Here is a 72,089-nt window from a genome sequence, read left to right as displayed (position 1 = left end):
CAGGTGAGATTTTGATTACAGATTTTTTTTTTTTTTTACAAATTCCCCAAATTAAAAATATTTTTATAATTACTATCTCAAATTTATTATAAGATTTTATCAATTAAACTAATTGAAATGATAAAAAAAAAAATGAATATTTAATTAAATTCTACCATTCAACTGTGAGATTAACTCTTTAAACTTGTCCTTTATTTTTGGAAGAAATTTGAAACTTTAAATTTTACAATACATTTAGTAATTTATTGAATATTTAAGAAAACAAAGTTATATAAAAATTAAACTCTATCGTAATTGAGAAGCACTTCAGCATATCAAGGCAACTTACTTGAATCAATGAAAATACAAATGGTATTAGGGTCAAGTATTGTATGTGCTGGCAAAGTCAAAACACTTATTTTATGCATTTATGCCTTTAGATTTTCGTGTCCAAGAGTATCTTGAAGAACTACATTGAAGACACAAGAAAACATCTCAAGAATTTGCTCCGTGACGGTTGCATCTATTGCCTCAACTTTAGGCTCTACTATAGGGTGACTAATTGAGTTTCATTTTATCTTGACACCACCTCGATACCACTCGACCGGTCAAGATTCACAGATTCTGTTTTTACCTATAATTGTGGGTTTTTGTAATTAACTCCAATGAGGGGCCTATATAAAGATCCATTAAAGATGACTTTTTATAAGGTTGTAGAGGCGAAAACCTAAGGTATTCAAACACTGTTTGTTTCGCTGGAAAACCTTCTATAAGAATAGTTTTCCACATTTTCCAGTGTTTGGTAGCACCAAAAAAAACTGGTCAACAGAAAACTATATTTAGTCAATGGAAAATCCTAATAAAAATAAGGCTTGTTTTCTATAGGCTGTTTTCCATTTTTTTTTTTGGAAAACAATCTCTCTCATGGTACGCTCTCTTACTCTTTCTCTCTTCCCTTTTCTTTTTCTTTTCTCACACCCTCACTGTTACTAACTCTGGTTTCCCTTCTCCATAGATCTCTCTCTCTCTCTGTTTCTCTTCTCCTTTATAACACAGTTCTCTAATTAGATTTTTTTCCCCTCATTTCTTAGTAATTATTTCATTCCTCTCTACCAACTTGCAAAGGAGAACATATTTGCAGCGGTAATATTTCATTCCTCTCTACCAAAATCTCAATTCTTTACTTTGAATTTCAAACTTGATTTTATTTTTTTCTCTAAGAAATTTTTGGTTTGATGGATTCCAGGTAGTTCTTTTTTGCACATAAAAGTGCTAAAAAAAATATAAAAAATAAAAAAGAAGAAGAATGAATGAATGAATGAAGTAAAAGACAAAAAAATTTAAACATAGTGCCTATACTGCTCTAAATTGCTTTTACATAGGATAATCTTTACGGTAAATTAATAATATTGTTATATAATGAATGATAATTGTTTAGGGGAATTGTATTTGTTGGTAGATAAATTATGAAGATACTATGTAGTGATAATATATTATATAGATATATAGGGATATTGGGCCCAGAAGTTCATTATCTGTTTATATATTGAGCTTGTGGCCCAATCTGAAGACGAGAGTTTGTCCAAGAAAGAGATATATTTGTTAGAAGAGACTGCGTTAGTAAGTAGAGAGATTAGTCTTGGTCATAACAGTTCAAAGGGTGGGCCAAGGATAAGCACATCCTCGGTTAACCAATGCCGAGGTCCGAAGAGGTTGTCTGTCGTCCTGGGTAACGTTCCAGGAAGTTCCGTTGGTGTGGATATGTATTGTAGTGACATTAGACAAGGAGAAGTCCTAAAAATATCTTAGGAGAAAGCTACTGCCTCCGCATTAAATACACTGCAGCTAACTCTCTAGCCGCATTAATGTGGAGGTGATGCCTGAACAGTGGATTTCAGCCTTACAACTACTACATGAGGACTTATGGGGAGTGCTGATGGGACAAGTATCAACACCAACCGTCTAGCATGCACGTGGAAGGTGGAGATGAAAATGAGAGACAATATAAAAGAAGAATGAGGCAATGAGACTGGGGATCAGGAGAAAAAAGAGAAAATTACTGTAGCATCAAGAACTGATTTTGTAATCAAATCTAAAAGAAATATATAAGAACAGATCTCCTCGGACTTTGCCGATGACAATTTTCTTCATTATAGACCTGTCCATTTACATCTTCTTATCATCTAAATCTACTTTTATGTTTGTCTGATTCATTAGAGCCCAATTTTCCAACACATTCTCTACAAATTCATTATTTTGGGCTTTTTGGGCCCCAGTCCATCTATCTGTTGGGCTAGGAATTCAAATCTGGTCCTTACAATTGACACCGTCTGTGGGGATTACTGGTGTGATAGTGAGTTTGACTTCCAACTATGGTAAGTTCAAGTTCAAACCAAGTAGAATCCATGGGATCTCAACGTCAAGATCACTTCTGTAAGCTTGAGCAAATGAGAGACCGGGAGGAGAGTGTACGTACTACCCATACTAGTAAGAGCCATTCTCGAGGTGGTAGCCATCTCTCCCAAGAGAAAGATACCAAGGCCATGCAGAAGAAAATTGATTACCTAAAGAGAAGCTTGCACCATGAACAGCGAAAGCGAGCTCCATCCAATTCTAACTTCTCTTCCGATGGCGAAGAGGATGGCAGCTATAGGCGCAAATCAAGGACTCCTCCTAGCAAGTCTTTCTCATATGATAAGGACTATCATCATGAGCGCAAAAACAGAAATTCGTCATCGATAGGCCTGGGAAACAACGCTATGAGTAAAGCACTCAACCAAATTTCCAGGTCACCTTTCACATGTTAGATTGAAGGAGGGAGACTTCCTCGACGGTTCACTCAACCCACATTCACTATGTACAATGGTAGAACAGACCCTGTGGAGTATGTCAGCAACTTCAATCACAGGATGACTGTACACTCCAAGAACGAGGCCTTGATGTGCAAAGTATTCCCATCCAGTTTGGGGCTTGTGGCGATGAGGTGGTTTAATGGTTTGAGGGCAGGTTCCATTGATTCCTTCAAAGAACTCACTCAGGCGTTTAGATCTCACTTTATTACATGTAGCAAGGTTTCTCGACCTTTAGCTTCCTTGTTGTCTCTATCCATAAGAGAAGGAGAAACCCTAAAAACATATTCAGACAGATATTGGGAGACGTTCAACGAGATAGGTGGTGATTTTGACGGTGTAGCCATCAGCACCTTCAAGCTCTACCTACCTGCCGAGCATGGCTTATGGAAGTCTTTGACTGGGAAACCTGCTACCAGTATACGCCAGCTCATGGATCGAATTGACAAGTATAAGAGAGTTGAAGAAGACTAGCAGCTTGAGGGATTTCAGGTTAGATTGTTATAACAATAATAGACCCTAGAGGGATTTTGCTGGGCAGTCTGAGCTTGTGGCTCCTCAAGTGGTTAACACTGTGTTCAGAGAATCGATGCATCAGGTTTTGGAGAAGATAAAAAACGAGCCATACTTCAAATGGCCGAACAAAATGAGTAGAGACCCTTCGAGGTGCAACCAAAGCCTTCACTGCCAGTACCATCAAGAGCGGGGACATACCACCGAGGACTGCAAAACACTGTGGAACCATCTAGAGCAACTAGTCAAGAAGGGGAAGTTACAACAATTTATGTATCGGCCCAACAGATAAGGGGACCAATCAAGGTCAGGGGCTCGAGGGAATACTCCTTCAAGGCCCCTACTAGGTACAATCAATGTCATTTTTGCTGCACCTAGGAGAACTGGTTCTTACCCTTCCAAGGTAATGTCTGTGAAATTTCAATAAATGTATAAAACACCTTGAACGTTTAGACCTCCAATTTACAAATTACCAATTCAAGCTTAATATCAAATAATTAATGTGCAGAAAATGAACATAAGCTTAATACAGAATTGATAAACAATCTAAACCAAATAAAATCACATCCACAGTAGAAATTAAATGGAAAAGATTAAGGGAAGAGAGATGCAAATACAAGGACAACACTCGATATGTTATCGAAGAGGAAGCCGAAGCTCTCGGCATAAAACCTCTCCACCACCCTCTAAGCGGTAAACAATCCACTAAAGAATGTAGTTGTAAAACATGAATAGCAGAAGACCTTCCAAGCCTAATTTACCCAATGTACCTAAGCCCTCCAAGCGCCTACTCCAACAAGGTTACGCCGAACCTATTTCTTCTTTAGCTTGCTGGATTTCGCTACTTGACCATAGCATCTACCAATATGAAATTAGTCCCATCTTAACTGCTTCCCAAATACCAAATGGCTTCCTCACAGATATGGGTATGGTGAGAAAATGTTTTGGTAATGTACCTCTTAAGGATTTGACAATGGAGAGGAAGAGAGTAGAGGAATTTGAAGAGTCTCTATGTGAAAATTGTGAATGAATCAATCTTGTTTTTCTCTAGGGTTTCTCTCTCAAAATTCTCTCTGGAAGCTCTCTCAATATCGTGGGTATAAGGGTATATATATAATAGGGTGAAAAGGAATGTGAAAAGTCAGTTTTTCCTAAACAGGGTGTTTTGGCAACTTGACCTCGCGATTGGGTTGAGTCGCAAGTTCAAGCCGCGAGCTAACGGCCTGACCAGCCTGGGACTTTTGTCCTGTAGTGTAATAGCTGGCGCGACTCTTCAGCTTCTGGCATGCTTGGCATGTGTGCAACTTTCTGGCAGCTTGCAAGTCGCAAGCCACCCGCGAGATCCAATCGCGAGTCCCTACTTCTTTGCACAATCTTGAATATTTCTTCACACTCTCTTACACACTACCCTTACATGATTCCCACCTAAATACAGGGTTACTAATTGCTAAAATACAAGCAAATTTGGCGTGGAATAAAGCCAACAATATGGTTGATAAAATTCAACCTTATAGTCTGTAGCTAGGCTATAGACCGAGGATTCTCGCTTCGAGCCGAAGAGAGCTAGGATGGAGGTCTAACTGTCGCTGAGTTTCTCAGACGAAGACAAGATTGAAACCATCCAACCACATGATGAGGCTTTGGTGGTCACCCTCAGAATAGGGAGATATGATGTGAAAGAAGTAATGGTAGATCAAGGCAGTTGTGTAGAGGTCATGTACCTTGACTTATACAAGGGGCTAAACTTAAAGTCTGAAGATCTGACAGTCTATGATTAACCTTTGGTAAGTTTTGATGGGAAAGTTGTTATCCCAAAGGGCCAGATTAAGATTCCCGTTCAGGCTGGCTTAGAGCTGGTAGAAGTAGACTTCATTGTGGTAGATGCATACTCTCCCTACACGGCCATTATCGCCAGACCATGGCTCCATACCCTTGGAGCTGTTTCTTCAACTCTGCATCAGAAGGTGAAGTATCCGTCAGGAGACCAGATTGAAGAGCTAGTAGGGGAACAATCCATGACTAGGTAATGCCTTGTGTCTGCAATTTTACATCAGCCAGCAACTTAGTCCTCGGCCTCTATTGAGGGTGGTTTATAGCAGTCAAAGTCTCCGGTATTACCTGTGAAGGGGCCAGCTAAGTAGGCCAAATGTGAAGATTTAGATAAATTTACTATAAGTGTTGAACTGGAGAAGTTTTTTCAAGTTGGAGCTCAGCTACCACCTCAAGAGAAAGAGGAGTTGGTGGAATTCCTCAAGAGGAATGTTGACGTATTCGCTTGGAATGCTTATGAAGCTCCAGGGGTGGATCCAAGTTTCATCTGTTATCATTTGAATGTCGACCCATCCGTCGTCCCTAGAAAGCAACCACCTCAGCGCTCATCTAAGGATCATTCTGATGCCGTCAAAGACGAGGTGATGAAGCTTAAGCAAGCTGGGGCTATTAAAGAAGTGTTTTACCCTGAATTTTTTAGCCAACACTGTGGTGGTGAAGAAGAAAAACGGAAAGTGGTGGGTATATGTAGACTTCACATATTTGAACAAAGCATGTCCGAAAGACCCTTTCCCCATGCCTTGGATCGACCAGCTGGTGGATGCCACTGTAGGTCATCCTTGGATGAGCTTTTTGAATGCCTTTCAAGGATACCATCAAATACCTCTAGCTATGGACGATCCAGAGAGGATAGCTTTTGTCACACCTATTGGGAATTACCATTACAAAGTGATGCCCTTTGGTTTGAAAAATGCAGGTGCTACCTACCAAAGGATGATAACCAGGATGTTTGAGCCACAGTTAGGGAAAAACATTGAGATTTATATCAATGATATGGTGGTAAAAAGCAAGGTAAAGTCCAAGCATGTTAATGAACTCGGGAATATTTTTGATATCTTGAGAAGACATAAGCTACAACTTAATGCTTCCAAGTGTTCTTTTGGTGTCGGATCAGGAAAGTTCTTGGGCTACATGGTTAGACACCGTGGAATTGAAGTCAATCCCGATCAGATTAAGGCAATTAATGATCTACGACCACCTCGAAATCCCAAAGAGGTCCAGAAGCTTACAGGGATGACTGCTGCCCTAAACCGATTCATTTCTCGATCAGTAGACAGGTGTAGGCCTTTCTTTCAGTTGTTGAACAAGTGGAAGGGGTTTGAATGGACCGAGGAGTGTGTCCTAGCTTTCTAGCAATTGAAATAATATCTGTCTCGACCACCCATCATGTCCAGACCCGAGGTAGATGAGGTTTTGTTTGCCTACATTGCAGTGGCCTCCCACGCGGTGAGTTTGGTGCTAATATGGGTTGATAGTGGTGTACAGAGGCCGGTTTATTATGTGAGCAAGTCACTACATGAGGTCGAGGTCCGTTACTTATCACTGGAGAGGGCTATTCTGGCAGTGGTACATGCTATGCATAAACTGCCCTACTATTTCCAATCACACACAGTTGTTGTCCTTACCCAACTCCCACTCAAATTTCTACTTCAGAGTGCTGATTACACAGGGAGAATTGCAAAATAGGGCACGATTTTAGGGGTTTTTGATTTCAAATACATGCCTTGCATCTCTGTCAAAGGTCAAATCCTTACCGACTTGGTAGCTGAGTTTACTAAAACCCCATTAAAAGAAAGGGTAAAGGAGCAGAACATGGATGTAAAATCGGTTGGAGCAATCTCCGTACAAGAGCCTTTATCTTGGAGGGTTTACGTTGATGGCGCAGCGAACCATAGGGGATTTGGAATAGGGTTAGTCCTGATATCTCCAAAGAGGATCACGATTGAGAAATCCCTAAGATTGGACTTCTCGACTACAAACAATGAAGCTGAATATAAAGATTTACTAGTAGGGATGATCGGTTCAGAAAATGGGTGGAAAAGCTGTGAAAGTATTCTATGATTCAAGGCTGGTGGTGGGCCAAGTCCAAGGAGAGTTGGAGGCCAGAGATCCCAAAATTCAGGAATACTTGAGTCAGGTTAGACATTTACAGTCTAGATTTGAGTCTTTTAATGTGTCACAAGTTCCTAGAAGTAGAAATACCCCATGTGGACTCTTTTGTCACACTAGCAGCATCCTCGGCACAAGATTTACCTCGGGTGATCCTTGTAGAGGACTTATGCAAACCCATTGAGTTAAGAGGAAATGAGATTCATGTTCATCAAATAAGAGTGGACCCTAACTAGATGGACTCTATTGTACTATTCCTTAAGGAATATGTCTTACCTGAGAATAAGTCCAAAGCTGACAAGGTACGGAGAAACGCTCCTCGGTTTTGGTTGTCCGAAGATCAAAAGTTGTATAAGAGGTCCTTTTCTGGCCCCTATCTGCTATGTGTATACCCTAAAGCAGTTGAGCTACTCTTAGAAGAATCACATGAAGGAATTTAAGGAAGCCACACTTTGGGGCAGATCTTTATCTCATAAAGCCCTCACACAAGGCTATTGGTGGCCAAATATGCAGAAAGAAGCACAAGACTACGTGAAGAAGTGCAACCAATGTCAAAGATTCGCACCAAACATTCATCAACCAAGAGGAGTCCTCAATCCTCTATCTAGCCCTTGGCCTCTTACTTAGTGGGGGTTGGATATTATAGGCCTTTTCCCTAAGGCAGTAGGGAATAAGAGGTATTTGTTAGTCGGCACAGACTACTTCACAAAGTGAGTTGAAACTGAACCACTGGCAAATATTAGGGAAGTGGATGCCAAAATATTTGTCTGGAAACATATTGTCACACGGTTTGGAATCCCTCATACCCTCATCTCGGACAATGGACTTCAATTTGATAGTAAAACCTTTAGGAGATACTGTTGCGATCTATGACTAAAGAACATGTATTTCACTCTGGCCTATCCACAAAGGAATGGACAGGCCGAGGCTGTCAATAAGTGAGTGGACTTAAAAAGAGATTAGATGACGCAAAGGGAAAGTAGGTGGAAGAGTTGCCACACGTCCTTTGGACATACCAGACTACTCCTCGTAGATCCACTGGGAAGACACCCTTCTCAATGACTTATGAGGCCGAAGCTATTATTCCTTTGGAAACTAGATTCCCCACGCTAAGAACAAGTTCTTTCACTCCGAGCAGCAACGATGGGCTATTGGAGAAGAATTTAGACTTAATTGAAGAGCATAGAGAAAATGTCATGGTTCAATTGGCTTACTACCAACACAAGTTCAAGCAGGGGTATGATGCCAATGTAAAGTTAAGGCCACTAAAAGTTGGAGACTTGGTTTTAAGAAAGGTTATAGGAATTGCAAAGAACCCAGCATGGGGAAAATTGGGACCCATTTGGGAAGGGCCATATCGTATAACATCAGTAGCTGGAATATGTGCGTATTATCTGGAAGATCTAGAGGTAAGGGTTGTACCACGCCCCTGAAATGTACATAACCTTAGAAGATATTATTATTAATAAAGGCTTTCTCCACCCTATTTGGGTTTGTTATATTGCGTGTCATGAGTTTTTACTATTGTTGTACCAAGTATCAAACAGAACCTTGGTCATGTCTGGTTCCTCAGACCACACACTTTGGGTAAATTGATGTCTTTTAATCACTGTACTAAGTATTAAATAGAACCTAAGCTATGTCTGCACCTCAGACCACATGTTTTGGGGAAATTAATACTCTTTGACATCTATCTAAGTATCAAACAGAACATTGGTCATGTCTGGCTCCTTGGACCACATACCTTGGGTAAATTGATATCTTTTAATCATTGTACCAAGTATTAAATAGAACCTAAGCTATGCCTGGCTCCTCAGATAATAATAATGAAAATTTTCATATGGTTGTTAAAGCAATAAAATTCCTATTTTCTATCTTCTTCTTTATTTATTCATTTTAATGTAACTACCAATATATTAACAATTGAACCATTAAAAAAAAAAAAAAATAGAAAGGTTTAAGGTTTATAGGTTGGACTGTGGTTCAACCAAGGTCGAACTAGAATGACATTATAATAATTTAATAAAATAGAAAAATAGAAAAAAAATTATAAAAATGAGCAATATTGATTTATAAAAAATTAATTAATTTCAAGTATATTTTCATAAATTTTTATATAAGAAAAATATAAATAATATAACATAAAAAGACTGTAATAATGATAAATGCTAATCAGCTTTCAAGGATAAAAACAGAAATGATAGAAGTTAATATATTATTTATTTAAACAAAGTAATATGAAATTTTACTTATTTTATTTGGATAATCCGTTATTTAGTTCTTTAATAGCTAGATCTAATATTTAAACTATATTTATATACAATAATTTTCCATCCTTCACGAACAAAAGTGTGCAAGTAAAAAAGAAGAAGTGTGCAAGTCAATTTGTTATCAAACAAGACATGTGAACCCCTAGACAGTAGCAGAATTTCGGCAAAAAGCCAGCTGAAAGGCTGGGGGCAAAAGCACGCTCAAACCGTAGCAAAAAGCCAGCTGAGGCCTGCAAAACATTTCAGCGTAAGTCCAGCTAAGACGCACGCTCAATCAACAAAAGCCCAATATAATAAACTTTCTTTTTAGTCTCAATAAACTTTCGAATATAAATAGTGTTAGGGCATATGTGATTTGATGTTAGGAACATATGTTAATATTTTATATAATTGACTAATCCTTTGACAAAACGTATTTTACTTGTATTTGGATAGATCTATGATGAGTTTAATGCTTCAAAAAACAAGGTTTCAAGTTCAAGTGTTAAAGTCATGCAAGTCTATCTAAGAAACAAGTGAGAAAGTGCTAGATTTTAAATCTCGATAGCTAGCATTTATCGAGGATTAAAAAGCTGTTGAAGCCCGAATCTCGACAACTAGCTCGATAGATAGCCTATCTGTTGAGGTTTATGAAATTCAGTTTTTCAGAACTGATTTCACTACAATCTGTGAGTATGTGTTTAGGCTTTCTTTTCTTATAACCCTAAACATATATAAAAATTATTTTGAGGGTCGTCAAAGGTTACATAAGTTGACTAATCCTTTGACAAAACGTATTTTACTTGTATTTGGGTAGATCTATGATAAGTTTAATGCTTCAAAAAATAAGGTTTCAAGTTCAAGTGTTAAAGTCATGCAAGTCTATCTAAGAAACAAGTGAGAAAGTGCTAGATTTTAAATCTCAATAGCTAGCATTTATCGAGAATTAAAAAGCTGTTGAAGCCCGAATCTTGACAACTAGCTCGATAGATACCCTATCTGTCGAGGTTTATGAAATTCAGCTTTTCAGAACTGATTTCACTACAATCTGTGAGTATATGTTTAGGCTTTCTTTTCTTATAACCCTAAACATATATAAAAATTATTTTGAGGGCCGTCAAAAGTTACGCAAGTTGCACGAATGTGAAGCAAAGTCTTGTTCATGTAAATTGTGACTGGAGACAATATTTGTCTTAGTTCATATTTCTCTTAAAGAAGTTGCTGTGTTTATACACCGTAGAGTTTTGTGACCAATGAGCTTCTTGAACTTCATCGTGTGATGAATTGAAAAACTTACAGCCAACATCTTTCTCAAGTTGGTGATTAAGTCGGGTATTGGGATCCACGCATCTATTGGTTAGTCATGTACTAGAAGTCATGCATTGAAACAGAGAGATTGTCACTACAGAACAAGTCCAATTGGGTATTAGGGTAAGGGTTCAACTGTAGGTTGGTATAAGGTACTAGGATGTCTTTACTTGAACCGCTTGTTTTAATAATAGTGGATTCTCGGGAGTGGTGACCTTAAAATTACCTGGTGGGGTTTTTGCTATGTAAGTTTTCCTTATTCGTAAACAAATCACCATGTCAATTTAATTTCCGTTGCACTTTAGTTAATAGGTGATTTGTTTGTACTACCACGCATTATACATGTTAATTGAATTAATTAATTAATTTGGCTAAATCAATTGGTTAATTCATCACAAGGGATCAATACATTTTTGGCCTATCAAGTAGTATCAGAGTAGGCATACTCTGATTAGGTGTTAATCTTTGTTGTGTGATCCATTGATCTTTGTTTGTCATGGATAGAGGAAATTCTCTTATTATACCTCCTTTATTTGATGGCACTAATTATACATACTGGAATGTACGCATGAGAACTTTCTGGCAGTCATTAGATGAAAAGGTGTGGCAAGCTGTAGAGATAGGCTGGACCAAGCTTATAGAAGTGCCGACCGACTAGGATGATGTTAAGATCAAGGCGGCAAAATTCAACAGTAGAGCATTGAATGCTTTATTCAGTGCAGTCACTAATGAGGAATTCATGAAGATATCCTCTACTGAAATTGCTAAGGAAGTATGGGTCATTCTTCAAACAACCTATGAAGGAACCAAGGCTGTCAAGGATTCAAAATTTCATAAACTTACTACAAGCTTTGAAGAGATTAAGATGGAGGAGGATGAGTCATTCAATGAGTTCTATGTCAAGCTCAAGGACATAGTTAACTCAACCTTTAATTTTGGGAAAACCATTCCCGAACCCAAGATTGTGAGAAAGGTACTCAGATCTCTACCCGAGAGATCTCATGCCAAGATCACCGCAATTGAGAAGGGAAGTCATCACAAGGGGTTAATACATTCCTGGTCTATCAAATAGGAGGTATAGAATGGAGATTAAATTCAAACTTAATGAGCACTAGGACAAGTTTTTATACTAATATAATGTTAGCAAGGAGTTTTTATAGATCTTCTTTTTAATGTCGTTGTTGTTATTATCATTATTATTATTATTTTATTTGTATGTCATTTTGCATATCCACATATTAAAATATAATAGAAATTGCACACATTTTTTTTCTATAATACTTTCAACAAAAAAATAACTTGAATGTGGTTTTAATAGTGAGGGAGAGTGTTAATGATTAGACAATTAAAAATTAAGTACTATTTTTTTTTACCCAAATGAAAAAGAATTAACTGGTACTTAATTAGCCAATAACGACCCTACTTTTTTACTATCTTATCATTTGGCACTTAGAGTTTGATACAAGATAACCCCATAATCTATTAACATGGTCCTTATTATTATTTACCAAAAAAAAAAAAAGAAACATGGTCCTTATTATTGATTAGCAATCCTCCACATTTGACCTCTTTTTTTTTTTTTTTTTTTTGTTGTTGTTGTTGTTGTTGTTGTTGTTGTTGTGTGTGTCTGCTAATGACCTCAATCAAATAAGTATCTTATTGCATTAGTCCTTTACATACGTTATATGTATTTTGACTGCAGTAGCGTAAAGAGGAACACGTTCAATTATTATCACTGATTCACTGTCAATTAATGTAGCGTCTAGCATTTCAAGTCTATAAAGAATACGAACATCATATGTTTAATCTTATTGGCATTTCACGTGGTTATATACAGTGGCAAAGTCATCAGGATTTCAATTTAAAGGTTTAAAATGAAAATAAAAAGCTGAAGACAAAATTATTTTCAAAAATTTTAAATTTTAGTATAATTAAAAAAATTAGCTAATTAAGAAAAATTTTGATGTAAATGTAAAATATAATGTAAGTGTTATAAGTTATTATTTATTTTTTCATGCCTAGCGTTAAAAAATAAAATAAAATAATTAATATATAATATATAATAATTATTTAATGAAATTAAAAGAATACTAATTATGTTGAATTAAGATGGCTTCATAAACAGAAGTCTTTCAAAAGTTTCTCTGACCTAGGCCTGGCGGCGCTAGAACCCTTGGTCTGTAGAATCCTATTTCCTACTTTGTAGAAATCTCGTTCCCTCACGTAACTTGTTGCGTTGAAGCCTAGGGTTTTCATTGTTTCTGTGAGGTGGGTACGCAAAGTTGCAATGGAGAACCTAGTAGAGGCATGGACCCGTTTATCCTTGTCTGAACATGAGGGCGAAGTCTTTCACAAAATGTACCCTAAACATTGAGGCCATGGCCATCACTCGTACTCTGAAACCTTTATGGCATACTAAGCAGGACTTTGAGATTCAAGACATGGGCAATCATATTTTGTTATTTGATTTTAGAATGAAGTTGATGCCAACCAAGTTTTGCTGGGAGAACCATGGAGCTTTGATAAATATTTAGTTGTCTTGCATCGGTATGACGATGATAGTTCCCTTAGGAGGCTTCACTTTGACACGGCAAAGTTTTGGGTCAAAGTACACAATTTACCTATTCAAGGAATGGTCACGGAAATGGCAGAAACTCTGTGCAAGTCTATGGGTCGGGTGATCCATTCCAATTGTTAGAAATACTGAATGAATTGTATTGTATTTCTCAAGTAATAGAATATACATGAGTGCCTTTATATAGTAGGCAGAGTGTGCAGTACAAGTAAGTGTACTATACAAGTAAACAAGGTGGGCCTAAAGCCCACATACCCTAATACACATTAACAGCCCCCCTCAAACTCAAGGTGGATGTGAGACCAACTTGAGTTTGTCAACCAAAGTACGAAGACGTCCCTTAGGATGTGACTTGGTGAAGATATCTGCAAGTTGATCTTTAGAAGAGACTAAGATCAGATTGAGAGTACCATGGACAAGATGATAACGGATAAAATGACAATCGATCTCGATGTGTTTAGTCCGTTCATGGAAGACATCATTGTGAGCAATATGAATGGCACTTTGGTTGTCACAATAAAGAGGAGTAGCAGAGGATGTGGACACACCTAAGTCTTTGAGAAGCCATTGTAACCAAAGAAGCTCAGATGTGGTATCAGCAAGGGCACTCTACGTAGGCCGTCAGACTGAACCACGTAACCCCTCGTGTGTTATTGTGTTCTACACTTTATGCTTTTGCTTCCGCATCCATACTAACATATTCAACATGGTGTATCAATGCTAATATTTAACATGGTATCAGAGCCACCTTCCTGTGGCCATAGTTTTCTGTCCTTATGGTATATTTAAGAGCAATCCTTGTCTTCCTCAGTGTTTTTCTTCGCTGCGTTCATCTTCTTTGGCTTCCTACTACTGCCATCAAAACTCTCCGATATAGTCAAGTCACTGTTAAAAGTCGCATCAACAATGCAAGAATATTGCCTTCCTCAAATTACCGTCACAGAGCCAAACTTCATTCAAGGGATCTTTTCAACCTTATCAAATCTCAAGATTTCATCAAGTTTCCATCTTGAGTTTGAGAGAGGGTGTTAAAGATATATTAGCTCATTAGCATAGGCCCAAGCCTAATTCTACTTTGTATGCAAGCCAAGTCTCTTACTTGTACTAGAAGTCTATTAGTCTAAGGTTTAGTCTACTATATATACATATGTTATAATTCATTGTAACACAGGATTTGTACTACACTCTAATATATTATTAATGCAACCCTTTAGGGTTTCCTCCGTGGATGTAGGCCGTTAGGCTAAACCACGTAACTCCTCGTGTGTTATTGTGTTCTACACTTTATACTTTCGCTTCCGCATCCATACTGGCATATTCAACATGGTGTATCAATGCTAATATTTAACACCAATGATAGGTCTGAGACGGAATGTGGTGATTTTATGCAAGTAAGGGTGGAGATATATGTTCACAAACCATTATGCAGAGGTTAGAGGGTTTGTTTCAATTCGGACAAGGAGGGATGGGTGTCATTTCGCTATGAACGATTACCTATATTTTGCCATTGGTGTGGGGTCTTGAATCATGATTTTAAGGAGTGTGACCTGTGGCTTCAAAGTAAAGGAGAATTGAGAATAGAGAACCAAGAATATGGCTCATGGTTGAGAGCTGATCCTCCAAGTCTGCTTCGGAAAAAAGTGGTAAGGGTGTTTGGTATGGGGGCCCCTAGTGTAGCTTCAGGTCGAGGGCTAGAATCAATGATGGAGAAACCAGCCATGAACACAGGTATTAAGGTGCCTAGCCATGCCAATGTGCAACAAGGAGAGTAGAGGGTGCCTGAGACAAATTTGGAAGGTGAGCGTGGGATGGGGACGATTATTCCAAAATAGATGGTGCTTTATCGGACATCTTGAGGAATGAGGAGGCTTTCCAAAATCATTTAAAGGAAATTGACATGGAGTTAAAGGGGCACACGCTTACTGACAAGGGAATAACAGAATCAACCTTTTTGAAAATGGGTGGGGCTGAAGGTTAAGGGGTAGGACTAATTATGGTGGAGGAGTCAACCTTGGTAGACACAAATTCAAATGTGGTGGAGTCTTTAGTTCAAGTTGAAGTGGACTTAACTAGGATAGTTCCACATATGAATAAGGAGAAAGGAAGTCAATTTAGTCATGCATGTTAGGAAGAATAGGACCAGCAAAGGATAGAGACACCAACAGTGGGCTTGGGCCAGCCAACTAGTGGGCTGGATAACATTACTTGTAATAGGCCGAATACTAGAACATGGAAGAGACTTCAGCACCAACCCATGGCCGTGGGTACAATAGTTTCTAAAGATGTGGGGGTGGGCACTAAACGTAAACATAAGCCAAAACTTAATCTGACTGAGTCTACAGAGAACCCAAAGGCGAAGAAAAGGCGGGGAGATTATAAAGTCCTTGAGGTGAGTGCTCTTTTGAAAAATGAATTTGGATTGGCGGTGGCTGCAAGGCAGCACCACCCGAAGCAAAGAATACTCTTAGTTGGAACTATCGAGGGCTTGGGAACCACCACATAGTTTAGGCTCTCCATAGCATAGTTGAGAAAGAAGTTCCTAGCTTAGTTTTCCTCATTGAGACTAAGATTCCGAGAAAAAAACAACACAAGATGAAGGAAATTCAAAACTCCATTGGTTTTACTCAAGATGTAATCATTCCAAGTGAGGGTAGAAGTGGGGGTCTAGCCCTTCTTTGGAAACCAAAGACTTTTGTTAACATCAAGGGTTAAATGATACACTGATGTTGAGGTTGTTTGTAGTAATGTGCAAGGGTGTTGGCACTTTACAGGCTTTTATGGCCAACCCAATACTAGTAAACGGGAAGAAAATTGGGAGATTTTAGAAGCATCCGGTCGTCACAATACGCTGCCTTGGCTTTGTATTAGTGACTATAATGAAATTCTTAGTAATTCCAAAAAATTGGGAGGGCAACTTAGACCGGACAAACAAATGGACAGATTCCGTGAGGTTGTGGATTTATGCCAATTTAGGGGCTTGGGGTACACAGGTGCAAGGTATACTTGGTCGAGACACTTTGAGAACGGAGATAGTGTATGGGGTCACTTGGATCGTGCACTGGCTAATGAGGAATGGATGCGAAAATTTGCTAATTAATGCTAAAATGGCCCATATATCAATAATAGAGTCTGATCATTGCATGCTTTGCCTTCAATGAGGCCGAGACATTAGAAGCCAAATGAGAACTGGGAAGTTTTTTTGATTCGAAGCCATGTGGTTTCGTGACCCTCGTTGTCCAGAGGTGGTTAGTGAAGCTTGGGAACGTGGGCTTTCATTTTCGACAGGTTTTCCGATCCAAAACTGTTTACAGTCATGTAGGGAGGCTTTGCAATGTTGGAATAAGGTGGGGTTTGGCCATGTGGGCACCATATTTCAGCTTTACAAACCCATCTTCAATGGCTAGAACAACAACCCGATCAACATGGTGAGGAAATTAGAAGTGTGAGGAAGGAGTTGCGTTCATGGCTAGACACTGAGGAGGTCATATGGCAGCAACGCTCTAGAAATATGTACTTGGTGGCTGGTGACCGAAACACTCGGTTTTTTCATGTCAAAGCCTTCAATAGAAATTAGAAAAAATTGATTGAAGGTATGGAGGATAGCTTTTACTAGGCAAGAAACTCCGGAGGCAATTGGAAATATTGTCACAGAATATTTCTCATCGCTTTTCACCACTTCCAACCTATCTGAAATTGAGAAAGTAATTAATACTGTTCAAGTTGTGGTTTCTAAGCCCATGAACTGTTTACTAGGCCGAAACTTTCAAGCAATGGAAGTGCAACAAGCATTAAAACAAATGCACCCAACAACGGCTCTAGGCCCTGATGGTATGCCCCCTCTCTTTTATCAAAAATTTTGGTCTCTTTCTGGTGATTATGTCACATAGGTAGTCTTGAATTTTTTGAATCATGGGATAGCTCCACCAGATTTTAATGGCACCCACATTGTCCTTATACCAAAGGTTAAAAATCCTCGTAAGATTACTGAGTATAGACCTATTAAGCCTTTGTAATTTCATTTATAAACTTGCATCTAAGACTGTGGCTAATAGGCTTAAGACTATCTTGTCTAGCATTGTCAGTGAAAACCAAAGTGCTTTTACTAAGGGTCAGTTCATAACTAATAATATCCTTGTTGTTTATGAGACTATGCACCATATCAGTTAGAAAAGAACTAGGAAAATTAGGGAGATGGTTTTGAAACTAGACATGAGTAAGGTTTATGATAGGGTGGAATGAGTTTGTTTGAAGGGTATCATGGAAAAGCTTGGCATCCATAGGAGAATGGTGGAGGTTGTAATAAGATGTGTTTGCACTGTTACGTATTCTGTTCAAATTAATGGGAAACCTAAAGGGCGTATTATTCCTTCTAGGGGTTAACGTCAAGGGGATCCTCTTTCTCCTTATCTATTTTTACTTCGTGCAGAGGGCTTATCTAGTTTACTTAGACAACATGTGGAAAGAGGTAGTATCAAAGGAGTGGCTGTCTGTCATGGTGCTCCTAGTATTTCTCACTTATTTTTTGCAGATGATAGCTTGATCTTTTGCCAAGCTACTTTGGAGGAATGTGAAGTATTGCAACAAATTTTCTCAGTTTATGAATTAGTGTCAGGGCAACAACTTAATAGGAATAAGATTGCTTTATTTTTTAGTAGAAATACTCCAAGGACAATTCAGGAGGAAATACAATGGCGGTTTGGGGCTCCAATGATCCGGCAGCATGAAAAATATCTGGGATTACCTTCTCTGGTGGGGCGGTCTAAACGTAATACTTTTAATGATCTTAAGGAAAAGTTAGGGAATAAATTATTTGGCTAGAAGGAGAAGCTCCTCTCAAATGCTGGCAAGGAAAATTTGATAAAGTCAGTGGCCCAAGCTATCTCATCCTATACTATAAGCTATTTTAAGCTCCTTGATGCTTCGTGTGATGAACTTGCTAGTATAGTGAGACAATTTTGGTGGGGGCAGCAGGAAAACCATAATAAATTGGCTTGGCTAAGCTAGGATAAGATGTGTGCTCCAAAGGAGGAAAGAGGTATGGGATTTCGGGATTTGAAAGCATTTAATATTATTTTGTTGGCTAAACAGGGATGGCAACTCCAGACTTGCTCAAACTCATTATTTCACTGGGTCTATAAAGTAAATATTTTCCACATGGTGATTTTTTGAGTGCTTCATTAGGGAAGAATCCGTCTTATTCATGGCGTAGTATAATGGCGGCACAAAAGATTATTCAATTAGGGTGTCGATGGTAGATTGGTAATGGTGATTTTGCAAGATTGTGGAGCGATAAGTGGTTGCCTATTTCATCATTATATAAACTTGCAACTTTTCCTCATTTTTCCCTAATGATGCCATGGTTTCTGCCCTCATCAACCTAGAGATAGCCACCTAGTAGTCTGATATCATTCATGAAGTTTTCCTTCCTTTTGATGCCAAGGCTATTCTTTCCATTCCCCTTAGTTCGACGATGCCTACTGATAGGCTAATCTAGCCTTCTACTCCAACTGGTTGTTTTTCCATGAGCAGTGCCTATAGGGTTACTCGCCAAGCCATGGTAGATAATCAACAGGGAGAGAGCTCGTCTTCCTAGCATATGGTTTCTTTTTGGAGGTGTATTTGTTTGCTTGGCGAGCTTGTACGAACATTTTACCAACTAAAGCCAACTTGCATATTCAGAAGGTCACCCAGGATAATGTTTGTGAAGAGTGTGGGGTAGCAAAGGAATCCTCGGGTCATGTGCTTTGGCGATGTGCTAGAGCTAAGGAGGTGTGGACAGCTACTAATAAGGAGCTTGGAACTGAATTGGGGGAGGTAAGTGAGTTTCTAAATTTGGTCTAGTATGCTCAAAACGTGAAGCAATGGTCTAGTCAGGCTTTGGCTCGTTTATTTACTATTGCATGGGGGATTTGGTCCAATAGGAATGAAATTCGGACATGTGGACCTCGTAAATCAGCCTCAGCTATTGCTAGCTAGACTACAAACTATTTAGAGGAGTTTCAATTAGCGAATTATAGAATTCAGGCGAAGAAACCAAAAATCGAAGTTAGCTAGGCTCTTCCTCACCATCCGTGGTTCAAAATTAATGTTGATGGTGTTGTATTTGAAAGGCAGCAGGCTGTGGGAATTGGGGTCGTCATTAGGGACCATCTCGGGTTGGTTCGTGCTGCGTTGAGCATGAAGATCCCCGCTCTATTAGGACCTCTTGAGATTGAAGCCAAGGCGATGGAGGAGGGAATGAGGTTTGCTTGGGATCAGGGTATTAGTACTGCAATCTTCGAAGGAGACTCCATGGTGGTTTATAATTCCCTCACAAGCTCAGTCACCCTACCTTCTAGTATCTGCAACTTGATTTCAAGGTCCTTACTACAAGCAACAAGGTTTAGCGAGTGCATGTTTTCTGTTGTGCCACGAAGTGGTAACAAAGTAGCCCATGGGTTAGCCCAACACGGTAAGAACTTATCAAGCTCTCTTACTTGGATAGGAGATATTCCTCCTTTCATAGAGCAATTAATGTCTCATGATGTACTATTTTCTTCTTCTTCTTAATAAATTGAAGTCGTTCGAATAAAATAAAAAATAGAAAAATAGAAAGACAGTTGGTGTATGCAGCCCATCAAGCTTGTAGAGGCAAGGCCCAGTTGTACATATAAGGCAAAATTTTAAGAAAAGCAAAAATAAAATTACATCACTTGACAGTTGGATACATTGCCTGTTATCAATATTCCCTCCTTTTTGGGACTTTTTTTCACCATCGGACACACGTTCAACTATTATTGGACAGTGTGTTTGGTAGGGACTTAAGGGTTAGGGGTGTTTGGTTCACTATAATGTTATATTACACCATGTTAGCACATTTTAAATTAAATATGTTGAAACTCAAAATAACTGAAGATGAATAAAGAGATGAGTTCTAATTTGTTAAAGAAAGAGTTACTTGTATGTAAGTTAGATTAAATAAATTAAGAGAAATTTTCTAAACTAATAAATAACATGTAGGTTATGTGAAGAGTTGGAAGACTATATATACGGCTATGTTATGGACTAATTTCATATCAAGAGTGAATGAAGAAAATAGTTAAAAGGAAAGTGTAATGTGTGAGAGAGTGAATTCAATAATATTCCTAAATACTTAAGAAATTTCAGGCCAAAGAAAGGTGTTCTTCTGGTGGAGCTTTGGGCTTGAACACTTTGTGCAGAAGCTGTTCTAGTCATACAACATTTGTTGGGCTGTTGTATCCTGGGGGAGACAAGTCAGAGAAGATCTGCACCGGTTACAAAGATTAGCCAACCAAGGGCTTGAATCTCCTTAAAGAGAACGAGTGCTGCGCCTTAGTCCAAATAGTGTTGTATAATTTCTCTCTTTAAATTAATAATATTTAACATATTATTCAGTTTCTCTTTGTGTTGTTTCCATTATTATTGTGTTTGCACCAACACACCATAATATTACATTATTGCAATTTTGCATTAACGTAATCTCAATATAAGAATACAACATTACGTTGTTTAGGAAAATGATGAAATTAAGAAGATGTGATATATTTTGTAATTTTAGATTATGGTAATGTGAAAAAAATCAAATAAACCAAAAAGCTTAATATCACATCATTGTAATGTGCATCACATTAATAGCACATCACAGCAAACCAAAATACCCCCTTAGAGTTTTGAGTGAGTTGGGCCAAATTCTTCATGCAAAATAGAGCAAATTCTGTCCAAAGGGCTTATCCAACCATTGTCCTTCAAATCTTCGTTCAAATATGTCATCTCCGTTTAGTTCTCTTTTTAGATCTCCCATCTTTGTTGCGATCTCCACCCAAATTGGCGGAGATATCACGATCTTTGGCTAGATCTGTTGGAGATCTCACAATCTCCAATGAGATTTGGTGGACATCTCACGATCTCTGACAAGTTCTTTGGGACAAGTAGGAAACAAAGAGGTAGTTGCAATATTATAAGAGAATAGGTCCCAGCATAGGTCATGGCAAATTATGCCATGATTTATATATGCTGTCCTATCCTAAATAGTAGCTACATATGTGATATGTGAATTGCTGCCCATCTACATATATCTAATAACATTCGTATAACTTAATATCCATCTTGAGGCGAAAATATTTGATGCCCTGTTTGGTGTCGGTCTGAATTGTTGCAATCCCTTTAGTCATGAAAAAGTCTCCTGTTCCACCAACTACTGAGAGGTCTCTAGTCTCAACTGCCATCAAGTCTGCACCCATAATGTTTAATGTACCTTTATATTGTGTCGAGTTGAAGACCAATGTGAAGGCAAACCATGCATTGTAACCATTTTTCTTACCGTAGAAATAGAAGCCTTGAGCCCTTGCAAGTTGCAACAGGAGGAGAAAGAAGATGTTGGTCTGTTGTAACAGGATCATCAAAGACAACCAACATGCCAAAGTTGAAGTCACCAAAAGTAGTCTTATTTGTAACTTGTGCCGATGTTGCATTAGCTAAATCCGTGCCATCAAAGAGAATGTCATGGTAAAGAAAGCTCAAGAAGCTTGCAAGGTTCTTTGTTCCTCAATGATTTTTTGGATGCCAAAACAGATTGGCATATAACAAAGATGGAGAAGAGAATGAAAAATGATTTCTCTACAAGCTCTTTCATTGTTGCTTTTTGGCTAAGGGGCATTGTGTTGGAGATTGGCAGCTTAATCCAGCTTATATAGGCTGCTTCCAAGTGCTTAATTTTTTTCACCTTTTAATTTTTAATTAAACCTTAATGGTCTTTTTGGAAGTTTAAAAAAGGAGAGGAGTAGAGTAAAGGGAGAGAGAGTAATTCAATTACCTTGTTTAGAAGTTTTTTAAGGAAGGAGGGAGAGGGGTTTTAAGGGGTTTAGAGAGGTTTCAACTACCTCTAACCCCTCATTTTTAATTCCCCCAAATTAGAGAGATTTGGAGAGAGAATAGAGTAGATAAATTATTGACCAAATGAATTTCCCAATTTACTCTTTCTAAATTAACAAAACTAGCCCTTTCTAAATTAACAAAATTACAAATCGATTATATAAATAATCTTTATTTTTTTCCTGAGAAAATTTAAAATGAATGAAAAAAAAAATTGAATCGCACTATTTCAGTGACTAATGTTGTGAAAATATGTACGTTTACAAAAAATAAAAATAATAATAATAAAATAAAATAATACCGCTGCTCTCTACAAGTTCATCGAAATTGCCGCAACACCGATTCATCAATGGAGGCCGCATTGGTTTCGAATAAAGCACGATACGGTTGTTTCGCAAGAAGATCGCTATAGTTCCTTAACAGATCTGTGACGTTCCTAACGAGCTTCCTGTTTTCAAGCTTGAGCTTTCAAGCATAGTGCGCATATGCCAAAGCCAGAGATCGATGATCTTCAGCTTGCTTTCGGATCTGATCCAATCAAGGCTTGAGAGGATCCGATTTCAACGCTAATACTGCTCTTCTCGTAGTTCCAAATCTACAAGAACCAGACTTGAATTCCTAACAAAATTTTCATACGTATACTATAAAATTCAACACTGGAAACATGTTCATTTCCCCAGAAAATCAAAATAAATATCATTTTCTTCTATTACATTTCCGAATCCGGAAATGAAAACCAATAGAAAACAAAACTAACTCATTTCAATTTTTTTTTTAAATTTTTTGGTAATTGCTAATATATTATCACTTGGCTGAAGTCTATATGAAAATTATTAAATAATTAGTAGTATTTAATTTTTAATTTTTTTTTTTTACTTTTATTAGTGGTATTTGATGGAATGAGAATGTTGATTAAATAATTATTTAATCTAATCAATTAATCATAGATCAATGTTGCAAGTCCATTTTCAAATAGGGGTTATTTAAATCATTTCCTCTCTTTTCCATCCTAATTTTTAAAACATCCAAATAAGAGGAATGACTAATTACTTCCTTCCCCCTTACTAATTTTAAAAACATCCAAACAAGGTAGAGGATAATCATTCCCCTCTACTCTCCTCCCCATTACTATACTCCCCTCTACTCTCCTTCCTCACTAAACTTCCAAATAGGCCATAAGAGTTTTGACTTCCCCCCCCCCAAAAAAAAAAGAAGAAGAAGAGGAATATTTTCTTCAAATTATGATGTAGTGATTTCCCTGTCCTATTCCTACCAAAGTTTGAAAGTGAAACATTGCACGCTCAATCATGCATGCCGAGTTGCTGACAGGGGGTTTAACCAACCAAAAATTCTATGACATCCATTGCTATCAATTGTTGACAAGAATGTGTAACATGGTTGTACATTCAATTAATAGGGAGTTAGATTGATGATTAGATCCATTATTTTTTATTAACAAAGATTCTAAGTAGCTTAGCTTAGCATCAAAATTCAACTAGTTTGTTTTTTAATACAATGTATGATAGAATCTACTATTTAATTTATTTATTTATTTATTAATTTTGGCATTTAATTTGTAATTTTTGAAATTTTAGGTTTAGGGGTATTATTTCTTTCTTTTTAGATGCTTTTAATACCTTTTAATTCAAATTATGGTCCTATTAAGGTAGGGTATAAATTATGATCTGTTTTATAATTTATTTTCTTTTCAGTCAAATTTTACTAAGCTGTAAACCTTTTTTAAATTCAATTACTTAGATTAATAATAAAATATCAGACTTTTTTTTTTTTTTTTGTGAATTTTAGAAACATATCACCTTGTGGTCTCAAGTATTCCCTCGTGAATTCAAAATTATTTTTTCAAAAGCAAATGTATTTTGTTTCTTGCATTTTGAAATAGTCGTATTCTATTTCTGGTAGATATTAAGCACCCCATCATAATACTACAACTAGCTAGAGTCATCTGTCTTAGGTTTTGGTTTCTATTGAGACTGCTTGGATGTGAAAGAGAGTATAAAGAAATGTCATGTTATAGTTGCCTGTATGTTTGATTAATGATTATGCATTTGTATGTGTAATAAGGTTCTACATTTGATTAATAGGTAGTAAATCGATCGATGATTGAATCCATTTTTTTTATATTAACTTAAACTTTTGACATTATTGCTTAATTATGTCATCAGGGGCGGCACCTCTAGTTCAGGGGTCCAAATGAACCCACCTCGGCTGGCAATTTTTGTTTATATATAATATTGTTTTTTTATCCTTAAAATAAAATTTTGAACATCATGATCCTAATATTTTTTATGCCTAACTGATATAAGCTTGAGTATGCTTTCCTTAACGATCTATTCTTGCAAATAAAGTTATAATCAATTTGAAAATTTGAGAAATGCTATGTCTACAAGATTTTTACAATACTTTCACAATAGATTCTAAGTGAAAGATTATTACTAACGGTTATTGTTAAACAAAAAAGTAATTTTAGTGGTAGTTTCAAATTAGAATCAGTAACAACTTATTACCTAGAATATCTTGTGAAAGTACTGTGGATGTAACACGTCTCAATTAATTTATACTTTTTGACCAAATATGTGAGTAGATTGGTTGAATTTGAATGTGCTTTTAATTTGTTATTTGTTGAGTGGGGGCTAGAGGTGTGGGCCAGTTATTCAATGGATAGCAAATGTTAACACTAACAATTAAACAATTAAACATGTGATTCTAAAAATAAAAATATTAGACAAGGGGTGTGGGACAAGGGAGTGGTTGAGTTAAAACAAAAGCCAAGGTTAGTACAACAAAAAATTTCTTAATACAATTATAAAGACGAATAGTTGTTAAAGTTGAGTTGAATTATTAAATAAAATAATTGTAAAGAGTATAGACATAAACTAATAGATAAAAAGTATTCTAAGCAGTAATAATTAAAATTCACTTAACAATAATAATTAATATGTTTATTGTATTTAGAAACAATAAATTATTTCCAAGATTTAATTTTATTAACAATAATTAGTATGTTCATTGTATTAAGAAAGAATTAGTCACGGTAGTTTAGCTTGTAGCATCAAAATTCAACTAGCTCTATGTCCCACACATCTATCCACAATCAAGTGTAGTTTACCGGTTCCACTGAATGCTCCTATCTCTCGACAAAGATCAAGTGAGTGTGCAGCTATGCTTCTTCAGATGCTTCGCTATAAAATAGATCGACCCAGTTCCCTTTCTTTTCTGGTGCACTCGCTTTATATCTCCAACACACAAGGAAAAATGCGGTGGGAAGGATACTACAACCAGAGTCATTTGTCTTGGGTCTTGTTTCTATTGAGAGTGCCTGGATGTGAAAGGCAGTATTAAGTAATGTCATGTTATCGTTGCGTGTATGTTTGATTGTGCATGGGTGAGTATATCTGTATATGTACAAATTGGGAGTACTCTCCGTCTAATAATTTTCAGCTTTTAGATTAGACTTGTAGTACAAATCTTCTGTACCATATTTTGTATTCTACTTTATGTTCCACCAATCATAACTTATCATATATTTATTTAATTTTCCTTATAAAATAGCCATGATAAGTTGTAATTGGTGGAACACAAAAAAACGGTACAGGAGATTTGTATTCCATAGTATATGCCCGTATAATATACAAATTAATTAAAATTTTTTGTGTAATAAATATTTTTTTTAAATATTATTAAAAATTTAGTGAGTCACTTAAAACTTTAATAGAGTTTCATCTAGATTAAATTATCAAAATGCAAATATATAATGAGCTACTCGACATAAAGAAGATGTATATAATGTGTAGATTTTATTATATTAAATAATAAATCATGGTAGATGATCAAAATAATTAAAATATATTTTAAATTTTATTTTGAAATTCTTAAAATTTTGGAAATAGAATTTTAATCAGAGAAAATTTTAAATTTCTTAGAATTTTACCTAAAGTGGACTATCCCTCTTATTATTAGGGGGGAAAATTGTCTTATTTTGGTAAACCCGTTTTCAAAACCATTGATGAGCTATACGTTTTAGCATCTAGCTTTGTGGTTGAAAATTTACATTGAAGGTACAATAAATTGCTTAAGACACTACTCAGAGTGCAGAAATTCTACTGCTTCGATTGCAAGTTGACCAATCGAGGTTCATAAAGCTCTACTCCTTGGGGCGGCTTGATACATTTGAGGGTTTAAGGTGAAAAATGAAATTGAGGCCTTTTATATATTTAAATATGACTTAAAAAAAATTAAATATTATTTAAACTCTATTATCTTGTTTTAGATGCAAAATTATTACTAATTAACAAGAACCATGTAGAAATTTTTTTTATAGAAAGTCTATAGACACAACAAATTTGACAAAACGCTTCACACTTGTTGATGTGATAGAATGATAGTAGTAAGTAAAAGAATTATCGATGTTAGTGGTGGACTTAAGGTGAGAACTAGTAAAAATTTTCCAACTCATTTATTGTGAAAAATGTTGTAAATTTTTTTTTGTGTATTGCTCTTTTTTTTTTTTGAGAAGTGCTATATTCACAATAGAACCGATCACTACTACTTAGGATTTGTTATAAAAGTGTTATGAAAATTTTTGTGAAAGTAGCATTTTTATATATCTTTTTTTCTTGTTTTTCATTTGATAAAAAATATTATTTTATTTATTGGCTAATATTTGGGTTTAATTAAATTAAAATTTGGGGACTTTTTTTTTTTACTTGGGATCTTAAGCGCTTGCATCAATTGCATTTAGTTTTAAGTTGGCACTGTCTACTCCTAACTTGACTTCATCGAATAGGTCGAGCTTCGAGAAAATAGATTTATCAGTTTCTTGCCCATGATGACCAAGTTACATAGGAATCCAAACAATAGTGTTTCAATACATAATTAAGCATATTTTAGGTCATCATAACAACAGAGAACATTAAGAGCATCAACATCTGAGCTTCTAAAAAAAAATAAAAAATTACAACTCAAAAAACTTACTTTATCTTTTTAACAACTCATCTAACAATTCACCCAACATCCCAACTTTTCTTTTAATGTACAACTCATTAAAATAATATAAATTACCTTACCCAATCAAAAAAAAAAAAAAAAAAAAAATCTCTCTCTCTCTTCTCTCCCATCTCTCTCTTTCCTCTCTTCCTCTCCAACAAACCCACACAGTCAGCAACCACCAAATCCAGTAAATTGGTCTGTGTATTCTGTTTCTATATCTTTTGGACCAATTCAATTTTTTTTTTTTTTTTTTTTGGTTTGTTGCATTTCATACATGCATTTTTTTTTTTTTTTTTTGAGAGAGAGTTTCAACCTATGGCATCCACTCTTGATGATAACTCTTTATCATCAAACCAAGACACTAATCAGTTTTTGGTGTAAGTGGGGATTGAAACTCAGATCTCTTATTCAACCATCAAAAACTATACTAGTTAAGCTAACTGCATTTGATGCGTCTATCTTACTTTGTTTCAATTTATGGCTATTTCACAACTTTGTCTCAAAAATAAAATAAAATTTACAACTTTGTTAGGTTAAAAATTTTATTGCACTCATTTTATATCCATTGCTTAACACAATATCCACAAAAAAAATGCATTGATGTACACATTTTAAGATGTGAAAAGGTGATGTCATGTTTAAAACAGGAAAAGTGGTGAGAGAATGATTATCTACTTTTCCCTGCTTAAATTTGAGAAAATCTTCCCTCAAAAGTATTGAAAAATGTGTGCAAATCTGGCTGAATTTTAAAATTTCTAGAATTTAAAAAAAATTATTTGGGTAGGTGTTTTCTGTTTTCAGTTCAGGAAAAACAAGATCATTAGTGATTTTTGTTTTCTTTTTAACAAAAAATTTTAAAATTCATTTTCTAATTCATGCAAACTTTATACAACTTAAGCATTTTCCTTTCACTTAAATAGTCTTATAAGTCATAATAATATATCATCTCCTACATACGTCCGTTCCATGGAGCATGTGCAAGAGATATCCTCTCCATAAGTTATTGTCAAACATATGAAATCCATATGTTGTAAGACGCATATAATATCATTCATGGAGATAAAAAATATATATTTCCTTTATAACATTACTAAAAGGGAAGGCCCAACCGATGGGGCAAAATTTTAAGAATAATGAAAGTACAATTACATTGTGTGATAGAGATGGACAATAAAAATTATGTCTATCAATATTCCTCCTCTAATGAGAATAGATCTTCCATGCTTGTTAATTTTATTACAAAAATAATTACAAGTTGACATGATAATTAATTTGGTTGGTGTTATATCAAACTGAATAAATGAGTTTTTTTAATTAACTTTTTTTTTTTTTTTTTTTGTATTTAGAAGTTAAAACATCAAATCTTGTGTGTCATGTGTAGTAAAATTTATAATACCCAAAAATTGCTCTTGTTAATTATGTGGAAGGGAATATTCCTTTTGTATTTTTTGTCTTTTATATATATATATATATATATATATATATATAAACAATAGATTTTTTCTTGTTTTTGAGAGTCTATTCCTTTGGTATTTGAGAAACTACTTTGTAAACCAAGTGTACTACACCTCATTCTCACATAAATGTGGGTTTTGTCATCTATGTGTGATCCACCTTTATGTGAAAAAAATAAGTAATATACCAATTGTATTGAATAATTTTAGCGACTATGAAATAATGTTGCATCCTTAGATATTTAACGCTTATTTATTTTTATTTTTTATTTTTGTCTTTGATTGATTTTCATGCTAAAAATTTAGAATGAAATTATTTAGTAACAAAAGTGACAAGTAAGAAGCAGTTTCATGTGTTTTTTTTTGGAAGGGGTGGGAGAGGTGAGTTTGGAGCCGCCACATGCAGTTAGGTTAGTGGGGAAGATGTCATCCAAGCGGGAAATTATTGTGTACTCCCGGAGTACCATAAATGCGTACTCCCTCCTCTCATATGAATGGTGGGTCCCACTAATTAAATTCATAGTGGGACCCACTATTTATATGAGAGGGGGGGAGTACGCATTTATGGTACTCCGAGAGTACCTAATAATTTTCTCATCCAAGCTACAAGCTCATTGGCTAAAAGGGGAATAAAAATCATTTATCCCACTTTTATTGCTTCACAAATTGCAGTATGTTATGTGTTTAAGGGTTTTTTTTTTTTTTTTCATTTGAAACTATAGTTACTTTATAAGGAAAGAAAAAAAAATGTGTGAAATTATGATTGATGTAGTATAACCTAAAATACTAAAAGTGGGAATGAAGATTTTTATTAATGGAGAAGAGTTTTTTTTTTTTTTAACTGTTTTAGTTAGTTAGTAAGATGTGTAATAATAATAATAATCTCTTAAATATAATTTTTTATTTCGATTGATAGAAGGGTACACTCAAAAAATTTTGAAACTCTATAACCACTGTATTGCTCAATATTAAAAAATTCAAAATAAATAAAAGGTAAAATAGTATATTTGTCTCTAAACTTTACTAAAAGTTTATTTTTATCCCTAAATTATTGAAATGTTTATCTCTTTTCACTTCTCGTCCTTAATATTTTTTTTTTTTTTAAAATCATTCCTAAATTATTGAAAAATTTTTTTTTTGTCCATATTGTTATCTCTAAACTATTAGGTAATTTTTTTTTTTAAAAAAAAAAAACTATTTATCAAATTTAAAAATGTAAAAAGAAATTTTTAAAATTTATGAAAAAAATTAAAAAAAAAAATTTAGAAACCAAAATAATATTTTAACAGTAAATAAATAAACAAATGCAAAGGTTAGAAGTTAGATCCCATTTTGCTTCGTGGTGGGAGAGTCCCTGAAGCAGTCAGACAAAAGAGACCACATCATGCCGATTGGACCTTAGCTGGGCCTGGGATTGGATTTGGACCTAATGCAAACCACGCAGGTGTAGCCACTAGCATGTAACCAGAGGATTGTAAAATGGTTTTTCTGTTATTATATCAATAAAGCATTTCTATTATTTCAACTAAGAAAAAAAATTATAGTCAAATTTCTCTATTGATTCACACTATTATCGCTGCCACTTTTGAGTCTTCACCAATTACACTATTCCAAATTTATTATACAATGAAAAAATATTTTACCAATTAAACTAGTTGAGGTTGACAAGACTCACTAGTTGTCATTAAACTATTTTAACAATTAAATTGTGTCCTCCAAAACAATTGAAAAAAAAAACACTATTAGTAAGTGTCATAGATATTAAGCTCAGTTATACTCAAGGTTCAAGTCCAGTATTTAACGTTCAAACAAAGAATTTTTCTTGTACTATCCTTATAAATACACCATATTAGGTTCATTGTAAAACAAAATATATACAATTTAGTATGGTAAGGACATAGTCATTAAGGGTGTGTTTGGTTGGAAGGATGGAAAAGTGGGAGGATAGAAAATATTTCAATTTCTATCATTTTAGTTTGGTTTGGAGTGAAAAAATAGAAGGATGAAAAAAATGAGTTTATATAAATTTACTCAAATACCCTTATTAAAAAATGATGCCCAATTAAAACAAAAAAGTGATAAGCAACCAAAAAAAAAGAAAAACAATCACCCAAATTTATTTTTTTTTAAAAATCAATTCCAGAAGAAAAATAAAATCATTTCTAGCTAAAAAAAAAAACACAAAGCACCACACTCAGGAAATCAAAAGAAAAAAAAATATATAAAAAAATAATAAAAAAAAAAAGAGGAGGTAACATTGCCCAAGAAACCTTTAAAAAAAAAAAAAATCATAAAGCACCACGCCTAGGAAATCAAAAGAAATATATATAAAAAGAGAAGGCAATGTTGCCTAGGAAACCAAAAAAAAAAAAAAAGACCCCACACAGTTTTCTCTCCATTTTAGAGAGACAAATTTTGTGTGAACCCAAGTGGAACATGTCTGGGCCCCACATAAAAGTTTTCTTTCCCCTTCTTCCAACCAAACAACACACAAATTCATTTTCTCTCCAAAGTTTTCCATCCATCTTATTTCACCTCCTAACAAACACACCCTAAGAGTGAGTTTTTTTCCATAAATTTAGACCGTTAAGCCAAATCACGTAATTAATGTGTTCCCTCGTCTTTATAGTTTATACTCTTACTTCTTTTCATTACCTCTCTCTCTCTCTCTCTCTCTCTCTCTCTCTCTATATATATATATATATATTACTTAATACTTAATAGACTTGCAGGTACAAGTAGAAAATTTTGTTTGCACCTCCAGGATTGGGCTTCGGCTTAGAATTGGGTTTGATATCTTTAACAATAAGCTTGAGCTTATACCAAGGATTGGAGGAGGAAAAAAACTGGCATTTTAAGTTTAAAAAACAGCTTCTAGGGCAGGCCCAAAACGTCATTGTGAGCCCAACTTAAATTTGAGGCCCATGCTATCCAAACACACAAAGAGGAAAAAAAAAAAAAAAAACCCTGAAAAAGAAGAAGAAGAGAGCAACTCAATGAAATAAGGTGCCTTTAAAATTAAAAGAAAATTAGTCGCTAACTGCAAGGTAGATAAAAATATATGTATATATATATATATAATTAACAAGCAAAATGAAGGCTTAAGCCTCAAAATTCTTAGATGTAATAGATCAAAATGGTTTTACAGATGAAGCTTCTCAAATCATATAGCAACACTAGAGTAAACTTGTCATTGTAATTTTACAAAAAAAGTCAAAGCAAACACTGGAAGCTAGAATTGTTCAATTACTGATCTTGAATTAATCCTAACTTTAAAATACAAGTATATATGTCATCATAGAGGAGAGAGGTGAGGCGTTTGTTCTTCCTTCCCAACAGTATGTAGATATACAGAGACTATCACCACGCTAAAAGCAAGAGAAAACATAACTACCAGTTAAAAACAAGAAATTAAGACGTCAACTGTAAAATGACTGAGTTATTCATAATATGATTAAAGAATACATAGGAGGGAGATGAACCATGTAACTAGAAGTTGCTTACACTGTGCCAAAGGTGAAAGCGAGTGATAGATGGAAACCAAATAAAAAGTAGGAGACAAATGCTGTGAAAAGCATTGCCGCTAAAGTAGAATCCACTTGCACAACATGGGGAAGCTAATAAAAATGGGAACTTCAATCACAAAGTGCAGAAAATGTTTTCAGCAGGCTTGAGTAATACAATTATAAAGACCAATTTAACTGCATAGAGTGCTGGATTATATGTATATACATGTACATACAGATACACAAAATTAAACATGGAAAGTACAATGATTAAGTAAATCAGGCAAAGAAGCAAAAGAAAATACACTAGAAGCATTTATCCACTCAAACAAATTTTGAGGAATAATAAATTCACGTAAATGCATTTCCCTTACTTACCTTCACAATATTGTCAGCATACTTCATTACCATAGATACAGAGAGGCCACTGCACAAAAGTAGCATTTCAATCAGTCTATGGGCAATTGGATTTTCAAGACAGCCTAGCAAAATTTTATTTATTTAATTATTGAAGCTTGATAGAAACTTTCTATCTTGACCAAGATAACAGCATGTGACAAAATTTAAAATTATAAAAGCATAACCATGCACCCTTCTAACATGTGCAGAAATATTAATATATAATGTCAATTAACTTTTATAATTTTCCCTAGAATCACAAATTGAAGTTATACTAAATCACGAGGGATTCCTTATTACTGAGAGTGAGAAATTTACGACAAAACTAAAGTATGCAAATAAGCTACATTTTATGAAGCCAAATAAGATATTTAAGATAGCTTAGTGCTCGGTTGAGAATCATGAGAACTGTAATAAATGAGTATCCATAGAAGAATCCCCAGAACAAAAAAAACTATAACTTCTAAACTAATACTTCTTCAATTCCAATCAGAAAAGAAAAATATTCCACTTCTAAGACAGTAAAGAATCTTTTAAATAATGACTTCACAAGGAGAAAATGGAGAGGATAGACCGATGGTAAGAGGAGAACCAGAAACAGAGACTAGAATTACTTGTTCATCACGGCATCAAAATCTTGGGTCACTATAGCAACAGTGCTAAAAAACATGCCATAGATGTACAAAAAGAAATTTTGCACGTTTATGTTTCTTGAAGGATGCTTTTTAATTATAGCCTGTAGAAATCATAAGCAAGATAATTAATAGAACAGTTATCTAGATCACTGTAATGAGAGTTTCACTTTTTTAACTCAATGTATCACTAAAAAACTTCAATCAGTCTTACAAAATCTATCAATAGACAAAATTCAACCCAATCATTGATCAAGTTATGTTGGGTTAGGATTCAAACAGTAAATGACTAAATGACAGACATGAATTGTAGTTCTGAAGAACTAGAGTGCAAACTTTGTACTTAAAAAACCCACCTCAGTGTACACTCCTGCGAAACCACTTTGGAGTGTCATGACCTGCAAAGAAATCACCCCCATTATGATAACAAGAACATTAAGCTATAAAATGTTGTCCTCAATTTTTTATTTTTTCTTAATTGTTGTATTAAGAGTGTCTAAAATTTTGGTTAACTCACAATGGCCATCACCCAACCTTGAACAGGATTTTGAAAAACATCTAAACTGCAAAAACAATGTCATTTTCTAAGGCAAAAACAATAAGTTGGAAGTTGAAAAATTTTGAATTTTAAGAAAAGATTATACAAACAATATAGTTGTGTGAGCAAAACCTTACCTCGGCTTTATCTGAGATATGCTACACCCAACACATAGTAAAATTAAAGCTGCCTATTGAATATTGCTTAACCTAAAAGAATACATAATTGGAATGCAAAGCTCAATAAAAAATTTGCAGTCGTAATTGGTTTGGCTAAAATTCTTAGTTTGTTTAAATTAGCTTTTTTCCTTAATCTTTCACTTTCCATCCTCAGACATGTATCCCAAGAGCAGCTGAATTGGTACATATGAAATGAAAAAAAATCCAATGTAAATGATGGTAAGGACTTACTCCTCCTTAAGTATAATTCTATACAAAACGCCAATACTGATAACATTCAGATTCTTCAGTATTTAATAACCCCTGGGCATCCCTGCAGCATAAAAGCAAAGAATATGCATTAATCAAATTTCAACAAGCAAGAATACCAATGGAATTGTGACTACCAAAAATAAAAACATGATAACCACAACTAACCTTGACCAGATTTTTTACTAGGTAAAGTAATGCAGGAATGGGTTACAATAACTTCATCAAATGTTGTACTCAACCTAGTTCAAAGGCAGAACAAGAAACAATAATAAATAGATATGACTGGAATAAAGAATGCGACCTTAAAATAAAAACATAGTTAAATAACTGGGATGAAACAAAAATGTGCATTTCGTCTTAGATATGGTGAAATCATTTTGTGTAATATGCCCCCCTCTCATGGAGAAAGTCTTGTATACACCTCGCATATACAACCTATGTGAGACTGACATGTGAGCCCCACATCAGTCTCACATAGGTCTTATACAGCTGGGCGTATAAGGTACTTTCTGGGTGTCTGAGTGAGCTCTACACGTGGGTCCTACATATGGGACCCACCATTATGTGAAGCACATCAGTGTACAGAATCATTTCTCCGGAATATGATAATTCATAATTCCAACTTATTTTTTGCTAAATGATAATTCCAACTTCATGAGAGCATTAAATCACAAGTTTTATGAAAACTTGAATAAAAACAAACAAGGAATACCTGTTATCTTCAGTAACACCTTCACTTCTCCATAATCTTGCCAAGGCTAAAAGTGATAACCCACATTTCAAAGTCTCCACCTAATTCAATAAAAGAGGAAATAAATCAATACCCATCTTTTGATTACCTTAAAAAATGACATATATCTAAGATTTGAACCTAAGACCTACCAAACTGAATGTTAAACATAAATTACACTCATAAGAAGGGCCAATGCAACTATCAAAATGATCCTATTACAAAACAAAAACAAAATTTATATAATTTACTTAATAATCTCTCTGAATTACAACATGGGTTTTGCTTAGAATTTGAAAAAAAAAAAAAAACACTCATACTTGAGCTTCCATTTGGACCAGTCAATGGTGGTACCTCCCAAAGTGGGCACATTATTAGTCACTGAAAGAGCATTCCGGCCTTTGCCATTTTCATCCTTTTCCCAGAAACAAAAAACAAACAAAATAAATAAATTGATTGGGGTATGTGGAATATATGAGAGTGAAGAGGAAAAGGAACCTGATCATTGACATTGAGTTTTGTGTATTCCATATCTTCAGGATATCTCTCTATCTCTCTCAGTCTCAGATCTGATGTGTTAAGCGTTTGTGCAGGAGCAAAAGCACGTTCTGACCCGAAACAAAAAATGGGTTGAACTATTATCTGACACGGCCCGTTTTAAAAAAATTAAATTAAAATATTATTAATTTAATTATTTGTTGTAAATTTTATGTGCACAATTTAAACTCAATTGACAATATGTAATAAGTATTTTTTTTTTTTAAACTATAAACTTTTTAACATATATTGGATAACAACATTTAAATATATGTATTTAACATCATTTAGATACAATGGCCTTAAAAAAAACAATTAAGACTTTTATATAAATGTATGCAAATGAATGGTTGAAGAAAAAAAGAAAAAACTTAAGAAGAAGAAGATGAGAGCAACTAATTAAAATAAAATTAGTCGCTAACTGTAAGGTAGATAAAAATATTTGTATATGATATATATTTAATTAATAAATAAAAATAAAATTAGAGAAGTTATTTAGATACAATGGCCTTAAAAAAAAAAATTAACACCTTTATATAAATGTATGCAATATATTGAAAAATGAATAATTGAAGAGGAAAAAAAAAAACAAAACAAAACTTAAGAAGAAAAAGAAGAAGAAGAGAGCAACTCAATGTAATAAGGTGCCTTTAAAATTAAAATAAAATTAGTCACTAACCGCAAGGTAGAAAAAAATATTTATATATGATATATATATTTAATTAATAAATAAAAATAAAAGAAACAATAACTAAATGACTATACTGAATGTCTCATAATAACATTTATAATTGTTTGTAACAAAGTTTTTTCGTCTAAATTGTAAAAGACACTAAAACCACAAAAAAAAAAATGGAAAACTTTGCATACATCATCTATATATATATATATAAAACCGAAACTTTTGAAACTCCCACAATTTTCTACGTCAGCACAATATTTAAATTAAATTTAAATTAAATTAAATTTTCCACCTCATCACTGTTTTCCTTTTCCAATGCAAATTAGACTTCTAGCCAAATAAGGACACTCTCCCACCACCTCTACTCTCTCCTATTTAAGAATTGCTTACGTAGAAAACCTAAGCCCCAAAAACTTATTTTTGCCGCAACACAATTTTCTCCTTAAAACTTATTTTTCTTCAAGATTTTTTCTGAGAGCGGCTCATGCTTCACAATTCACATATTCCACTTATGTATTGGACTCCTCTCCTTTTTCGGTCAATGCATCAAGGTTAGGGTTATTTGATTTGTTCAATAAAAATTATAGATTTGTTGTTTTTTCTTATAAGTTTGTCAATTGTTGTTTTGTTTATTTAATTGTTGGGCCTGAATCTTTTAATTAAATCTTCAAATTTTTATTGAACAAATCAAATAACCCTAACCTTGATGCATTGACCGAAGAAGGAGAGGAGTCCAATACAGAAGTGGAAAAGCTATAATCATAGATTCCCTTCTTTCTATTGTATTTCTCTATTGCGTAATTATATATATATATATATATATATTGTTTTATTTCAATACTTTTGAAACTTTGAATCTTCTGATTTTTTTTTAAAAAAAAAAATTGGCCTTTTGGAAGTTTTAACATCATAACTTTTGGGTTTTATTTTTTCTATTATCAGAAATTATCTAGAAGATTTCAATGAATATCCATGGATTATTCTTTTTGAGGGTAACCCATCTTTATCTTATATTTCTATTCCTAACTTTTATTTCCTATATTTTTTCTTTAATTGTCCGTGTTTATGTCTCTTTTGTTTTTCTTATTTTTTCTTTAATTGTCCGTGTTTATGTCTCTTTTTGTGTGAGTATATGTCATCGTATCTGGGTACTTAGGCAAAATCTATAAAGACTAAAGATGCTTTTTTTTTTTTTTTGGTAATGAATCCTGTGTTTTTCATGACTTTAGTGAGTCATATTCTTAATGATCGAAATGGTTTTGTTTGACGTGGATTTTGTTCATATTGGTTTCAAAGTTTATTTCTTGGCTTATATTATAGATTGTAATATATTTATTCATCAAACTGTTTAGCTGAGTTTGTTTTCGAAATTGTTTTCAGTGTTGGACATTTTCTTGAAGCATGTTGGTATCATATATTAAAATACTGTTAAGTTGATAATAATAATAATAATAATAATAATATAGTTTAATAAATGTCTGAAACGTATAACTGTTAACAAATGTTTTAGCTATATGATTTTATTTTACAAATTCAATTTTGGTGTTATAGTAAAATAAACAAAGATTAAATTATATATTGTACTCAATACATTTCCCGTGCATCGCACGGGTTAGCGACTAGTATACTATATAATAAAAGTTGGGCTTAGAAGCCGTGGTTGCACCAAGTGGCTTCACCAAATTGCAGAAATTTTTTTAGATTTTTAGATTTTAAAAAGAAAACATTTACATAAAAAAAATCTAATGCATCTTAAATTGCAGCAACATAGATATAGTGTAATCTAATTTTTCTTATTTTTTAATTACTCCATTTAAAAATAAAGGTCTAAATGCATCTTAAATTAGTAGTATCATGGCATTGTAAATCTATCCAAAAAAAACTGTATATATCATCCTCTCAAAAAAAAAAAAAAAACACGTTGATGCTGATGAAGATAAAAAGTTGACTGACCGAGGAAAACTTCAATAAATATCATATCATATGGTGATATATATCAGCATTTAGATCTAGGCTTTGATGAATAATCCTAACAAACCATATATAATGTAAATCTATCCAAAAACCCATATATATCGCCCAAAGAAAAAGGCATTGTTGGTGTGGATGAAAAGGTTGACCGGAAGAGAAAAAGTGTGATAGATGTATATGGTGATATATATATGAAAAACTAAATTAACGCATAATCAGGGAATTTTTAAATAAAAAGAATTATATTCTGTATCAACTTCTTCAGAGATCTATATTAACATAGACTTCAAGGAGTTTAAGGTATTTGATTTTTATTTGGACTCCTTTTTTAGGTGGAGTATGTATATATATACACGGTTGGTGTATTTTTTTTTCATTTTCTAACTTATTATACAGTTTTTTGGTTTAGGCTTCCATTTTCCTACCTACAATCATGTAGGTATATATTTGTTACCTTTTGTTTAAGCTAATTTCCTTATGTTTGATCTAATTTATATGTTAATGTTTTGATCCAATTTAATTATTTTGTTGTCCAATATTTAATTATATCCTAAATTTGTTCAATCTTCATCGAATCGAATTTGGTGCATAAGGGTAAGAGTTTCACACCAAAAGTTTTTATTGAATTGTTCTTATTAACATGTTTTACTTTTACTTGCCCATGAAATCATTTATTCTAATCAATTTCTTTATTGAATTCTTCTTATAAAGTTTTTACTTACAATTTTTTGTTTAATTCTTATAACATGTTTTATACACTCTCATTAATTCAAATAGATTCAAATAGTGATGGTTAACAAAAAAAATAAAATTTCTCCAAGTTGCCTTAAGCAGGGAAGTGACAGAAATGTTGCAAGAAATAAAAGATGATTTATGGCACTGGCAAGTTTTGAAGGTCAATAAGGTTGGTGATTTCATAAATCTTTTTTTTCTAATTGCCAAATTTTTTGAATCTTTACAATGTCATCATTCTTCCAATATCATTTTTTTTTTTTTTTTTATGTATTGATAATTTTTACTCTTGAGCCGGCACTATAAAATAGGTTTTTTTTTTTTTCTTACAATTATGAAACCTATTTAACTAAATTAGTAAAATCAAAGTTGAAATTATAGATTTATTTATTTATTTTAAAGCCCGATAATAAGTGGTCATAGACTCATATGTAAGTTGTCATAGTAAATTCCAATCATAGACTATTAAATTTACATACAATTTTGCAATCTATATGGTTCTTTTCTTTTTTTTTTTTTTTTTTTTTTTTTTTTTTTTTTTTTTTTTTTTTTTTTTCAGGTTTGTCAAGAAAGATTTCAAGCATCTTAAGAAAGGTTTGTAATCTATATGTAGAACTTTGCAAAAAAAAAAAATTTTAATTGCAGCAACATAGTGTAATCAAATTCTTCTTATTTTTTAATTACTCCATTAAAAAAAATTGTCTAATGCATCTTAAATTACCACCAATTTACTACACTAAGAAAAAAAAAGAGGTCTAATGCATCTTAAATTGCAACAACGTTACTACACTAAATCAAAAGGTCTAATGCATCTTAAATTGCAACAACCGTATACTACCAAAAAAAAAAAAAAAGTGGTCTAATCTTAAATTGCAGCAATATTTATAGATTTTTTAATCTTAAAAGTGGTCTAATATTTATCTCTTATAATTTCTAAGTTTTTAAAAATCTTAATTTTTAATTACAATCCAAATTATATTCTACATCTATTTCTTCTTAATTTGATTACAATCAAAATCTTCATCTTCATCTAATTTTTTTTTTCATTTAATTTATATTTCTACACCTATTAGCTACAAATTTTTTTGATTAAAGAAACATGATTATTTTTAACACTTCCACAAATTAAGTTTGAATCCAACAGAAATTGAGTTGAACTAAAACTATTTAAGAATGCTAAAATCAATCAATAAAAAAAAAATTACTGCACATAAAAAAAAAAAAAAAAAAAAAGAAGCTACTCAATATATGATTGAGTTAACGTTTCACACCTCCACAAATTAAGTTTGAATCCGAGAGAAATTGAGTTGAACTAAAACTCTACTGAGTCTACTCTACTCTACTCTACTATTTAAGAATGCTAAAATCAATCAATAAAAAACCAAAATTAAGTGAAGAATTGCAGAATGAAGGACTAGACTTTTTCAATGAGAATAGCTATCTTCTTTTTATTTATTTTTTATTTTTTGCGTTTCTTTTTTCTATTAACATAGTTCAATAATTACTTAAATTCTATGATTTTTTTTTTTAAATATTTTACATAATAAAATTCTATCTTTTTATTTTTGGCTGGTTAGAATAAAGGTTTTATTTCTCGAATAGTTCTATCTTTTAAAAGTGGCTAATTTTATGTTACTTTGTCTAAAGATTTTAATCATTAATATTATTGTTAATAATACTGTAAATCACTTATATTGTAGATTCATTAGAAATAATATTCATATGCAAATAGTTTGATACATGTAACTACAAATGATATTATAGCACAATTGGCATATTAGAAGATAATTTTGTATTGAGGAACTATCATTTTATATTTGATGCACCAATGCAATTTATTCATTCCGTTTAATAATTACTTATTTGGTATAATGATTATATATATTCTATAAATTTTAACATAAAACCGTGCAACGCACGAGCCTTAACTAGTAATTTACTAAATCAATTTCCAAACACACTATGAAATACAAATCCCCATAAAAATAAAAAATAAAAACTCGTAAATTGATTAAAAATTTGTGAGAAATCAATAAATAAAGATAAACCAACTTTAATTAACACAAACTTTATTAGAAAAGATAAAAAAGGGAGAGAATAAAGAAGAGATGGCTCACAGTTCTCGGTTGTCTAAGAAGAAACACATCGAAAATGGTATCTTAAATATAAAATTGAATTTATAAACATTCTTTGGGTCTAAGGCCATTGACAATTGTGGGGCCCAATAATCTATGGGCCAGGTCCATTTGCTCGTGGAGAGTCCGAAGGCCCAAGCCGAAGAGAGCTATGGCCCAAGCCGAGGAGAGTTATGGCCCAAGCCCGATAACATAGAGCACAAGACTGTTTTGGAATACAGCCGAGGACAGTTCAATCCTCGGCAGATCCAAAATCCCACCGGAATAAAGGGGTAAAACTGGTATAGGACTAAACTTGAAAGGAGACCTAAAATATCTTGGGAAAGTTACCCTTATGACCCTTCCCAGATAAGACTCTGCACCTAGCAGAGCCGTATTCTTCAGCCTTATCAATCATCCCCAACAATTCTGGGATTAGACTGATAGGACAAATATCAGTCTTGTAAAGGTTGACCCTACACGTGGACGAAGGGCAGTTAACGCAGACGAGTATAAAAGAAGAAAGTAAGTAAATCTAAGGGGAGGCCCATCCCACCTCTAGAAAAAGAGAGACTACACGGGTGAGAACACCTAAACAACACCTGAGATGATGGAAAAAAAACCCATCGTCGGGTAACCGGGGTAAGACCTTAATGGTCCTCGGATCAGGTCCGAGGAGACCCATACCATAGGATGCGACGCCGTAGGGCTTAAATGTTCAAGCCCAAATCCTTTTTCTACACGAATTCCTCTAAAACCAAGACCGGGCATCGCCCCGTGACCAACGGCTAGTTTTTCAAACCCACTCTCTACAAATCATATTGTGAGGGATCTTTCATATGCGAGCCCAACACCATTATTGGGCCGCGAAGGAATTGTGTCCTTACAATTGGCGCCGTCTGTGGGAAAAGCTTGCGTGTTGGCAAAGGTGGCGTTGGAGTCAACTCTCTAGCAAGCAGAAATTCTTGGGGTTTCCTCCGTCTCCGGCGACATACAGTTGCTGCTCCGGCATAAACTTCTGTTAGGGGCTACGCCTTGCAGTGCCAAGGGCGTGGGCATCTCTAGGGGCTTCCGGCCTCAAGCCACCTATTTCTGCCCTGGTATAGGGGCTTATTGTCGAAAAATAAGCCTTACAAGTTTTGGACAGAACCAAGGCCTTGCATGGTCCTCGGACTCAAGCCTATGGGGAAACCAAGTACAAAAAATAAACCTTACAAGTTTTGGACAGAACCAAGACCTTGCATGGTCCTCGGACTCAAGCCTATGGGGAAACCAAGTACAAAAAATAAACCCTACAAGTTTTGGACAGAACCAAGGCCTTGCATGGTCCTCGGACTCAAGTCTATGGGGAAACCAAGTACAAAAAATAAGCCTTACAAGTTTTGGACAGAACCAAGGCCTTGCATGGTCCTCGGACTCAAGCCTATGGGGAAACCAAGTACAAAAAATAAACCCTACAAGTTTTGGACAGAACCAAGGCCTTGCATGGTCCTCAGACTCAAGCCTATGGGGAAACCAAGTACAAAAAATAAGCCTTACAAGTTTTGGACAGAACCAAGGCCTTGCATGGTCCTCGGACTCAAGCCTATGGGGAAACCAAGTACAAAAAATAAGCCTTACAAGTTTGGACAGAACCAAGCCTTGCATGGTCCTCGGACCAAGCCTATGGGGAAACCAAGTACAAAAAATAACCCTACAGTTTTGGACAGAACCAAGGCCTTGCATGGTCCTCGGACTCAAGCTTATGGGGAAACCAAGTACAAAAAATAAACCCTACAAGTTTTGGACAGAACCAAGGCCTTGCATGGTCCTCGGACTCAAGCCTATGGGGAAACCAAGTACAAAAAATAAGCCTTACAAGTTTTGGACAGAACCAAGGCCTTGCATGGTCCTCGGACTCAAGCCTATGGGGAAACCAAGTACAAAAAATAAACCCTACAAGTTTTGGACAGAACCAAGGCCTTGCATGGTCCTCGGAGCTGGGGAAACCAAGCTTATGGGGAAACCAAGTACAAAAAATAAACCCTACAAGTTTATGGACAGAACCAAGGCCTTGCATGGTCCTCGGACTCAAGCCTATGGGGAAACCAAGTACAAAAAATAAACCTTACAAGTTTTGGACAGAACCAAGGCCTTGCATGGTCCTCGGACTCAAGCCCATGGGGAAACCAAGTACAAAAAAGAAAGAATCATAAGTTTTGGACAGAACCAAGGCCTTGCGTGGTTCTCGGACTCAAGCCTATGGGGAAACCAAGTACGTAAAAGAAAAACTGTTACTTGAACATTGAAATCCATCAGAGGAGAACTCCCCGTTAACAGTTGGGTTGATCCCTAAAACTGCACGGATCCCCCAGTCTACCCTAGGATCCCCAACACCAAAGGGATTGATGTGATATAGTGCAATATATTACCCAAAAACACAATCAAAGTCCCTCGCTACTCGGCCACCCTCTCGGACGAATTATTTCGAGTTTATCGTTCTCGGACATTGGTCTAGCATGCATCGCGCAGCACTCAGCGGTTATCCCGGTTAGTTCCAAGAGTTTAATTTATTAAGGCTTACCCTTGTTATACTTGATAATATTTGTGAGTTTAAACTGGTAGGAATCTGCGTTAAGGCATTTTTCTGCCCGGAATATCATTAAGGGCAAGCTTACATTTAATATACATGCGCAAAGTAGTTGTTGCAGAGAAGAAAAGTATGTATAAAGAAATAAACTTATCTTTTATTAAGACAAAGGAACAGTACAGTGTACAGTGAAAAGCTAAAACAAGCTTACATTACAACTAACTACGCAAGTGAAAAGAAAAGATACAATAGAATGAAGAAAAGCCGAAGAAAAAAGGCGCAGATGAGAGATTGGCTACTGTTCCAAGATGTCGTCTAAGGAAACTATTCCTCGACGCTTCTACATGCCCATAACTCAGGCAGCCAAAGAACCCAACTTGGGGCCTGCACCGGTGAAGAAAAGGTGCAGGGAACCTGACCTCAGGCTAACACCATCTACAGAAAAGGTGCAGGGAGCCGGAAGTTGGGGAGCCCCCGCAAAAATTTGCCTGCTACAAGGCAGACGGCGCTGATGGCGGAAATTCCTTCTTCTGACATATCAAAAATCTGGCATGACCAGAACCTGCTTCGGATTTTGACTAAAAGAGGGAGGAATACCATCTTCCTCCTGTCAAGACGGAGGACTGGCTTGAATCTGTGTCATCCTTGTCCATACCATATCACCTTGAGGATTCGGTGCCTCTGAAGCGTGCGGAGACCTTTCATCCCCATCCACGCCTCAAACATCTTGCTTTGAGGCAGTGGCACTAGAAAGAGGATCGCGGATGTGGAAGAAATATGGTTCTGAAGGGAACAGGAGAGTTCATGTGCAAGTGAAGTGATCCCCTATCCCATTTATATCCAGAAGTAAACCGGTGGCATTTAATTCACGCAGCGTCCCAAGGAACGCTACAGACAAAATGTCTCTGGCTCGATTTCCAACGTCGTCTGCAACCCTGAGGTTAAAGGAGTCTCGAGAAGGCGCACCTCGAACACTGGGACGCCAAAAAGTATCGCGTGATCAAAGACTACAGAAATACCTTTTAATTTGTGGGCCCAGTAAATTCGCGGCCCAGGCCCGTTCAGCATATGGGCCAGGGACAGAACCAAGGCCTTGCATGGTCCTCGGACTCAAGCCTATGGGGAAACCAAGTACAAAAAAGAAAAAATCACAAGTTTTGGACAGAACCAAGGCCTTGCATGGTCCTCGGACTCAAGCCTATGGGAAACCAAGTACAAAAAGAAAAAATCACAAGTTTTGGACAGAACCAAGGCCTTGCATGGTCCTCGGACTCAAGCCTATGGGGAAACCAAGTACAAAAAAGAAAAAATCACAAGTTTTGGACAGAACCAAGGCCTTGCATGGTCCTCGGACTCAAGCCTATGGGGAAACCAAGTACAAAAAAAGAAAAAATCACAAGTTTTGGACAGAACCAAGGCCTTGCATGGTCCTCGGACTCAAGCCTATGGGGAAACCGAGTAAAAAAAAATAAATTACAAGTTTCATACAAAACCAAGGCCTTGCATGGTCCTTGGACTCAAGCCTATGGGGTAACCAACTGCTCGGATGGGAAAGTCCCCGGCTCAAATACTGTAAAATGTTAAGGCCGATAAAAGTGTTAGGATGATGGTGGGACACTCCACTATTCGGTAGCCTAAGGGGGCTGTTCATTTTGGCGGATGATATGTCTTTGAATGATTACTTCCTACACCGCATAGAGCATCCAGCTCTAATCCCAGCATTGTTTCGGGCAAGTATCGTTATTCACAGGTACGCATTGCTATGTCAAGCAACTCTGTTAAAGTTATGGTGACATCTTTTTATCAGCAAGTATTTTGGCCTTATTTGTCATCGATTCAAATGCTATATTATTGTGCCGAGCAGCGTTTGCAAATTTAAAAAAAAAAAAAGAGCATAGAGACAGAACATGCGAAATAAAATAACAACAATTTTTATTAATACGAAAAATTATTACAACGTACAAAGAGGGGCTCAAACAAGCCTATACAAAATGTGAACTGCCTAAGCAACGATAACATCCGCAATACAGATAAGTAAACAGTCAGGCGTCTTTTAAACTCGTCTTCAAAGTCTCTCCAATCTCTGCCTCAATACTGCTCATATTACGATAAGAACCTTCTTTGGAAAAAGATGAAGGAGAAGGAAATAGTAAGGAAGAAATCAATGAAGAAGATGGAGGAGATGAATGAGGAAGATGGAGGACATGAGTAAAGAAGGAGGAGAAGAAGAGAGAAGAGATGAAAAGAAAGAAAATGAGCAAAAGAGGGAGAAGAGAAAGCACCAGAATGGATCTGGTGCTGGGAAGACTAAGAAAGGGAAGCGGAGAGGGCCACCAGTGAACGAAGAGAGGAAGAAGCAGAGACACTTAGTCCCTGCCTCGGTCCTGACTCCTAACACGCTGGGGCCATATTAGGTGAGCTCATAAAAGAGCGGTTGGTTATGATGATGGGAGTTCTCGACTCAGTCACGCCGAAAGTTGGACATGATGAGTCCCTGCTTCGGATTTTGGCTGAAGGGAAGGTGGGACGAATCTTAAGTCTCCGCCACCCTTGCCCTGACCGAGCCATTTCGAGTTTTATTAGAACACGGTGCTTTGAGGAGGGGTATGGTTCCTTCATCACTCGTTATGGTAAACGTATTCTGATTGGGTGTATAACAATTGGGTTAAGTGAACGCTAAGGAAGGATGAGGGTTTCAGATCTCAGAAAGATGGAGGGGTGTCTGCACAAAAGTGACGGCTTCCTACTTGCCTTCTTATAGGAAGGGCAAAACGGAAGGTATTAAATTCATTCAGGTTTCCAAAAGAGTCTGAAGAATAAAGATGTGTCCGTTCCACTTCCCCACCTCATCAGATGAGCCGTCGGACGTAAATAAGTCTCGTAAAGGGAATGTCATTAAAGGCGCGTCTTGGACAGCCAAACGGCAAGAGCGAGTCACGAGCAAATTAAAGGGAGCACCTTATAAGCCGATATATCTTCTAGGCAGGTGGAGAAACCGTCAGCATTAATGGAGGGCTATATTAAAGGAGCAGTAATAAAGGCTCGGCATTGCCAAAACCCCCCTTTCCAACCGGGAGGTTGGACAGCCGGGTTTTGAGGGGCTATTGTGGGGCCCAATAATCTATGGGCCAGGTCCATTTGCTCGTGGAGAGTCCGAAGGCCCAAGCCGAGGAGAGCTATGGCCCAAGCCCGATAACATAGAGCACAAGATTGTTTTGGAATACAGCCGAGGACAGTTCAGTCCTCGGTAGATCCAAAATCCCACCGGAATAAAGGGGTAAAACTGGTATAGGACTAAACTTGAAAGGAGACCTAAAATATTTTGGGAAAGTTACCCTTATGACCCTTCCCAGATAAGACTCTGCACCTAGCAGAGCCGTATTCTTCAGTCTTATCAATCATCCCCAACAATTCTGGGATTAGACTGATGGGACAAATATCAGTCTTGTAAAGGTTGACCCTACACGTGGACGAAGGGCAGTTAACGCAGACGAGTATAAAAGAAGAAAGTAAGTAAATCTAAGGGGAGGCCATCCCACCTCCAGAAAAAGAGAGACTACACGGGTGAGAACACCTAAACAACACCTGAGATGACGGAAAAAACCCATCGTCGGGTAACCGGGGTAAGACCTTAATGGTCCTCGGATCAGGTTCGAGGAGACCCATACCATAGGATGCGACGCTGTAGGGCTTAAATGTTCAAGCCCAAATCCTTTTTCTACACGAATTCCTCTAAAACCAAGACCGGGCATCGCCCCGTGACCAACGGCTAGTTTTTCAAACCCACTATCTACAAATCATATTGTGAGGGATCTTTCATATGCGAGCCCAACACCATTATTGGGCCGCGAAGGAATTGTGTCCTTACAACAATCTATAACTAACCTCAAAATTTTTAATTTTGGAACAAAGGCTTGTTTTTATTGTTATTTTGGGATTAAGATTTGATTGTTGTTATAACATGTTTAGAACCAAAGCTTGATTGTGATGTAGAACACAGTCTAATATTCAAATTTTGTAATTATTTAATTTTAATATTTTTATGTAGTTTTTGTTATTTTAGGTTTAGGTTATTTATTCCCTTCTTTTTAAGTGATTTTAATGTTGTTTTGTGTTTTGATTTTGGCATATAAGATGTTAGACAAGTTGGGAGGTGGGTTACAAAGCACAAACGGAAAGGACCACAGGTGGGTAAAGTATTAAAAATCAAACCACAGATAAGTAGGTTAAATTTCAGGCAAACTACAGATGGGTAAGTTGTAATTTGCCCTAATAAAATACAGACCTTTATCGAATTCTATCTCTGGTGGATTCTAGTATCACCTTGTGGATTCAAGGAACCCCTCGTGAATTCAAAAAACCTCTCATGGATTTGAGGTTTACTATCCAAAAACTAACAGTTTAGTTTATGTTAGAGTATCGTGTGCGATGTTCTCTTGATGGAATAGAAACTAAATTGTTAGTTTCTGGGTAGTAAACCTCAAATCCATGAGAGGTTTTTTGAATCCACAAGGTGATAAACTAGAATCCACCAGATAAAGAATTCAAACAAAAGTCTATATTTTATTAATAATAGTCTCAAAATGTAATGCTATAATGCTTTTAAATAGTAAAAACAAAACCTAGGGCAACTAGAAACCCTAAAGGCTACTACGAAAGTATATAAAACTCTAATTTAAATAAACAACATTAAAAGCACCTAAAAAGAATGAAATAAATAACCTAAACCTAAAATAACAAAAATTACATAAAAATACTAAAATTAAATAATTACGAAATTTAAATACAAGACCATGTCCTACATCAAACCCCTCCACTTGAAACAAACTCATCCTTCAGTTCATCTTCGAAATCTGAAATCTTCTGCTCCAAATAAACAAATACTTTGAATGCTTGAGCCCCTTGATCTTCGTTCCATACTTGCAAATTATCAATGGAATAAACAAATCAAATTGAATTTCTTTTTCCTTGGTCTTCATGTAATTGTAAAGATTTACCAAATAAGAATTGACAATTGAATCAAATCTATCAACCTCAATAAAATCAATAAATTTTGGTGTATCGCTTACCACCAAAATAAAAAGGATCTTGAGATTGATAATTGTCGGGGACATTTTTGCGACAAGGGCCAAAAATGCAAGATTAGCTCAAATCTCCCCTTGGGTTCTTTAGAAATGTTTATTTGTGGAGGATCAAGCCCAAAATTTCAAATGTATAATGAACAAAAGGCTAATGGTGCTTTAACAAGAGAGAATCGAAATGCCATAACTGAAATACAAGAAAATGCAGAAAAAGTACACAGAAACACAACAGGTCCAAAACTTCAATCCATGGTCAGCAAGAAAAGGAAATTGAAAGAGATTGTGAGGAAGAGAGGGAAGATTCCCCTGCACTCATATGTCCACCCCTTGGCTTTAGAATTGTGCAGATGTTAGCTGGTTGAATGAGATTTTACTCTAAAGTTTTAACTCTGAGGGTAAAACATAGTGGGTTGGTTTTTGAGTTGAAATGAGAGTTTTATATTGAGTTTGGGGTGTTACTAATGACTGGCTTTTGGTTAATAGAAAAGGCTTAGGACCCTAAGGTGTTAAAAAAATAGTAATTTTCAGGTTTGCTTTTGTTTGGATAAAAGGAAGGCTTACTTTTATCATCATTAAGGGAAATGCTTGACTAATCCCTCATTGGCTCCCTCTTTTCAATTGTTTCAAACCATTGGGAGGCTCACCTGAATAAGGGCTAGCAACTGAAGTTGGCCAATGAAAGCCAACCATTTTTTAAGGAAAAAAGGGTTTGGGCAGAAACTTTAGGCCATAATCAGCCAAAACATAAAGACTATTTTGGGTGAAAATTTTAGGTACAAGACCTCTTTTATGAACCTGATGTGCTACTAGTGTCCCTTGCTCACTTGCTAGCACGCATTTGCTGGGCTCATGCAAAAGGTTTGAAAGGAACTGACCCATACCCTTAAAATCACACTTCCTCAATTTCCCCAAATATGTCGCATGGGCTTGGGCCATACTTAAAAAAATATAATATAATATAGTACATGAATTGAGCCCACAAGGCAGTTGGACTTGACTGAATTGAGCTTGTAAAAAATGTGTCGCAAAAATGAGTATCAACATTAGCCCCCCAAGCACGCTAGGTGCTTGCAACATGCATGTGAATAATTGGTATTTCCCATTGCTTGTAGATGTTGCGAGTTTGGGAATTAGCACCCCAAACGCTCTCTTTTTTTCTTTTTGCTTTTTATTGTTGTTGTTGTTGAGAAGATATTGGTCAATGAAGCCCATTTGTAGAGATTTCGTGGTCATGAGTCCAAGAAATTCGAGTTGTAACCAAGTGATAGGTCCAACCCGATATGCTCCTTGATTTTTATGTCCACATGTAGCTTTAGAATTTTCTTTTCTTCATTAGTCTTTACTTTCATACTTGCAATGATAACTTTAGCATTTACCATAGGAACTTTCACTTCCTTGACACCTTGGTGACTTTGGCTTTCCTCCTTTGTAGCATTTGACTTTCATACTACATAGGTGATTTTAGCATTTCTTCTTGTAGAAGCTTGGACTTTCACACCACTTTTGCCATTTTACTTCCTTGCTTTAGTTTTGTTATCAGGTTACTTTTCTTTCATTTGGGATTTAACTAAAACATCATTTTCTAAGGTTGAAGTCGTTGCAAACAGCAACATAGAGCTGCAATAAATGGTACCATGACCACTGTTAGTAACTTTGAACCTTTTTTGGTCCATTTCTTGTTGGTGTTGAACATTTGATGAACTTGTCGTCTTGCTATCTATGCGTAGGTCTAGGTCTTTAAGTTTCAATGTTAAGAGACAACATCATAAGTTATTGTGAAATTGAGTGCCTGAGTTGAAATTTAGTCTCTTTTGTCTAATCTCATCACTCCCAGCTCACCTCAAAAGGATCACAAGGCTTCTTTGGTTAAGCTTGGTGAGGAAAATATCAACAAACATGGAGCTTTCCTTTTTAATGACTAGAGAGTGGTTGTGGTAATGAAAATGCATAGGACTTGATTTGTTCCTTTGGTCGAGGAAAGACTGTTTGAATGAAAGAGTGTTGTAAAGAACTTGATTAAGGATATGCCGATTGTTTTGTATTGAGCTTTAGGCTTTAGAGGTTTGGACTGGTTGTAATGTGTAATAGGGGTTGCTATCTTGGAGACACTTTCTCTTGTATTTTGCCTTTGTGAATAGCCCACTGATGTATAGAGCAACTTCTATTTAGATGTATTGGTGCCCACTTTGAGTTTATACTATCATGGTTAGTAGACACAATTCACATTTTGTACAAAGCAAAAAGGCGTAAATGCACTTTTGGTCCCTACATTTTGGGGTCATTTCTATTTTAGTCCTTACATTTCTATTTTACCACTTTTAGTCCTTAAACCAATTAACACATGACATTTAAGTCCTTACCGTCACCCAACTAACAGAAAAAGCTGATGTGGCTGACGGCATATTAAAATAATAATTAAAAAAAATCTATTTTGGCATTAAAAAAGGCCACATCAGCATCTAAATTAAAAAAATTAATTTTAACTAAATAAAAAAAAATTACAAACAGAATTTAAAAAAAAAAAAAATCATATGAATGGAGATCTTAGATCCTTGAACAAGAACAATAAGATTAGAAACCCATAAACTCATAAACTCCATAAACTCATAAATTTCACATTCAAATTATCAAATTCCTATTCCAAATTCATCTTGATCTCATACACAAGAACAACAAACCCAGAATATTCAATCCCAAGAACAAAAGAATAGAAACCCAAAATATTCCAAAATTCGTACACAAATTCTTCCACAAAAATCAATTGCACACAAACACCAACCCAGATCTGAATGGTTATTTTATTTTTTATTTTCCTTTTTTATGTTCTTATCAGGAGCATATCTGGGTTTGAAGCAGATCCAATGGCATCGTTTCTAGGTTTGGGTTGAAAAACTCCCAAGACTTTTCTTTGCCACTTCTTTCATTTCATTTGAGCCAAAACTAAAAATGGCTGTTGTTGTTGCTTCCATTTCTTCAATGAGCTTATTCTCTCCCTACGCTCTTGCTCACCCCAAAACTCACAACCCTTAGCCTCACAAGCCCTCCAATTCCAATTCCAAGAGAAAGCAACCGCTACGAAACCCTTCAGCTCCACCCTTACGCACTGACGACAGAGAGACGCAGCTCCACCCCACACTCCGTCGAAGGTTCGACGTCCACCCACACTCTGACGCAGCTCCACCCCACACTCCGATGCCAATTCGATGAGTTTTCTCCCTTTTCTTCTCTTCTCTCACCTCTGCCCACTTCGAGCTTTGCATGTACCCAATCCACCAAGGCAAAAATCTCCCTCATGCTGGCAAAGCCATACCCACCTCCAACATCTTCGATCTGTCGCCGGCGAAGCTAATCTATGGGTTTGGGTTTTGATTTGTGGAGGAGGAGCATGACTAATTTGGGTCTGGGTTTTGAGGAGCGTGACATGTAGGTTGCGATTTGGATTTTGGTGGTGGTCGATCTGAGATTTTGGGTTGTCACGATGGACATCAGCGTGGGGTCATGGTGCTGTGGGTGGACCTGGGTTCGTGGGGTCATGGGTAGTAGCTCACCGTGGGTCTTGGGATTGAGATTTATGGAGGGGTTGATTTGAGTTTAATTTTTCTAGATTTGAGAAGTCCTGAGATTGAGTTTAATTTTTCTGGGTCTTGGGATTGAGTTTAATGTTGTTTTATAAAAAATTAAAATGCTAACGTGGCATATAAAAATTCCAAATAATATTTTAATCGCCACGTTAGCACCATATCAGCTAATAGGGTGTTCCGTTTGCCACCTCAGCTTTTCCCGTTAGTTGGCTAACGGTAAAGACTTAAATGTCACACGTTAATTGGTTTAGGGACTAAAAGTAGTAAAATAGAAATGTAAGAACCAAAATAAAAATGACCTTAAAATGTAGGGATTAAAAGTGCATTTACTCCAAGCAAAAATATATGATATTTGCTTGTATAATTTGTATTTTGGAATGAAAAAATGATTTGTACCTCAAGGATGTATATAACTTGTAATTTGTACCTTTCTTTGATAGTCTGTATGTTTTTTTTTTGGGAAACAACCCATGTATGACTGTGAGCATTTAAGTATGTTGAGGAGAGCTTGCTTGGAAAGGTAATGTGCACCTCGTGATTGAGTAACATAATTTTTGTTAGGACATATGTGATTCACTTGTTAGGAACATATGTCACTATTTTATGTAATTAGCTAATCTTTTGACAAAACGCATTTTACTTGTAATTGGGTAGATTTACAATGTGGTTAATACTTTAAGAAACCTTGTTTCAAGTTCAAGTGTTAAAACCATGAAAGTCTATCCAAGATTCAAGTGCAGAAAGTGCTGTTTATTAAAGCTTGACAGCTAGCTCGACAGCTAGCCATCTATCGAGCCTTAAAGAGCTGTTCTAGCCCATGGCTCGACAACAGCTCGACAGATAGGCATCTGTCGAGATTTATGAAAAACAGAGTTTTAGGTTTGTTTTGACTCCAATCCGTGATTGCATATTTGGGTTTTCTTTTCTCACAACCATAGACATATAAAAGGATTATTTTAAAGGCTGTCAAAGGTGGAACAAGTTGCACAAGTGTTGAGCAAAATTTGTTCAAGCAAATTGTGACCGGAGACAGATTTTGCCTTAGTTCATCTTTCTTGTGAAAAAGTTATTGTGTTTGTGCACCGTAGGGTTTTGTAACCAAGGAGCTTCTTGATCTTTATCATGTGATGAACTGAAAAACTTTGCAACCAACAACCTTCTCTAGTTGGTGATTGAAGTCGTGTACTGGGATCCGTGCAATTGGTTAGTCACGTACTGGGAGCCACACATTACAAGGAGAGATTGTCACTACAGAATAAGTCAAATTGGGTATTGGGGTAAGGGTTCAATTGTAGGTTGGTATAAGGTACTAGGATTTTTTTACTTGTAACCGCCTGTTTTGATAATAGTGGATTCTTGGAAGTGATGATCTTAAAATCACCCGATGGGGTTTTTGCCGTGTTGTTTTTCCCCATTCGTAAATAAATCACCGTGTCAATTTATTTTCCACTACATACTTAGTTTATTGGTGATTTGTTTGTGCTACCACACGTTTGCATGTTAATTTGATTAATTAATAAACTTGGCTAATTAATCAATTAATTTATCACAATGGGTCAATTCATTTTTGGCCTATCAATTTTGATAGATTATGCACACGTAGTCTCTTGAGAATAACTCGTGCTTGATTGGATATGTTGTGAATATGGCTTTGCCTTTGAAAGGGAAAGTTGGTAGACATGTTACTTGGTTGTCATACCTTTGTGAAAAGGTTATGGTGCAACATACGTCTTGCTGTCTGTGCATCATTTGTTCAGCACTTTATTGACGGATAGATTTTGGTTTCACAGACAGTAACTCATATATATTGAAAATTATCTCGCCGTTTGGTAGTCGACTTCTACTTGACATGTGTTAGGTTGCAGTTTATGATGCACTTGTTTGTCACCATTTCATAGAGGCGATTGTGCTCTCATAGATAGCGACTTGAATAAAGCTTGTATTGCTATCATATTTTGAAGAAATCACGTTCTCGCATATAACAACTTATAGAATGCACAATTTTTTTATTTTCTTAAGGAGTTTTATCCTCACATATAGCAAATTCCCATGTGGCAATGAGGTAGTGATTTGTTGTGTGGTCTTTCCCATATTCTTTAAGGATGGCTATGTCCCCGCATGTAGCAAATCATAGTGCTTGAACTACAAGAAAATTTTGTCTTTCCTTACCTTGTTGAGAGTGTTGCACCCTCACAAGTAAGGGTCTTGCCCAATATGAATAATATGACATCTTCCTAATCATTCGATAGGGCTTACCTTTGAGGACACATTGGCTTTCCTACCTTGTTGAGGACTATGTTGGCTTCCTAACCATCTGATAGGGCTTACCATTGAAAGAGTATGTATTTGACTTTCCCTACCTTATTGGGAGTATGTTCACCTCCACATTTAGAAGTTTTATCGTAAGAGTAATTTGTTGACTTTCTTGCTTTTCGCAAGGTTTGCCATTAGGTGAAAGTATTGGTTTTCCCTACCTTATTGAAGGCATTGCACCTTAGCATGTAGGGGTCTCACCATGCTTAGATAATATGATAGTCCACTGACTTCCTAATGCTTTTTAGGGCTTGCCTTCGAAAATTGTTATGAGAAGTATTGTTTTTGCTATAAGTGAGATGTCATAGTGACAAATGCATTGCTTCTTGATGAGTTTGGATATAGCATTTCCCATTACTTTTCTTGAGTGAAATTGCTTCTACCCACTTAGTGAACTACTTACTAATGGCAAAGACCCAAATGTAGTTGTTCAAGGGTAGATGGATAGGTCCAATGAGATCAAGCCCCCAAGTATAAAAGGCTATAGGGCGCTCACGTCTTGAACGCTTATAGGATATGTGAGGATGAGGTTGGAGTCCACTTAGAAGTGCGGCGATTTTTAGTGAATTTGGTTATGTCAAACCAATGGTATCCCAACGCCAAGAGTTGTTAGTGGGATTTCTTCCTCCCTTAGTGTTCTCCATATTACTCAAAGATAACTTCTCAAAATGTTGGGGACGTTTTTGCGACAAGGGCCAAAAATTCAAGATTAGCCTAAATCTTCCCTTGGGTTCTTTAGAAATGTTTATTTGTGGAGAATCAAACCCAAAATTTCAAATGTATAATGAACAAAAGGCTAATGGTGCTTTAATAAGAGAGAAATCGAAATGTCATAATTGAAATACAAGAAAATGCAGTAAAAGTACACAAAAATACAACATGTCTGAAACTTCGACCCACAATCAGCAAGAAAATGAAATTGAGAGAGGTTGTGAGGAAGAGAGGGAAGGTTCCCCTGTACCCATATTTCCATCCCTTGCCTTAAGGATTGTGTGAATGTTAGCTGGTTGAATAAGCTCTTGCTCTAAAGTTTCAATTCTGAGGGTAGAACGTGGTGGGTTGGTTTTTGAGCTAAAGGGAGAGTTTTATGTTGAGTTTGGAGTGTTGCTAATGACTGGCTTTTGGTTAATAGAAAAGGCTTAGGACCCCAAGGTGTTAAGCAAGTAGTAATTTTCAAGTTTTCTTTTGTTTGGATAAAAGGAAGGCTTACTTTTATCGTCATTAAGGGAAATGCTTGACTAAACCCTCATTGGCTTCCCCTTTTTAGTTGTTTCAAACCATTGGGAGGCCCACCTAAATGAGGGCTAGTAGCTGAAGTTGGCCAATGAGAGCAAACCATTTTTAAAGGAAAAAAGGGTTCGGGCAGAAACTTTGAGCCATAGTCAGCTAGAGTATAAAAGTTGTTCTGGGGTGGAAATTTTAGGTACAAGGCCTCCTCCATGAACCTGAGGTGCTACTATTGTCCCTTGCCCACTTGGTAGCATGCATGTGCTGGGCTTATGCAAAAGGTCCAAAAGGAGCCGACCCAAACCCTTCAAACTACACTTTCTCAATTTCCCTAAATATGTCGCATGGGCTTAGGCCATGCTTAAAAGAATAAAATAAATTATAATACATAAATTGAGCCCACAAGGCAGTTGGACTCGATTGAATTGAGCTTGTAAAAAATGTGTTGCAAAAATAGGTATCAACAATAATCATATGATTCGATTTCATTAAGATCCTTGAAACTTTCCTCTTCAATTTCTTCCTCAATGGTCTCTACCATCTCGACGTCAAGTTCTTTCTCTATAATAGGATCTTCATTATTCTCCTCCACAATAATCTTGATTTTAGGATCTTCTTCCATAACAAGACCTTCATTAATTTCTTCAATAATCTCTATATTTTGTTCTTTAAGTTCTACATAATCTTCAAGAACAATATTTTCTTCAACATGCAATTCTTCCTTTAATGGTAGAATATTTGACTCTTCAAAATAATTCAAGTATGAAAGTTTTGGCCAATAATAATCTTATTTTGTATACAACAAAAGTTCATCACAATCCAAAGGATAAAAGTTGATAGCAAGCATCTTTTTCATCTTTGGGCATGAACAAATTTTGTCTTCACCTTGTTGGATTCTATTAGATTGTAATCATTCCCACCAACATAAGGCATATTCACTAAGTTTATACAAAGCAAGTTTAACTTTTCTCTCATCACAAATATTCTCATAATCAAATAAATCATCTAGATCAAGTAACCAATCAAGAAAATCTCTTTATAAAAATAACCATTAAAACTTGCAATTCTCTTATAAGGTCTATATGAGATTTGCTTACCAATAGGTTGCCCATGAATTACATCTCCGTTGTAGTTATCCCTATTGTTTCCATTCTTCAACGATGCCATTCTAGCATAGATACTTGTGAGTGCTTGTTGCACATCACACAATACTAGCTAAGTTATTCGTCGTTGTTGTGGTGGTGGTTACCATCTCGCTTGTTAGCAATCAGAACAGGGTAAGTCAAGGCTTTGATACCAATTGATGTCACGGAAGCTTGAAGAAAGCACACACACAATACTCTCTTAATGGAATAGAAACTAAACTGTTAATTTTTGGGTAGTAAACCTTGAATCCACGAGGGGTTCCTTGAATCCACGAGGGGTTCCTTGAATTGCCCATGAATTACATCTCCGTTGTAGTTATCCCTATTGTTTCCATTCTTCAACGATGCCATTCTAGCATAGATACTTGTGAGTGCTTGTTGCACGTCACACAATACTAGCTAAGTTATTCGTCGTTGTTGTGGTGGTGGTTACCATCTCGCTTGTTAGCAATCAGAACAGGGTAAGTCAAGGCTTTGATACCAATTGATGTCACGGAAGCTTGAAGAAAGCACACACACAATACTCTCTTAATGGAATAGAAACTAAACTGTTAATTTTTGGGTAGTAAACCTTGAATCCACGAGGGGTTCCTTGAATCCACGAGGGGTTCCAAGATGATAAACTAGAATCCACTAGAGAAAGAATTCGACAAAAGTCTGCATTTTATTAATAATAGTCTTAAAACTTAATTGCCTTTGGAGGCTACAATGCGTTTAAATAGTAAAAATCAAAACCTAGGGCAACTAGAAACCCTAAAGGCGGCTATAAAAGTATATAAAACCCTAATTTGACTAATCAACATTAAAAGCACCTAAAAAGAAGGAAATAAATAACTTAAACTTAAAATAACAAAAATTACATAAAAATACTAAAATTAAATAATTACAAAATTTGAATATTAGTCAGTGTCCTACATCAGATTGTTATTGTTATTTTGAGATTAAGACTTGATTGTTGTTATAATATATAAATATGATACTAAGTGAATAATATAGTACTCAATCAGGAGAGGGGGGTGGGGGGTGGGGATTAAGACTTGATTGTTGTTATAATATAGTACTCAACGCAGTAGGAGAGGGGGGATGGTGGCGTTGTACACATTATTGTGGCCATCAACTGCATCAATGCCATAAATTATAGGAATGCTAAGTTGTGATTGGTGGAACATAAAGTGAAACACAAAAAGTGGTATAGAAGATTTGTATTCGGGAATGACACACTTAATTTGCAAATGACTTGAATAACCTCTTTTTTTTTCCTAAACAGAAGGATTGAATAACCTTAATTAATTTGCATCGAAAACTTAACTCACAATTTGCATCCCGCACAGCTTTATCTTTGATTAAAGATACAATTAGACGTAAGCTAAAAAAGGATAGAAAAGAGAAGGTTGTATATCACAGCAGATTAGCCTAACTTCCATTCTAGTGACCTTATAATACTATAAAGCAATACAAGCACACATAAAGAATCCCTCAAATTATAATAATTCCAGCTACATTCCATGTCAGGTAACACTCTTACAACTTATACTAGTTTGAACTCTGAATTATGGCAGCCCCCTCTAGTCATGAAAAAGATGCGTAGTTTAGCCCTAAAGCATTCACTATTACGCTTGTGTTTAGAGAAAAATCTAGACAGTAATAGACTATGCCTTTGATTCATAACATAACATTTACAAATAACAAGATAAAGGATAAAGAAATTTCATTTTGTTCTTTATTCTTCAATGTGTTGAGATGTAAAATGTCAATCATTTTAAGTGAATAAGAACATATGAGATTGTAAACAAATGACCATATGATGAGTAGCTTTTTTTTTTTTCAATATAGAACATGGAGAGACAATGATTTATCTAAGAGTGAGAACAAGCTCATCCGACAGCTTTCAATTACATTATGTGGTTCAGTTAGATTCTGAGTCTTTGTCAGGTGACTCATCCTCCATCTGCAGGGTCGAATTTGGAGATGCTCCGCTTTTGTATTGTTGGACTATCAAAACTGATGCTGTTGTTGAGAAATCAGGTGAAGTCAACAAACCTCCTACAGGCCCCAGTTCTGAGCAATCATCACTCCTGCTTAAATCTAAGGCTGCTTCACATTCAGGCCTTCGACCAACCAAAAACAGATTGCAGCGCTTTAGCTCACTGAGCACAGCAATTGTATCTGCAGCATTTCTAACCAATTTCTCTTCATATTTGATGGAGCCATCCTTGGCCATATTTTGCTTGAATTCAGCAAGGAACTCCTCATCTGATGACCTCAATTTGGAGCTAGCGGCTTCTATATTCACTCTGACAATTTCTCCCATGCTTTCAGGTTCCACTATGAAACGAATGACCATTAGTCTTATACCAGGGTGCTCAGCCATGCGAACCCCATAAGCAAGGGCTTCACGGTCATCACAGCCCCCAAAGAAGGGGACCATAATGAAATAAGAAACATTACTTGCTGCTACTTGGGTGGTTCCACCAAGCCCACGATCAACCAAAATCCCTACCGAGCACCGTGCATGTTCAAGAACCTTACGATTAACCAAACGAAAGTCACTTCGGGTAGTCTCCAGTGAACCATCCACTCTTTGGTGCTTATGGAATGGAAGAATTATAATTGCAGCTCTATTGCTCTCAGCAGTGTTACAGATGTCATCATGCATGCCAGGCATTGATGAGATTGCTTTCATTGACCGGATGGACACATGACTCAATTGCCTGAAAGCCTCAAACGCCACAACAACATGGTTAGCATCTGATTGCTGGCTCTTATTCCAGAAGGGCAACCCGTTTTTTCTTGCCTTATGTACCATTATTATAGCTGAGGACCTCTCAGAGAGTTCCATGAGGTGCAGTGCATACACAGAAAGTCCTTCACGCTTCTCAGATCCTCTTGAGGCCTCAAGGAGGTTAATAATTGATGGAATGTTTCTTGCACTGTGGTAGCAAGTCAAAATCCTAAGTTGGGTATTTGGATTCTTCCTTTCAATTGTTCTATTCTTGTAATCAGCCATTCTTTTCCTTTTTTCTGGCTTATATATAGCCATGACAATAGGTGTGGTGATGAAGGTGGTGAACAGGGCCATTAGAACCATAATGGCAAAAGTCTGGTCATTCAATACCTGCAAATAGAAAAAGCAAAGCTGTTAGAACCATAAGATTTTGATTCTCACCATAAACTGAATGAACACTCACATTACCTTTCTATCTTTACCAATGTTGAGAACAATGAGTTCAACCAAGCCTTTAGTGTTCATTAGGAACCCCAATGTCAGAGCTTCACGGAGAGGTGCTTTGCAAAGCAGAGTCACCAGAAGAGTGCCAAATATCTTCCCAAAACAGGCAGTAAATATGACTAAAACCAGAAGACCCCACGATTGGAGCCCCTGAATTGTGGCTATATTTGTCTTCAATCCACTTGAAACAAAGTACAGTGGCAGGAAGAGACCAGATACAAGATCCTCAACTTTTTCCACAAGACTGTCTGCAAATGGCCCATCCTTTGGAATGAGAACTCCAATCACGAAAGCACCAAACATGGCATGAATTCCAATAGCATCAGTAACAAACCCAGCAGCCAGAACAGCAGCCAATGTAGCACAAATGTAAGTCTCCTTTACAGGCTCGCCTTCATGGCATCTCTGGGCTATCCATTTGAAGATTGGAGGGACAATCAAAATTGCACAAACAACAAAAACGCAGCCAGATAAGAAGACCCAAAGCGGGACAAGGGAAGATTTGCCAGTGCCAGAGAGGGCAATAGCAAGAGCAAGTAGAATCCAAGCAGCCACATCATTTACTGCTGCAGCTGACATAGCCATTCTTCCAACATCAGTAGTTAAAAGTTTCAATTCAGCCAGAATACGAGCTAAGACAGGGAAGGCAGTTATGGAGAGGGCCACACCCATGAAGACAAGAAACGCAGTTCCATTTACACCTTTAGATATTGTTTCTTTTAGGACATATGAGGAACCAATTCCTAATGCGAAAGGAAGGCTGATTCCTGCAAGAGCAATGCCCAATGCTCTCTTTCCAGTCTGACGAAGAGATTTAGGATCTAACTCCAGTCCTGCCAGAAATAGAAAGAATAGAAGACCAAGGTTTGCTAGAGTATCTAAGACTGGGAGACTTTTTGGTGGGAAGATAGCTTGCATGTAGCTTTTGCTTCGTCCCAAAGCTGATGGTCCAAGTAATATTCCTCCCTGTCAAATAGCAACACAACGTAAATTCATCAATGTAAACAAATTTAAGCAATGGTACCTATTTCTGTCTGTCTGAGTAATTTTAAATGTGAAAATTTCAATTTGGTGAAACCCATAGAGCAGGCTTAGCTCCAACAATTTACACTATTCAGTCATCTTGCCCATGTAAAAAAACAGTGATTTCTCTTTTCTTTTTCTTTTTCTTTTTTTCTTTTTTAAAAAGCAACCTTCATTCCTCTATCCTGCAAAGTAAACCTCAAGAAAACTAAAGACAAGTTCATGTCCAAGAGGAAAAACAAATAAAACAGCAGATGCATAGATAGACAGATACACGTACAAACAAAAATGCAGGTGTGTTGAACCAAGTGATTCTTTAAACTCAACAATAAAACTTCTTTTGCTCTTTACAAGGTATTGCAATTGTAGCTGACAAATCTGTGTGACCAATACCACATCATGAGAACTCCAAGTTTACACCAGAAACTGGAAAAAATTTAACCCACATAGGTTTCTTATTAACTTTTTAAACCTCAGATGTTGATGGGAAAAAAATAGTAAAGATATCTTAGAGTGAAGGACCTACGTACTACTCTTTAGTATCTGCCTTAAGGGATTGAAGTGATAGTGGATGCACAAAAGTATGTCATATCAGGTAAGAGAAACTGACTTTTAATTAAATTTTATTGCATGGGAAGAAAAAAATGAACTTACAATGATCTCTGCAATAACTCGTGGCTGTCTTAATGGCTTTAGGATGAAAGCCAGACCCCTTGTAACTACAACTACAAGGCATATCTGCAAAATGGCAAGAGGCATTGAAAATTGAAGAGGATCATCTCCCTGAAATATGCCATTTGATGTAGGTTTCATTGGAGATGGACATGTCAGTCCGGCTGTAGCGTTGGAAACCATTTTGCTTTAGCGGAGTCTACAAAAGTTAGTTTACTTCAGAGCCTGAAAAGAGAGACATCTTATCAGAATCAAAGTCTAAAACATTAGACTTGAGTTTGCATGGTATTCCTTGTTTACCACCAAAAGAAATCCACTAGCATTCTCTAGATCATACCAAACAACTTTGAACTTACAAATCTCTCTCTCACACACACACACAAACACATGGTGGAGACCCACCTTCCATCTCTAATGATAATTATTTTCTCTAAAGGTGATATCTTTAAGTCTAATAAATAAATAAATAAACCAGGAAAAGAAGTCCAAAACTGCTTCTATTAAGGCTTTCATCACAAAAATTTTACCTGATAAAATTGACCTGCTTAAGTTAATGTTCCAATAAATTCAATAACCAATCTATGCATAGATTTTAATGCCCCACTTTTGAGTTTGACATCAATCAAACACAAACTCAATTATAAATTTTGATCACAAAAAATAAAAAATAAACCAGGAAAACAAGTCCAAACAAACTACTGCTTCTATATGGCATTTATCACACCGCTTTTACCTCATAAAATTGACCCACTTAAGTGAATGGTCCACTAATTCAATAACCACTCTCTGCAGAACATGGTTCATACATTTTCATTTAATAATCTCTAAACGAAACCAGTCCCTGGAAATATGTAGATTAAAATATACAATTTTCTTTTTCTTGACTTCAAACAAACCGAAACTCAGTTATAAGTTTTGATCACAAAAAATAACTAAACCAGGAAAAGAAGTCCAAAAATCTACAACTTCTATAAAGGCTTTCATCACAAAAAAATTTACCTGATATAATTGACCCACTTAAGTTAATGTTCCACAAAATTCAATAACCGATCTATGCACAGATTTTAATTTAATAATCTCTAAACAAAACCACACAATAGAAATATGCACATGCATGTGTGTTTTCCTTACCGTGCACAGAACACACTACTCAATATCTATATATCTAATAAAGAAACAAACGCAACCCATCAAAGCATTAGATTTCTAGACAACAAAAAAACAGACCCCAACTGATGAATGGAGTATAATGGTTGCCTGGCTATGGCCAGAACTCGCTGACACAAAGGATCAGATTCGAACCAGCGCCTTTAAGTTGAGCGGAGCAGAGGTATTTGAAGAGCCAAAAGTTTTGCTTTTGTATTTTGTGTACTGTGAAGTCAGAGAAATTAAAGTAGTAGTGTGAGTTAAGGCATAGGTGGCATTTTTATAACTTATATAGAGAGTAAACGCTGCGAGCAATAAGGAAGAAGAGTTCTTATAGCAGGGAACTTTGTCAACTCCTTCATCAATTTATGCGTGTACAGATATCCTAGGCCCCACCAACTCATTTTAAAGTCAAACTCGGACACAACAGAAATGGCTCATACTCTGTTATACATGTTGCAACTAGTGACTTAAGCAATGGTTATATTGTGTTTAAATAAAATAAATAAAACTCTATTATCAAAATATCAACTAGTATCATTTTTATAATTATTAATACTTAGGTATCAACAAAATTTAAAAAACCTCCTCTAAATAAAGCTTTATGACCAAACATTTATGTGGTGGGCCATTTTGCGCCTTTGGGTTGGGCTGCCTTCTACTACACTGTGGCCCAAGTGTTCTAAATAGGAGAGTTAGGATCGATCCAATTGCAACTCACCTTAGTCCGGCTTATACACAAACTATGCCCCTTTTTGCTAAAACTTTGGTCACATGCCCATAGCAGGCGAAACTACTACAAAAGAGTTATGGCAGACAAATACAACGGGGGCAATAATAAAGGCAACACACTTGCTATCAGGGATGGCAATTTATATCCGACCCGCGGATACCCTGTCCGGCCCGACCCTAATGGGCCGGATTTTACCCGGTCTAATAAATTATAGGGTCAGGTATGGGTTTTTTTTTAAAAACCCGAAGCGGGTCCGGGTCGGGTTCGGGTTTTGGCAAAAACTCGGCCCGAACCTGGACCCGGACCCGACCCGTTTATATATATAAGTTAAAAATACTAAAATACCCCCGTATATATATATATATATAAGTTAAAAAAAAAAAAAAAAAAAAAAAAAAAAAAAAAACCCTAACCCCACATTCCCATTTCACACAATCACTCTGAGCCGCCTGCCTGCTCTTTTTCTCCTTTCCCACTCTCACTTGGTCAGTCCCTCTTCATCACACCCAACCTCCGATTTGTCACCGTTGGCCTGAACATCTGTCACTGCCAGCCTAATTAGCCTGAAGCCCTTCACCGCCGGGCATCACTTGCACCTCCAGCCGCCTCGCTTCCTCCATTTGTCTCCACGAAACCACCTCGTTCTCTATCTTCTTCTTCTTTTTTTTTTTTTTTTTTTTTTTCTGGGTTCATTTCGTCTCAATCATGTGAGTTGTTTGTGATTGTGTTAGGATTTGTGTTTGTGTTTGTGATTTTGAAAGGGAAAACATAAATCTGAAATTTTCGTGTTTGTGTTTGTGTTTGTGATTTTAAATGGGAAAAATCATAAATCTAAATTTGTGTTTGTGTTTGTGATTTTGAATGGGAAAATTATAAATTTGAAAATTTTGGGTTTGTGTTTGTGTCAGGATTTGTGTTTGTTTTTGTGATTTTGAAAAGGAAAATCATAAATCTTTGGTCATTGTTCATCCATGATTTCCTAGTGGTTCTTTTTATTTTTCAATTTTCATCATTTGATTTCTTTGATTTTCTCTACCTAAGTATACTCCTGCTAGTATAAAAAAAAATTTTATGTTTGCCCAAAATCAAGGCTTGAATCTGGGCAAACACATTCTCAAAAAATCTGGGCAAACATTTTTTATTTAATTTTTGGGCCACAGTATGGGCTTCAGGCAGAATTTTTTTTTTTTTTTTGGGATTGGGCCACGGTTTGGGCCCAAATCGTGGCATGGCTACGGGGCCCGCGGGTACCCGACGGGCCGGGTTTGGGGTTAAGAAAAAAATCCGTTTAATAAACGAGCTATGTTCGGGTTTTTGGGACAGACTCACGGGTCGGGTCCGAGTATGAAAAAACCCGGCCCAAACCCAACCCGTTGCCATTCCTACTTGCTATTAGATGAAACGAAACTATTGCAAAAGAGTTATGGCAGATAAATATAATAAAACAATAATAAAAGAGATGTGCTTATTGCCAGGAAAAATAAATAAGGGATCCTAAATTAAAATAAGGAAAAGATCGATATAGCAACAAGTAATACATTATAAGTGAAATTGCAAAGACAAGAAAGGAAATAATAATGATAAGTAATGAAATCAAAGAAGGAAAAAGGTTAGTCTGCCATGTTCAGTTGTGTTACGGGACTAATACCAAGGAAGGAACCACTTCCTCAACGTGGGTAACCTCGCAGGAAGATCTTGCTATAGAAATTATCCACTTTGAGGGAACGGGTCTAAATGGCTTATGCCCAAACGAATCATTTATATTCAACAGAGGGTAGGGTTTTAGAGGGAGAGAAAGGATTAGTTTATTGGTGCATATCTGCCATTCCATACTCTTTATTTCTCTTCCTGATTCTTTTTTTCCCCCCGTTTTGTTACTTTAATTCTTTCCCACTATTTTCTTTCTTTCCTAGTGCTTATGGTGATGGTGGTGCTGTAATGCTCTCCTAGTGATTACTACTATTGCAATGATGATACTGTGCACGGTGAGGGCCCTTTATATACTGCCTGTCGTGATTGGTTTTTTACCATTTTATCCTTTAACTACTTTTGTCTGGATTTGGGTGTCCTTCTCGACCATCCACTGATTTGTCAGCTGCCCAACCACCACCACTTACTTGTGCTGACTATGCCACTCCCCATTACTAGACAAAAAAAATTGTTTTATTTGCTTGTTCATCGTGTCATTCTTATCCACCACAGTGTGAGTATTCTCTCTTGCTATCCCTCATGGCATGCACCTCGTGGTTTCAACTCATCCTTCCCTCTTTTGGGTGGTATGTCATCCCAGTAAGACATTTCCCCTAAAAGAGTTTGAGCGGGAACTACAGAATAAGCTTTCCTTTCTCCCCACCGCCAGAATATAGCCTCTCTTACCTCTGATCCATGACCCACCACTCCTGTATTGGCTGCGTACAGATTGGTGGTGTCTAGGCCTTGTGCGTGCTTCACTTCTGTGTATGTCCAAAACTTGTCTGCTACTCATGCGTTTGCCATGGACTGGAGGTTCGTCTACGCGTTCTACCGCTCATTCTTAACCTCTTGTGGCGTGAACTGTTTTCTGATCCTCTATTCTTTATGGCTTGCTTCCTCCAAGGGTTGGACCTTCCTTGATTGTGGGCTTTTCTCCCTTTTAACCCACTGTTTGCTCCTTCCGTTGGCTTGCCAATATTCCTACCATGCTATTTTGTTATTTCTACTACAACGCTATTTGATCCATGCTTGTTAGGCCTCTTTCGGGCCTACTGTATATTCTTCTCTTAATTGGTTACAATGACCCAGTATGGTCATTGGGATTATACTTATGCTACTTTGGGCTTTCTTGACCCATTACATTGCTTGTGGGCTCCTTTGGCCCATTTCTTTCTCCTTGGGCATCTTTGGATCATTTGCTTTCCTTGGGTATTCTCGGCCCATTTTCTAACTCTATATTCCCATGGGTGTTTACTAACTCTTTTGGGTTTCCCTAACCCAATTACCACATCCTTCATCCTTGGGGTTCATGGGCTTTCCATCAACCCCTTACTTTCTTACTTTGGGTCTATCATGGCCCATTCTTACTTTTCTACATCACATAATGCCTATGGGTTTGCTACTTCCTTCTCTAAGCTCCCTTAGGCCCATTTGCATTCCTCAAGACCCACTTGTTTATTTCATGGGCCCATGACCCATTATTTCTGCTATTCAGGCTTAATGGAGTTTTCTCTCAATCCTACTAACTTCTTCTTGCCCATATTGTTGGGCTTCTTCCTGCTGTTGGGCTTTTCCAAAATAAGCATCAACAATTTCAAATATTATTATTAGAATAAATAAAATTTACATCTAACCTATTGTGTTTGTGTCAATTGTCAAGTGGCTCAACCTATTAAATATTACATGTTGGGAAATTAATTTGTTTTTGACTTTATGGAATGTATTTCATTCATTATTATTAGAAAGTTAATTTATTAGGCGAAACTATATTAAAATTTTAAGTGAACAGCTGCTTATATCAATTATTATTAATAAGATAATTACGATAATATTAGTACAATATTATGAAAGAATATGCTAGCTTGAGTTGTTACATGTTAGTTTTGTTTTGAACATATTAAATGCTATTACTATTATTTAGAAAACTTAACTTACCACTTTATAAAAACCAAAATTTTAAAAATGACCCAATTCAAAATTTTGATATCTATCTGTAATTGTATAGGTTTGATTTTGGGAGGAAAAATTACCGATATGATCAATTTAAAAAAATAAATATCAATAATTGACTCAATCCAAATTCTAGTCTAGACTTCAAATGGTCGGAATAGATCAAAATGCTCGACACACCTTAGTTTAACCCAATATTTGATTTGATACAGAACAAAGGATTGCTGTGTATTGATTTATACATCCATAGGGTTGGAATAGAACGGAACTCAAAACACAAGTACCTATTATTATGTGTAGAGACGGAGTCAGAACTTTGAATAAAGGGGGCAAAATTAAAAAATTAAAAAAAAATCATTATGAAACCTCAAATAAGCATCCATTTAGTATTAACAAACCATCAACACAGACAAAGAATTAATTTTTAATTATCTAAACATTACTTTTAAAAAAAAAGACACTAACAAATAAACACAACTATTAACTATTCATCAACTTCTCAAAAAAAAAAAAAAAAAAAAAAACTATTGGCCTATTATTAATCATCTATCACTAAATAAAAAAGAAAAAAAAAATCAATTCATATATAAATATTAAAATATATATATCACCAATTGATATAATCCTCACATTTAAGAGTAGCAGGTTAGGCCCTTTTGGATATATACCACAAGTAGTTTCTTAAAGACTTTTCCCTCTCTCTCCGTGTGTGTGTATTAAAAATACTTAGTATTCTTAAAATAAAAAAAAATAAAAAAAATAAAAAAAAGTAGCTGGCTATGCGTCAACCAGCTCATCATTATTGTTTGGTGAAACTACACTATTAGTCCTTGAAGTTTATCTTGTAAATGCAGTGGTCTCTTAAGTTTCAAGTGAGTACTATTGGTCCCTCAAGTTTAAAAAATGAATTGTATTAGTCCTTCTTTTTTTTTAATGATATAATATTTTTTAATAAAAATTTGCAAAATTTATTTTACATGTCAAAAATCCATTAACCCCAAAATATCAAAAAAAAAAAAAAAAAAAAAAAAAACAACAACAACAACAACAACAACAACAATCAGGAAATTAGAAGAAAGAATAAGGGTGGGTTCATTGGAGATTGGCCTTTACCACTACAGTGTTCAGCTTAAAATATAAAAATATTGAAAGGTGATGTTTGTAAGAACAAATAAATAAATAGAAAGGAGCTAGGGTGAGCCAAAGAGCGGTGGTAGTGGCTGTGACGCCCCACAAGGCGGCGGCTTAGATGCTTAGCTCTAAATATAAATATGGGCTTTTTACAAAGAAATCAAAACAAACTAATCAAGAAAAAATGACAAATCAAAATTTTAAAATTAGAATTGCTCTCCCACATTGTCCTCAATCAAATTGATCTACATGATTCAAATAAGATATCCATTGAATCGACGACGATGACTTGGCAGCTCACCAACAATCGCGTGGAGTTGGTGAATCAGGCTTAAGGTGAGAACTTTGACTAGATAATGAAGCTCTTGAAGAAACAAGCATTGGTTTGTTTGTTTAATTTAGCCAATCAAACCCACTTTGCCATTGGTCCTCCTGAAGTTCTATGCCGTAGCCCTGGGTTTGTCATTAGCCAAACCTAATCATTAGGTTTGATTAGGTACAAAATTTCGTGTTAATGGGTTTCTTATGTGTAAAATAAATTTTGCAATTTTTTTTCATTAAAAAAATTGCCACATTATTAAGAAAAATGCCAAGTCACTATTCTATTAATAGAAGTTAATAAAAGGACTAATGTCGCTTATTTTTAAAACTTGAGGGATCAATAATACTCACTTAAAACTTAAAGGATCAATTGCACTTATAAGGTAAACTTCGGGGACCAATAGTATAGTTTCGCCTTATTGTTACAAACAAAATAATTATTGTAATATATATCATTCTTTCCAAATTTTAGGGGGCAGGGAGGGGGCCATGGCCCCAGGCCCAAGAATGGCTTAGTATTATGGGTTCCTAACCCTTTAATAGTTGTTTTATAGGGACCTAGTTTTTGGAGGTGAGGATAGAGAGTCCTCTTTGATAGTTGCTGAGAAATGCTATGCCCATAATACTTTCACAACAAATTTTAAATGTCAGGTTATTATTGACAACTACTAGTGGACTAAAAACTAATTTCAGTGATGGTTTCAAATTGGAACCAATAACAATATATTACTTATAATTTGTTGTAAAAGTGTTGTGAAAATATTATGAACATAGTACATTTTTATAGTTGTTTTATTGAGATTGGGTCCTAGTTTTTAGGAGATAGGGATAATAAGTCTGTTAAAGATACTATAAGTTTTATTACAAAATAATGCTTACAAACTAATATAGTAATGAATATGATTAGTAGGCTTCAAGTCTTCAACTACCTCATAAATGAATATTTGAATTGTCACTTTGTAATTGGTGACGCATAGTGTGTCCCTATTAAATTGTTAAGTCTTGTAATTTGTTAAGTCCTAGTTTTTAGGAAGTGTGGACAGATTATCGAGATATGCTACGTCTACAACATTTTTACAACAAATCACAGGTGGTTAGTTGTTATTGGTTCAAATTTCAAACTAATGCTAAGATTACTTTTTTGCCCCAACAATAACAACTAGTAACAACTTGCCACTTAGGATTTGTTGTAAAAATGTTGTAAACATATAATTTCTCTAGATTATCTACCTAATTAAATTTCCAAAGTCTATTTTAAACTTGTAATCTAAGTCCATATTGTTTTGAGTTCAAGATTTTTTTTTTTTTTTTTTTTAAAAAGAAGGATTTTGAGTTCGAGTTGGTTGGTGCATTGGGTCCTAGTTTTATGGTATTGACAATGAGTCCTATTAAATTGCTGATTTTTTTTTTTGTTAAAAGATAAATAGTGGGAAAGGGAGATGGGAGATGATTGATTTATATATATATATATATATTTGTGTGTGGCTTTCTCTTCTTCTTTATTTTTAATTAATATTTTTAATAAGAAAAGATAAATTTATTTGTTAATTACAAACCATGTACGTCGGTAATTACAAAAATATCCTCTAACCATAGGGGTGTGCAGAAAACCCACCGACCCGCAACCCGACCAAACCCAACCCGACCCGCCAGGTTGGGTCGGTTTTAAGGCTTGGTAGGTTGGGTTGGGTTACAAAAAAAAAATTTTATAGCGGGTCGGGTTGGGTTTGGGTCATAAAATTACAAACTCGTCAAACCCGACCTGACCCGACCCACCCATATGTAATATATATTTAAAATATATTATATATTTAATAATTTTTTTTTTTAAAATCAGTCGTAGGGCACTTATATATATATATATATTTAAATATATATTATATATTTAATAATTTTTAAAAAAAACCAACTGTAGAGTAGCATTTCCTTGGTTCCTCCTACTAATACTAATTTTTTATATATATATATATATATATAATATTATATAATTAATAAAAATTTTTAAATAACCAGTTCTTCCTATCCTATATAAAAGCCAATTAGTTTACACAAATCCTAATAAATTACTATTGTTGTTTAGTCATTAGTGTTGTTTACCTTTAAGGAGTTACATTGATACTAATCTTTAGGTTTTTTTAATATATTAATTTTTATATTTTTTTCTACTCAATTTAATAATAAAAAAAAATTTGTCAAACCCATGGGTACAACTTGACCCATGTGGGTTGGGTTGGGTTTGGTTGGATTTATGTGATGGGTTGAATTTTTTTTAACCCACTATGGTGGGTTGGGCCAAAAAATCCCCTCAACCCGACCCATGCACACCCCTATCTAACCAAATCTCAAGCATGGAGGTTCTGTTGCATTCTATTTGAGAAGCATCAAGTATGAAAAGATATCTTCCTGAGGAAAAGCATGGTTTGGGCTTTCTTATTATTTTGTGAACAAATTTGATAACAAACTTGTTTGTAACTTAAAACTACAATTTTACTCAATATCTGTTTATTGAATGTGAATTTTAATAAATTACTATTAAATTACATTTTCTTCTCTATATTTTTATGTTTAAATTTTACGTTTTTATAATTTAAAATTATGCATAAAAAAACTAAGTATATGAATTAAATAGTAAATAACATTAAATTTAAACAAAATCTGACATGCATATTATGAATATAAATAACATGCAATCTAACCGTTAAATTTTCAAAATATGTAACAATATTAATTTTTTTAGGTGAGAATTATAGAGTGTAAACATACATGATTTTATTTAATTTTAAATATAAACAAAAAAATTTGTGCTCAAACCACCTTGACAAAAGAACCTCACTCTGGCACCGAAAAAGAATCGATTTTTTCATATCTTTTTTGCCTTTCAGCTCACTTGGAGAGTGTTGAGGAACATCACAAATAGAAAAAAAAGAAGAAGAAGAGTGTGAAATTTACCATGCACATTTTCATTGCCTCTACCGTCACAAATGGAAAAGCAACAGGAGTGTGAATTTTTCCATGCACATTTTCGATACCTTAACTTCTCTTGGGAAAAGAGCTTTGCTAGAGGCACCAAACATGGAACGATTTTTTTCACATCTTCTTTGCATTCAGCTCACTTGGAGAGTATTGAGGTCCACCACAAATAGAAAACAAGAGTTCGAAATTTCCGTGCACCTTTTTTCTGCCTCTAGAGTTATTATTACCAAAAGAGTCTTTCACACCATTTTTACCTTAGGTATTGCATTCGGTACAGTAGAATCTAA

At 35.6% G+C, this 72,089-nt stretch overlaps 1 protein-coding gene and 2 pseudogenes across 1 annotated transcript; all 3 read right to left on the bottom strand.

Annotated features, from left to right (window-relative positions):
- Nucleotides 1-21,487: 21,487 nt before the first annotated feature.
- On the bottom strand, nt 21,488-22,049 carry LOC115974123 (annotated as a pseudogene).
- A 9,789-nt stretch (nt 22,050-31,838) lies between these two features.
- On the bottom strand, nt 31,839-35,511 carry LOC115963204 (annotated as a pseudogene).
- A 23,160-nt stretch (nt 35,512-58,671) lies between these two features.
- Nucleotides 58,672-63,260, bottom strand: LOC115975361 (cation/H(+) antiporter 18-like). The gene is made up of 4 exons (XM_031096112.1): nt 63,084-63,260; nt 61,839-62,081; nt 60,126-61,127; nt 58,672-60,047 (listed from the first exon to the last, which is right to left on the bottom strand). Exons 2-4 carry the CDS (start codon nt 62,037-62,039, stop codon nt 58,839-58,841), a joined length of 2,412 nt encoding a protein of 803 aa, XP_030951972.1. The 5' UTR covers nt 62,040-62,081; nt 63,084-63,260; the 3' UTR covers nt 58,672-58,838.
- Nucleotides 63,261-72,089: the final 8,829 nt, after the last annotated feature.

This window comes from Quercus lobata, chromosome 2 (genome assembly GCF_001633185.2).
Source record: "Quercus lobata isolate SW786 chromosome 2, ValleyOak3.0 Primary Assembly, whole genome shotgun sequence".
NCBI classification, from domain to species: domain Eukaryota; kingdom Viridiplantae; phylum Streptophyta; class Magnoliopsida; order Fagales; family Fagaceae; genus Quercus; species Quercus lobata.
Note: the sequence above shows the minus strand (reverse complement) of the source record. Positions and strands in the feature narration are given on the sequence as shown.

What these genes read in the sequence shown, in the direction of transcription:
- LOC115975361 (XM_031096112.1), bottom strand. Translation starts at nt 62,039, where the DNA reads ATGGTTTCCAACGCTACAGCCGGACTGACATGTCCATCTCCAATGAAA. An exon ending in GAGTTATTGCAGAGATCATT is followed by an intron (nt 61,128 to 61,838) that starts GTAAGTTCATTT and finishes GCTATTTGACAG; the next exon opens with GGAGGAATATTACTTGGACC. An exon ending in ACATTGGTAAAGATAGAAAG is followed by an intron (nt 60,048 to 60,125) that starts GTAATGTGAGTG and finishes TTCTATTTGCAG; the next exon opens with GTATTGAATGACCAGACTTT.